Consider the following 60,948-nt stretch of genomic DNA (forward strand, 5'->3'; position numbering starts at 1 on the left):
AATTCAATTCAGAATCTCACAGATGGGCCACAGAATCAATATTTTTTGACATATCCTCAGGTGAGAATATTCTGTGAACAAGATTGGAAACCACTGATTTAGATACAGAAACAAAGGCTAATCAACTGTGAGAATTATGGTCACAGAATAAAAAGTAACTATTATAAACACTGAAAATATAAAAAAAATGTAACAAAGAAAAATCACTTGTTCAGAGGAAGGAGCGGAAGCAAAGGAACAATCATTTTCTCATGATTATTATTATTTCAGAGTAAATTGTGAATTATTTCACAATTGAAAAAGAATGGACAGTTTTTAAAAATTAATGACAGATTTCAAAATGTCCATTTTGTAAATCATTTCTGAATACTTTGTCAACAGTAACTCATCATTAATGGTTTATACTTCACTAAAATTCCATGGAAAACCAACTAGCAGCCTGTAATGTCACATAGGATAGAACAAGTGAATTCTTCGGGTCGAGCAACCATAGATATTAGGACTGACAAAAAATAAATAATAAAAATAAACCTGTGCATTGATATGGCCATAAATGATCAGGGAAAGAAGAAACAGAAACTCTTGTACACCATTATTACAAGTGTAAATTGGTTCAACATTTTCTTCTTAATTGACACATTGTAATTGTATATATTTATAGAAGTGATGTTTTGATACATATACATGGTGTATAATGATCAAATTAGGAGATTTACTCTACCCATCATCTCATGCATTTATCATTTCTTTGAGATAAAAACACTCAAAAGCCTCTTTCCTAGCTCTTTTGTAATATACTGTACCTGACTGTTAACCATCATCACCCTCCTAACCAATAGAACAGAATTTATTCCTCCTAATTATAACTTTGTACCCATTGACCATCTTCTCCCTATCCTCCTCTTCCCTCTCCCCTCCCCAATCTTTGATAACCACTGTTCTACTCTCTGCTTCTATAATATCAACTTTGGTTTTTTTAGATTCAAAATATGAGTGAAATTAGGCAGTATCAGTCTTTCTGTGCCTAGCTAATTTCATTAAATATGACGTCCTCCAGGTCTTTTCATATTGCTACAAATCACAGGATTTCATTATTTTTTATGGCTGAATACTATTCCATTGTGTATATATACCACATTTTATTTATCTATTCATCTGTTGGTGGACACTTAGATTGTTTCTACATCTTGGCTATTGTGAATAGTGCTGCAATAAACTTGAGAGTGCAGATATCTCTTTAACATAGCAACTTTATTTCCTCTGAATATCAACCCAGCAGTGAAATTGCTGGATAATATGATAGCTCTATTTTTATTTTATTGAGAAACTTCCATGCTGTTTCTTTTAGTGGCTGTACTAATTTACAATGCCACCAGCAATGTAAGGGTTCCTTCCTCTCCACAACCTAACCAACACTTGTTTTCTTTTGACATTTTGATAACAGTCATTCTAACTGGAATGAGGCGGTACCTCATTGGAGTTTTGATTTGTGTTTCTCCAATAATTAGTGATATTGAGCATGTTTTCTCATGCACCTGTTGTTTATTTTTATGTCTTCTTTAGAGAAATGTCTGTTAAAGTATTTTGCCCGTTTTTAAATCAGTTTCTTCTTTTTTTCTTTTTTTTGCTGTTGAGTTCCTTAAGTTCTTTATATATTCTGGATATTAACACCTTGTCAGGCGTATACTTTGCAAATATTTTCTCCCATTCTATAAGTTGTCTCTTTACTCTGTTAATTGTTTCCTTTGCTGTGCAAATTCTTTTCAGCTTGATGTAATCCCACTTGTCCAATGTTTGCTTTTGTTGCCTGTACTTTTGTATTTTAAAAGGTCCAGTTTTTTATAAGAACAATTTGACAATATATGATATTACTTAAAATGTTTGTATACTTCATCCCAGAAATTCCATGTTTAAGAATTTATCCTAAGAAATGCATGTGTAAATATACAATAATATATCTACAGAATTACTTAAAGCAACATTACTTGACATTTAAGAAGCAGCAATATCCCAAACATCCATTAATGGAAAAATGCTTAAATGTATTATAGCATATCTACACAATGGAACTTTGTCATCGCTAAGAATACTCAGGTAATATTTATCCAAAATTATCAAGTTGCAAATTTAAGAGTTGTACTTTATTGTGTGTAAATTATGCCTTAATACAGATGAGTTTTAAAAGTTAGTGATTTAGATCTTTAAGTAATACCACAGAAAGATGCCCATAATATATTGCCAAGGGGAAAAAGCAGGTTGTAGACCAGTATGTTATTGTGATCCCATGCACATGTGTGCTTTTAATGTATTTATTTATGGGTCTATAGAAGTGTACTTACACATAGAAAAGATCAAGAAAGTGTCACCAAATACTCAACAAAGATAATTTCTGAAAAATAAAGAAAATGGTAAAACTTTTTATTTTTACTTAGGTAATTCTGCAAAGTTTGATTTTATTAAATGAAGAGCTGGGTTTTTCTTTTTTTTTTAATTTCAAAAGTTTTGGGGAACAAGTGCTGTTTGGTTACATGAGTAAGTTTGCTTCAGACCTTTTGTGAGTGGATAACTTTATTTCACACTGTGGTAAGACAGGGAGAGAGTAAAAACCTCAGAATACAACCAGACAGGGAATGGGATTAGCTGCTTAAGTTTAAATATTAAAATGATGAAAATTTAAATTATCTGTATAAAACTCATTCAGCCCATGGGACACTGACTTCAAGTAGTGTATCTAGACGGATATAATTATCATAAATATCAACTAAAGTTTACATGGATGAACCATGCAAACACTGCAATTTCTACTGAGTACATTAATGTCTCTAAACTCGTGGTTCTTAAAGATCAATTTGAGTCGCATATCCTGTGCAGCTTATTAATCACGCAGATACTGAGGACCTACCCTATATTTACTGAGTAAAATGCTATGAGAGTAGGGCCCAGGAATGTGTATTTTTGCAAGCTGCTTTAGTAAAAGAATATTTGAGGAGTAATTTATTTGAAGGGTTCCTGAATCTATGTATAGTTTTAAGCTATATTATTTGTTTGCAATAATAAGTAGCAGGAGTATTATTTTCTATTTAGAGAAAGAAAAAGTGAGAGACAGAGATAGATGATGGAGAAGTAGAGAGAGAATGAGAGATAAAGGAAGAGACATTTCCTTTTTTTGCCCTAAAACCACCTGTTTTGAAATTGAAACCATGTCATCCTAAAGTCCTTTAATTTAGTGAGAAAAGAAGCAGTGTGGTAGCAAGGAACAAATAAAATGCTTATGCTCTTTGACTTAACAATCTCTCTCTTAAGAATTTGCCTTCTGAAACAATCATAGATGTCCATCCCTGAAAACCGCAGACTCTAAATGGTCAAGAATAAGACTCATTCAATAAATTACGTTACGGCCATTTAGGGAACATTTTTGTGGCCACTGAAAGTCAGATTCAGGAATGATATTAATAGCATAGAAAAATTTTCATAATATACTAATTGAAAAACAAGTTATCAAATCTATAATTATAATTCCTATTCCATAAAAAATACACATAGACTGTCAAGTATATGAAGATGGAAGAGAAAACTGGAAAAACATATGCCAAAATGTGGCTGGTGAGACATTAGATGATTTTTACCTTTCAACTTTTTGCTTTTGAACTTTTCTCAAAGCTCAAGTGTTTAAACAGAAAAAAATAAATTATAATTATTGTAACAATCCTTTTTCCCAACCCATTTTTTGAAATACAGTCTATTCCAAAAAACAATGAGAGGAAAAGGGAAACGATGAGATGAACCAAATAACTGCTGTTGTGTTTCTCATAGCTTCGCTGATCCTGCAAGCTCCACTTTCTGTGTTTGAAGGAGACTTCGTGGTTCTGAGGTGCCGGGCAAAGGCGGAAGTAACACTGAATACTATGTACAAGAATGGTAATGTCCTGGCATTCCTTAATAAAAGCTCTGACTTCCATATTCATCACGCAAGTCTCAAAGACAATGGTGCATATCACTTTACTGGATTTAACGGAAGTAATTTCTCTGTTTCTTCCAACATAGTCAAAATCCAAGTCCACTTTGGGAGGCCGAGGCGGGCGGATCACGAGGTCAGGAGATCGAGACCATCCCGGCTAAAACGGTGAAACCCCGTCTCTACTAAAAATACAAAAAAAAAATTAGCCTGGCGTAGTGGCGGGCGCCTGTAGTCCCAGCTACTTGGGAGGCTGAGGCAGGAGAATGGCGTCAACCCGGGAGGCGGAGCTTGCAGTGAGCCGAGATCCCGCCACTGCACTCCAGCCTGGGAGACGAGCGAGACTCCGTCTCAAAAAAAAAAAAAAAAAAAAATCCAAGTCCAAGGTAAAGCCTTCATTATTTTGTAAAGTGAGTTGGTCAAAAGGAGACTCCCTGGGGACACAGAGGTAGAACAGGAGGAACAGGGTGGGCTGGAATACCATTAAACCTCAGGGTATACTCCTGCAAGGACCGAAAGAAGTACAGTAGTGCTTTGGGCTGAAGGAAGCCAGGGATCGATGGCATCCGTTTCTTTGCCTGCTTTTGGATGTGCTGCTGCTTGAAGTGTGTTTTTCTCCAGAGCACATCTCAGCCTCATTGCTCTGGGACTGTTGTGATTCTTCTCTCTAGAGCTGTTTTCACGTCCAGTGCTGAGAGCCAGCTCCTCCCAGCCCACCAATGGGAGCCCAGTGACCCTGACCTGTGAGACCCGGCTCTCTCTAGAGAGATCAGAAGTCCAGCTCCAGTTCTGCTTCTTCAGAGATGGCCAGACCCTGGGATCAGGCTGGAGCAGCTGCCTGAAGTTCCAGATCAGTGCCATGCGGAGTGAAGATTCATGGTCCTTCTGGTGCGAGATAGATACTGTGGCTCACGCGGTCAGAAAACGGAGCCTGAGATCCCAAATTTGTGTGCAGAGTAAATTTTTGTAAAAGGGGATATTGGAGACAGAAAGAGGAGGGTAGAGTAGGGACATTGCTTACACCTTAGTTCCTTTTTTCCTTTAAGTGGGGAGCAGGGGTCTATTCTAGACAGATTCTGGTGCTATCTTGAGCTCTTCTTCCTGCTAGTGCATTAGGAGTGGAATGATTATCAACAGACTCCAAGAAATCTCAAGACTTCTGGATCTTTGCTAAATCTCTCTAAATTTGCCCTTTCATATTGCAAAGTAATCAGATATTTATTGGGTGTCCATAATTGTGCTATAGAGGCTGTGGAGGACACAGATGATATATGAAGCATTATCCCTACAGACAGGAAACAACTGACATTATAGTTGGAAAAGAAAGAGAGTACTATTTAATATTCATTGAAATTTGCTTTGTGGACTACTAGTAGTGATAGTCAATGTTTATAAATGTTCCATTTGTACCTGAAAATAAAATCCTTCCTTTAGTTATTGAGTGTTAGGTTTGGTATTTACCTATTAAATCAAATTAGAATTTTTCTCCTTATATATTTTTATGTGTATTTTTCAATTACTGAGATTCCTGTTAAGATCTCCTACTGTGAAAATAGATTTGTTTTTCAGTTCTTGCAATTCTGTCAATTTTGTGTTATATATTGTAAGGCTATGTTATTGCAAGTGTTGTTACGCATTGCTAGTAGATGAAGAATTATTATATGATCCACGCTGTGGTCTAAATATATGTGTCCTCTCCAAATTCATACATTGAAACTTAACCCCTAAGATGATGGTAATAGGTGGTAGGGTCTTTGGGAGGTGATTAGGTCATGCAGAGATCTCATGAATGGGGTTAGTGTCCTCATAAAAGAGACACTAAAGAGCTAGCTACCCGCTTCACCATGTAAGGACATAGTGAGAAGGTACCATCTCTGAAACAGAAAGCAAGTTCTCACCAGACACTGAATCTGTGGGTGCTTTGATCTTAGGCTTTCCAGCCTCCAACTGTGAAAAATAAATTTCTGTTGTTTATAAGCTACCCAGTCTGCGGTATTTTATTATTGCAGCCCAAATGAACTCAGACAATCTCCTTTCACTCTGTCATGTCTCTTACAAAAGCTTTCTCTCAAATCTCTTCATTTCTGGTGTCTAATTGGTGAGCTTTTTCCCATTTAAGGTATTGTGACTGCTGATGTGTATGGAATTATTTCTACCACCTTATTATTTCCTTCTATTTGTTGTGTTTTACCTATTTTTCTTTTCTAACTTCCCTCATTAAGTTTAAATCTTTATTCTATTTTTTCTCTACTTTTTTTGGAATTTATACACTGTATTTCTATTCATGTAGAGATTTGACCTGAAATTTTTATATGTATCTCTAACACAAAGCCTATATAAATATCTCTTTATATCCGCTTCCTAGAAATTAAAGGACTTTGGAGCACTTTCAAACTTTTCATCTTCCTCTTGTCTTATCCAATATTATTTTTCTGTATTTCCACTACCACAGTTATAATTTTTTTTTATGAAATCAATGTTCAGACTTATTCCCTGTTTGCCAATTTCTCTGCTCACTATTTCTTATCCCTTTTCAAACTTTCCTTCTAGGACCATTTTTCTTCGTCATGAAGAAGTTCTTTAGTGCTTGTCTAACGGTGGTGTGCATTCTCAGTTTTAATTTGCCTGGAAATCTTTTTATTTTATCCTTGTTGAGTAATAGTTCAATTGAATAGATAATTCAAAGATTAATTGAATTGAATGTATAATGTCTGATGACGTTATACATTTATAATCCTGCTGTGTTGTAATTTTCCTTTCATTCTTTTGTAGATAACCTATCTTTTCTACCTCTGTCTATTGTACAATTTTATCTTTGTCTATAGTGTATAATATATTTATTCAGGTTGATAGCTGACCCAATCATAGGCAAAACCAGTGCCAAATGAAGATCTGAGTTAGAACAATCAATAAATTTAAAAAACAGAAAATTAATAATATAATATTTATGATACAATCAATGCTTCCAAGAAAACAATGTGTATAAGAAATGACTAAAGACCCTTGGGAAAAGTGAGGAGCCCATGTCTAGAGAAGGTGTCTGGGGCTAAGCAAGCCTTCTGCTTCCATCGCTGGGGATAGAGCATCTCCTGCCCCAGTGGTTCCTGAAGGCACCTGATCCCACTGTGGCCCTTAGTGAGATATTCTCAGTCAACAGAGGTCCACTTCTGACAGGCACAGGCTCCCGAGTTATGACTCCCTGGATTTACTTCCCTACTGAGTAAGTAAGTTTGAAATATTATCTGACTATATAGATATATATTTACCATCAATACTTTTTAATATTTGCCATGTCTTTTACCTGTTTCTTCGCTTAAGATTTTTCCTTCTCATTCACTCCTGCCTGTTTTTTTCTTCAAAATGTTTTGTTTTGTATTACAGGCTTGACTTCTCCCTTTAGCTCTTTCTAGAGTTTAAGCATGGTTTTCTGAAGCTCCGTTGCAAATTTCTCTGTTAACTGTGGTTGCCAGACTAAGACTTCTGGTTAGTGGCCTTTGCTAACTCTCTATCAGAAGCTTGTGCATTTCCTAACATGTTGGTAATTTTTTACTGTTATCATATCTTCAGCAGTGATTGTTCTTTACAAGAGCCCACACTGTGCCCTGAGATGAGGAAGTCTCCTCATGGGTTTATTGTTTCCACTGCTGGGGTCCTATAGGTTTCATCTATTTTTAAGGTTGTTTCTGGGCTCAAAGTTCTAGCACAAAGTGAAAATTAATGTCCACATTCATGCACTGTGCAGGATTGGATTCCAATTTCTCACAGATTCCATCTTTAAGACAGGACAGGTGGCATTCCCCAACCTGGTTTCCTAAATGAGAAGACAAACTCGTTCTCCTATATCCACCCCAACCCCTCATCTGGCTTTGCGCAGCTTCACTACAAGCACAAGCACAGCCTAGACTTCATCCTCATGTAGGGATATAAACATTGGCGTCTAAGCTCTGCTTCTGGTTCTGATAACTTCTTGGGTCTCCAGAACTTCAAATCCCACTCACCTCCTTAGCATTGAGTTCCCTCTTGTTTCTGTACCTGGAGTTTTCCTGAACCTAAGTTACATAATTAAAATTTTTTTTATGTTTTTATCAAGCACTATTGTGTGGTCAGAGTGTTAGGAGGGGCTTACTGTGTCAGTTCAAGTGCCTTCTTCTCTGGAAGTTTCCAAAGTATCTTTTCCATTTCTGTAATTCTTATTGCCCACAAGCATACAACATTTGGGATGCAGTCAGCCATTACTTCAGGCAGAGGTTAGAACCCTACTGAGAATGCAGAACTCAGTGTTCACCTTTTGACTGCCAAAATGGGCAAGAACTAAATTTTATTGATAGAAAAAAAATAGATTTGTGTGTTCCAAACCAAAGATTGCAGATTCAGAGGATAGAGTTCTTCCAAGTCACAAAATAAAAAAATGCCAGGTAAGATATGTATGTGAGTAATTTTCCACCATCTATATATAACGTTCTGGATCTAAGTAAGCATTGAAGAAATGCCTAAAGTTGAGACTCTGATTATGACTCAGAAGGGACTTGATATCACTATTTCCTAGGACTCAACAGAGGGCGCTGTGGGGCAGAAGGTAACAGAGCAGGCCAGGTGATAGGACCTCCAGATAGGTTGACAGGAAAAACAAAGACGGGGATTAGGTCCCACTTACCTTTGACAAGGGAGGGCAGGGCCTCCTCCCAGGGGGCCCTGTTGAGCAGAAATTGGGGCATGGTATGTTTCAGAAGAACAAGGGCCTCTAGAAGTGCTACAAGTTCTCCTCAGCTTGTGCATGATGCTGGGAGATTCTGCAGTTCTCTTGGGCCTCCACAGAGAAATGAATTACTGAGAGGGGTCGTGGGCCAGAAGATGCCTGAGCTCAAATAAGGAATATCAGAGAGCATGAACCTCATTACAAAGGCTGTGGCAGGAACCACAGGTGTCAGCAGCACCTGCCCACCCCAGCCCCAGCCAAGCAGGACCAGTCCCATCAGCAGCAGATGTGGAGAGTGATACCCAAAGACCAGGACAAAATTCCCTGCAAACACCTACAAAGGTGACAGAAGAGCCAAAAGATGGACCTCCTTCCCCCAACTCCATGAGGACAGGCAGGGAGAAGCAGTAAAGAGGATGGAGATGAAAGAGATGGGAAAGGCTTTCCTGAGTAGTTCTACGTGGTCATCAGTTGGTTCTCTGGGCTTGATAGTGTGCAGGCTAATTCTTTCTCCCCCAGGGCATTTTCATAACTTCCCGGGATAGATAGCCTTTTTCACCCATGCTGCGAATCTGTCACCTACTTTGTCATTCACAATGCACTCTCAGCGTGACCACTGATGACTCTCTCTTTGGCCCCTGTTTCCTGGCTGGTCCGTTTTCATACAGACTTTCCCTACTAGGGTTCTATTGCTCCTTCAAGTGACCCTCTTGACAAATTCTTTGAAGGTCCCGTGTCCAGCAGATGAAAAGCAGTTTCATTTGACTCCTCAATGGGGATGCAGTTTCCCCACTGGTAGTCCTGACTCTGCGGCCATAGGCTCAGATGTGAGTCAAGCACCTGTCCAGTGCATCCCCAAGCTGCAGGGGACACACATCAAGTTCTCTGAATGGTCTTATTGATGCCACTCTCACCAGGCTTGAGGTGAAGGGTAGGTACCCATGGGGTGTGGAGGGGACCCATAGCATAGCTCTTTCCAAAGAACTTTTTTTCCCATGATCACCAAATCCTAAGTTTTTATGCCTTCAATATAAATGAGAGCTTAAGAGTCTCAAACCCAGTTTTCAGAACTAGCTTTGCAAATTCTTCAGTGGAAGGCATTTTCCCAAGAGGTTGTATTGTACCCTCCAAGTTCTCTGAGGATTGTAAAGGATCTGATGAGGCATTTGAAGGGCAATGAATGTGGATTCAGCTGCGTGTAGTACAGGCAGGGGACACAGAAGTGATGGAGGAAGCTACAAGACTTTGGCTGTTACACCTTCTCTAAATCTGGGGTTCTGTATCACTTTCTCAGGATATGACTTTGGGCAAACTATTTTACTTCTTCAAATCTTGGTTTCTTTGGCTGTGAAATATCTTGCCTGCTCATCAAGGTGCTCTGAAACTAAGTTAGATAATCAATGAAGAACATGCCTTAGAATTATAATAATTATTATTTTATTTCCTCCTTCCCAGAGTCTGTGCCCCTCCCCCAGATCCTGGCTGAGTCATCATCCATTACACCAGGCTGGTGCAACATCACCATGGAGTGAAGGGTTCCAGGGACCACAGATGACCTGAACGTGACCTGAGAGAGCCAGGGCCTCCCCAGGAGCTGGAGCAGAGAGGGACACTAGGACCAGCCTCCAACCCATGGACTCTGGCTGTGAGCCTGCCCCCGAGCCAGTTCAATGCCAGCCTCACTTGTGTGGTCAGCAACTATGTGGACCAGAAAACTGCCACCAAAAACCTTGGGGAAGTATGTTGGGCTCAAAAATGTGCCAAGCAAGGTGAATATACTCAGCTTAGAAGACACTTCTTTTCCTGGAGATTGGGGGAAGGGGTGTTGTGCTGACCATCTCATGCCAACCTTGCCACCTCTTGACAATAAATGCCATCTGGGAAGACCCACCAATAGTAAAAATTTGCATATGCCCCAGGAAACTACCCGGGGAAGGGATGGAATCAGGGGTTTTAGGAAGAGAAAAGAACAGCTATACTAGGCACTTACCTCTGCTTTGCTCTGAATCCTACTTGAACAGCCACTGAGTGTATGAGGAGTCATATTTGTAGCAAGTGATTTCAACCGGGAAACATGAAGAAATTAGAGAAAGGCAAGTTTTAACTCATAATATTAGAGAAGATCTTTATGTGGTCAGAGTCATACAAAAATAGAATGGAAGCCTTAGGACACACTGAGGTCCCTGTCATTGGTGGGGCATAAGCACAGCCATGGCCACTTGATAGGGGTGTTATAAGTGCAGAAGGGGGTAGGACTTTATGGTAAGTTTCCTTCCAACAGCACATTCTTAGATTCTAGGTAACTCTCTTTGACAAAAATCACATAGACTTATTCCCAGCCACAAACTATCAGGTGGAGCAGAGTGCCTGGTACTGAGCCAGTCCCCTGCAGGAAGCATGGCAGCCCCAGGACCCAGTTACCCAGTGGCCTCTCTCTCCCTGCTCTGTGTCTGACCCAACAGGGACTGGAACTTCACTCTTATTCCCATTACCGTGGACGATGCTTGCAAAAGGCCTTGTGCTCCTCGGGCTCCTTGGGAAGTTGGAAGTCTAACCCCAGGAAAAAGTTTCCAGCAGAAGGGGAGTAAGAACTACCCAAGCAGCCTTGACAACTGGATGGGACTTTATTCCTTGTTCATCAAGTTTTCTGAACCATAAATGAAAGCTTTCTATCTTCTGCCAAGATATACATTGTATTTGTTATTACAAAAATGATCTATTCATTACAAGTTTGAGTGAATCCACTGTCAGTAGGATTTGGTCCTTAAGCGCTTGAAAGAGGAAAGACTAATATAAGTTTTACAATATTTCCTGTGTTGGTTTTTTGAGGTTTATACACACATGTAAATCAATTTAAGTAATGTATGTTTTACTAGAAATTGTGCATTTAGTGAGTATTTTACACTAAATAGATGTTAATTGTATATTATATCCCTTAGAGTTTGTTCTTGGTGTTGTTTGGCTATTTCATATGTGAGAGCAGCTTGCTCAAAGGCTAAGTGATAAATCTGGTGAAGATTCTAACCTTGAGAGCTACAGAATCCCATTCACCAGTTCACAGTTTTTCTCACTGGGTCTGTTTACCAATGCAGTTTGGTGATTCAGCAGGTACTATATGGTATGTGATACACTGAGGGATGTCGTCCTCCTCCACTCTCTTTACTAAGAATTTGGAAGTAAGGGAAATATGGTTGGGTGGTTTTGTTTGTTTGTGTTATAGCAGTTAAATGTAATTCTGTATAGCTAGATCACAGGAGAGGTATAGAAATTCTAGTTTACAATCCAGGGTAAGACTTAATCTCACATGACCTAAGAAACAATAAGTCAATCAGAAAGACAGATAATAAGAAATGAAGCACAAAGAAAGGTAAGTGACAGAGACAAATAAAGTGCCCTGTTAAGCTGGAGGAGATGATTTTGCACTGATCCAGTAAGTCGTATTGCCCTGATCCGGTAAATCCTACAATGTACAAGAAAAGCTCAGACTCCAGATTGTCGGTGGAATCCACACTAGCAGCATCTGCTCACTGGCCCTGACTCGCAGCTCCCCAAGCAACTTATGGATGTCTTAGTTTCCCATGTTGTCTGTCTTTGGAAAGAGGGTGCACTGGTTAGGGTAACAGAAATATCCAGTCACGTTGACAAGTATACTTCTTACTGTCAATTAATAAATATGCATTCTGGACTCATCTATTCATAGTCTATCACATCTGTTAGCAAGATTTTGCATACCCAAGACAGGTCAGCTTTGGACATTATTTGATGGAGCATGGAGCCACTAGGCTCAGTCTCAGGGTCTGAGGGTCAGACTCAGAACCTTGGTGAACACACCAGTATAAGGCCAACCTGTGGGGTATCATCATTCATTCATTCCTTCCTCAGCCATTAATTATTGTGTTGTACACTGAGGACATGCTGAGGATTGTCTTGGAAGACAAGCTGTGTCTTACGTATGTGGCAGCCCCTCCTTGCTACATACATTCCCATTTGAATTTTATGAAGATTCCACGAAAACCACGTTTGAGTTCTCAAGTGCAATTATGCATGAGAATTGCATATTGACTTTTTAAGAAACACAGATGATCCGCAGTTTGGGGATAGGGTCCAGGCATCTGTGTTTTTAAAAGCTCTGCATGGCATGGTGGCGGGCACCTGTAGTCCCAGCTACTCAGGAGGCTGAGGCAGGAGAATGGCATGAACCTGGGAGGCAGAGCTTGCAGTGAGCCGAGATCACGCCACTGCACTCCAGCCTGGGCGACAGAGCAAGACTCCATCTCAAAAAAAAAAAAAAAACTCTGCATGTGTTCTAATGAACAGCCAGGGTTGTTAGCAATTCAAAGGATTGTTCATTTGGATCAGTTAGACCAAAAGTTCACTTTGCCTGTACTGTCTACACAAATCCAGAGATGATTAAGAGTGATTTCAATAAAGATCCTGAAGGGGTTGTTTCAACACAATAGAATGCTAAAAGGGGAGAATGGACATAAAAACTGTAACTGGTTACCAAGATGACAAGCCTCTTGTTGGCATAATGTGGCTTTATCCATTTGAAGCACAGCACTGACCATGTCACTTGTGTGCTAAAAAACTGTAATAGACAGACTCTTTTTCTGTCAAATATTACAGAGAATCTGATGATACAAAAAAAAATCTCAGAAAATAACCACTGTTAACTGTTTCAACTTTTAGACTTCCTTTATGCCCACATAAATATATGAATAAAGACAGAAGATACGCTTCACAATTTCAAAACTCAGCAGAAAGCTAAAATAATCAAGATGATGTAGCACTGACATGAGGATTGATTACAGGAATAAAATTGACAGCCCAGAAATAAATCCACCCATCAATAGTCAATTGATTTTCAACAAGGGTGACAGAACAATTCAATAGGATGAAATTAGAAATCAATAATGTTAAGAAGTTTGGGAAAATCACAAATCTGTGAAAATTTAAAAAGGTACTCTTCAACAACCAATGTGTCAAAGAAGAAATCACAGTGGAATTAGAAAACACTTTTAAGATTTTTTTAAAAACCTTGAAAATACAATATACCTTATACCATAAACAAAAATTAATTCAAAATGTATCAAAGACTAGATTGTAAGAGCTAAAACTAAAAAACTCTAAGAAGAACATAGCTGAAAACATTCATGAATGAAATTATTTGTTTATTAGGCAGTAGTTTCTTAGATATGATATCTAAAACGCAAACAACCAAAGAAAAAACAGATAAATTGGACTTCAACAAAACCAAAAACTTATATGCAGCAAAGAACATTATCAAGAAAGTGAACGATGACCCAGGAAATGGAACAAAATATTTGCAAATCATATACCTTATGAGAGTCTACTATCCAGAAAATATAAAGAGCTCTTATACCTAAATGATAAGAACATAAATAACTCAATATTTTTTAATGAGCAAATAATTTGAATAGACATATCTCAAATGAGGTGGAAAAATATTTCACATCATTAGCTATTAAAGAAATGAAAATCAAAGTCACAATGAGATACTTCTTTATATCTACCATGATATTATAATTTAAGAGTCACACAATACCAAATGCTGACAAGCATGTGGAAAAATCAGAACCCTCATTTATTGCTGGAGGGAATGTGAAATGATGCAGCCACATTGGAAAGCAGTTTGGCAGTTTCTCAAAATGTTAATCATATAGCTCACACATGACTGAGCAATTCCACTCCCCAGTAAACTTCCAACAAAATTGAAAACATATTTATATAAAAACATGACATTATTCATAATAAAGGTGAAAATAACAGAAATGTTCATCATCTAATGAATGAATTAATAAATTGTAGTATATGCATACAATGAAATATTTAATCTTTATATTTTCTTCCTTCTGCTTGCTTTGGGTTTGGTTTGCTATTCTTTTTCTAGATTCTTAAGTTGGAAGGTTAAGATATTGATCTAAGATCTTTCCTTTTGTTTAACATAGGCATTAATAGCTATAAGCTGCCCTCTGCATACTGCTTTCAATATATCCTGTAAGTTTTGGTATGTTGTGTTTCCAGACTTTTTCATCTCAAAGTATTTTCTAATTCCATTGTTATTTCCTCTTTGACGCTTTAGTTGTTGAAGAGCTCATTTTTAAATTTTCATAGATGTGTGATTTTTCCCAATGTCTCGTTGTTACTGATTTCTAATTTCATTCCATTGGCTTTGGAGAACATACTTTGTATGATTTCACACTTTTTAAGTTTATTGAAGCTTATGAAATAAAGTTTTATGGCCTAATATGTTGTCTTTTTGAAAGAACATTCCACGTACAGTTGAAAAGAATGTGTGATTAGCTCAATAGCGAACAAGCAGTTCAAAAGAAGAAAGATGAAGTGTTCAACAAACTTCCGTTAGGTCTAACTGGTTTAGGGTATTCTATTGTCTTCTATTTTCTGAATAGATTTTCTAGCCATTATTGAAATTGTTTTATTAAAGTCTTAAATTGCTATTGTTGAATTATCTATTCATACTTTTGATTCTGTCAGTTTTTGCCTCATCTTTTAAGGCTCTTTTGTTAGTTGCGTATATGTATGTTTATAATTACTATAATTCTTTATTCCTACATTGTCACCTTTTTCATATTAAACAATTATTTTGTATGGTGTCATTTTAGTTCCTTTCTTATACTGTATATTTTGTAGTTATTTTCTAAGTGGTTTTCCTGGGGATTACAATTGACATATTAATTTATATGTACCTGGATTGTATTAATATCAGCTTAATATAAACATTAATAATATAATATATAATATTTACATAACAGAATTCATTTAACTGTCCTGAATTTAAGGTCAACATATTAAAATACATGATATATTACAACCAAATATAAAACATAACTGAAGAAGAAAAGATACAATGCACAAAACTAAATTTTTTTTGAATAAATGTAAAAAGGGTTATTCTTAACTGGAGACTGTCTCTCCCTCTCTCCGTTGAACTTCTCAAAAGATTGTTAATCATTTTATCACACTCACATATTTTAGGATAGAGAGGTAGTCAAGCCTTCTTTACTCTTCTCTGTTGTATCCAGTCACAGTTTCTCCACAAAATGTTTGATACCCAGTCCTTTGAGGATATGTCTGACTATATCACACTCTACACCTCCTTATTGCAGTCATCTATCTACCAACCCCCTGGTCACTTCTCACCAAAAACAAACTCAGACATTTTCTCTAGCCAAATTCCTGTACTCACCCTGCATGACATCAGCACCCATGACTGCATCAACTAGGATACTTGGCTGCAAATAACCAGCTCTGATTCAGGGTCAGGAAGTCACCACCAGCACTGCTGGCTGCAGAGCCATGCAGTACCTTCTAAATGCACATTGATTCAAGAAAAATCAAAGACCAACACCTTTTCTCCCGACACCCACAGATAAAGAGAGACACATGTGGGCCTCTGCTATGGCAGAAAATCCAGTGACACCATCGCTGTCCTTAACACAGAAGGGCAGAAAAAGCAAAAGGGTGACTTCTGCCTCACTTCCAACCTCCAATCCCACCTCTGACAATGAAGTTTAAATCACATTCGGAGCCCCAGCTGCCGCAGAGCCTGGTAAATGTGGGGTTCGCTTTACTGCCTCCAGGGTAGAGGAACTCCATTGAGTACCTGCTCACTATATCTAGCACACCTCTTTTACTACCCTGCTAAAACCCCACAGATAAGCACATCAAACATTCCAGCCAGGCTCCTAAATACCTCTGTTTCACTACCACCAGGTCTTACCTACTTAGCAAATCATGAACCTTGTATTGATCCAACCTCTGCACAACACTCACACTGCCTAACAGAACACCAGTCTTCTGGATGACCTATCACAAATTCACGATACCTAACCACAACAAAATGTTAACACCATTCAACAATCAGTTAAGTGCATGACAGCTAAAGATAATATAAACTAATAATAGCTATCACATATTGAGTGCTTCCTATGCGCCATGACTCTTCTAATCATTCTGCATGTTTTAACTCATCTAATCCTCATAAGCATTCTGTGAGATAGATGTCACTATCCCCATTTACAGATTATGAAGGAAGAGACATAGAAAGACTAAGTCATTTCTTAAGTCCTCACAACTAGGAAGTATCAGAACCAGGATTTAAATCCAGGTAGTTTGAATCCAGAGCCCACATTTTCATCTTTCTGCTGACTGCCTCTCACATTCTCTCAAACTTCCATCTGCTATGGACTGACTGAAATGCATTATCCTCCCCTCTCAAAATTCATATATTGGATCCTAAAGCCCAGTGTGATGGTGTTTGGAGATCAGACCTTTGGGAAGTAATTAGATTAGATGAGATCATGAGGGTGGAGTCTTTGTGATGGGATTAGTGGTCTCTAATAAGACGAATCTCTCTCTCTCTCTCTCTCTCTCTCTCCCCCCCACCCACCCCCAGCCCACCCCCATCACTCTCTAGCCACCATGTGAGCACACAGTAAGAAGGCAGCCATCTGCAAGCCAGAGAGACCTCACCAGAACCCAACCATGCTGGCTCCCTGATCTTGGATGTCCAACCCCCAGTATTGTGAAAAAATAAATTTCTGTTGTTTAACCTATTCAGTCTATGGTGTTCTGTCATGGCAGCCTGAGCAGACTAAGACACCAACCTACCTTATCACTCATGGCAAATAACAGAACCTCCCATTTTTCAGAGAAAAATGAACAGTAGAAAGTAATGTCTTCAAGTTCCTACCAGCACACTTCCCACTGACCTGCCTTTATATTCATCTGTCCTAACTCTCTCCTGTCCCCACACAAAGCAATGTGCTCCTGTCATCTAAAGTGAGTGCCTTCTCCTGTGGCTCAAGTCCCTTTTCCTCCCACTGTTTCAGGAACACTGATCTCTGATGCAGCTCCCCTTTCTCTGGTGTGTTCCATGGACCCTGCTCACTCCTTTGCTACAGCCCTTAAACATTCTCGACTCTCCCCTCTCAGCATCCCCTTAACCTCACCCTGCAACTATCTCCTGTTTCTTCATCTTCCATTTCACAGCTAGACTTCTACACTTGCTCCAAGACACTGAATCCTCGGACTTCCTCCACCAGCAAGTACCCCTGAGAACTCCACCAGGTGACCAGGAACCTCCCAGCATTTGGCACTGTTGACCTCTTTCTCTTTCTCTTTCTGAGAACTCTCTTCCTTGGTTTCCCTGATATCACTCTCTCCTGGATCCTGGCTCCTTTGCTTCTTCCTCTTTCTGCACCTCCATTCTCCCCTCAAGCACTGGGTCTTGTCATGAGCCGATTTTCATCTCATATTTTGTGTTCTCACTAGGACATCTACTTCCCTACTTTCAATGTTCATTCCCATGCTGCTAATGCCCACGTCTGTATCTCCACCCCCTACCCTCTGCTTAGCATCAGACCCTGCATTCAGCTCTCTACTAGACGTCTCCACTGGCACCTCACGCTCAGTGTGTTCACTGCTTTATCTTTACCTTCTAGCCTATTTCTGTGTTCTCATTCTCAGCAAATGACCCCATCCAGGAACCTGGGTATTATCCTTGGCTCCTTCCTCTCCTGACCCCCTGGGGCAATTGATCAAGGACCTAGAATGTGTCAGATCCATTGCTAAGCACCTCACATGCAAAGGTTTCATTTTACTGTCACAATCTTAACAGAGAGGAAAGAAATAATTAAACTATGGCTGTTTCTAGCACCTATTGGTGAGGACATTGTAGCAGAGCTCCCTAAGCCATCACACACCATCTCAACTTCTCCACATTCTGTGGCATCTTCTTCCTCACCTCTGTCCCTAGACCCAGACCTGCTCATGGGCCCTTTTGATGTTCTTCACTTGTCCCTCATCACACTATTTTGCAACATGGCAGGTTCTTTGTTTTATTATATGGAACTTGGAGGAAAAAAAGATGCATTATTTGTTACAGGAAATGAAAGCAGAAGCTATCATTGTGTGTGTTATCTGGCAATAAACTGGTATTCATCTCATGGGAAAGCTTAGAATAGTTTCAGGTGATTTAAACTGGTCCTACAAAAAGGTATTAAAAATTATCCTCTTCTCTCACCTGTCCCCACCACCACCTCTATTCCTCATGCAAACAAGACAACCTGCTATATGCTCAATTTTTAATGCAAACAAACAAACAAAAAAAACTTGTCTCTTTTGTCTCTTCTCTTCAACCTCCCCAGCTTAGCCTGCAGTTCCAACTGCAATAGTCAGATTCCCAGAGATCAGAGGGGAACCAGGCAAATTTATTATTCCTCATCCCCAGCCTCTTTAAAGGACACACATACATGCACCACAGACACATGAATGTGTAAATACACACAAATACACAACCCACACACACCAGCTTCCAGTCATGCCACTATGTGTGAATTATGACTGAGATCATCCCAAACTATGAAGATTACATGTTAAATAAGGATTCTAAGTACCTGAGGACATAGTCACCTACTAGATGAGTTAGGGAGCAGCATTTTCTCCCTAAATTTTTCAAGTACATGTTCTGAAAGTGGCTCCTTTCCCTTCAGGGTTCCAGAAGTTCAGCCTTGCTGGTGGGCAAGAAGCAGGTATTTTTCTTTCCAGGGGACACTGAGATGCAATATAATAGACAGTAATATTATTTTCCAAATAATCCATGGAGGAAGTGCCCCCAACTTGAATAAAAAAATGGTTCATATTTTCAATTTATACTGAATGGTAAGGGAGACATATGAGATTGGAGGTGGGTACACAAGTCCATGATCAGTGCTACAAAGCTTAACAGGGCTACATGCCATCACAGCCCTGTCCTCCCCTCTAGTCCATTTTACAGCCCTGGAAAGATTATCCTCCTCTCTGCACACTCCTTCAAGGACCTCAAATGGACTCCTAAATCTTAGAATCCAAACATTTCCCTATGTTAGAAGTGAGGCCTGGTGGAAAGTGATCAGATCATGGGGGCGGATCCCTCATGAATGGTTTACTACCATCCCCTTGGTGATAAGTGACTTCTCACTCAACTAGTTTGGGACCTTCCCCTTCTCTCTCTCTTGCTCCTGCTCTAGCCATGTGACATGCTGGCTCTCTGTCACCTTCTGCCATGATTGTAAGCTTCCTAAGGCCACAGCAGAAGCAGATGCCAGCACCACGCTTCCTATAAAGTTTGCAAAACAATGAGCCAATTAAACAAACTCTTTTCTTTATAAATTATCCAGTCTCAGGTATTCCTTTATATCAACACAGGAATGGCCTAGTACATCTTACTAAGCTCATTTGTTGGTTCTAGAAGGTTTATCTATGTAGATAAAACATGTTATCTACAGATAACAATAGGATTTTCTCCACTTTCCAATCTGTATAACTTTGTCTCTTTTTCTTGCCTTACTGCACTTAATAGAACTTGAAGTACAATTTTAAATAGAAGTGGTGAGATGGGGTATTTTTATTGTCTCATTCATTTCTACTCCTATCTTTACTATTTCCTTTCTTCTACTTTATTTGGGTTTTTACTTTTACTTTTCTCTCTATTCAGAATGTGCAAATTTAAATTTCTAATGAGACATTTCTTCTTATCTAATGTAAGCCTTTAATCCTACCAATTTCCCTTTAAGCACTTTTTCAGCTTCATCCCACTAATTTTATACATTATATTTTCATTTAGTTCAGATATGTTGTAACTTCCTTTCAGACTCCCTCTCTGACCCATTGAATGGTTAGAGATATCTTATATAATTTCTAAGTGTTTGGAGATGTTTCTGTTATCTTTCTGTTAGAAAGTTGTAGTCTAATTCCATTACAATCAGAGAATATGGCTTACATTATATTTGTCACATTTGTTTTATGACCCAGGATAGGACATATCTTAGTGAACCTCTCATGTGCCATTGAAAAGAATGTGTTTTTTGCTGTTATTTGGTGGAGTGTTTTATTAATATTAATTGTGTCTAGGTGGTTGATGGTGGTATTCAGTTCTATATTCCTGCTGATTTTCCTTCTACCAGTTCAAAGAAGTGTTAAAATCTCTTATTATAATGGTGGGTTTCTCTATTTCTATTTTAAGTTTTGTCAGGTTTTGCTTCATTTTTTGAACCTCTGTTTTGAGTGCATGCACATTTAAGATTGTTTTCTCTCGTTGGTGAGTTAACTTGTTCATCATTAGGTGATATCCCTGTTTTTCCCTCATTGTGCTATAAAGTTTGCTTTCTCTGATACTAATTAGCCATTTCAGCTTTTTAAGGGAAATTTTATATTTTTATTAATACAGCCTAGTGTATATATTTTGGGGTACATGTGATATTTTGACACATGTATACCATAAGCAATGATCAAATCATGTTAACTGGGATATCCATCACCTCAAACATTTGTCTTTCTTTTCTGTTGGAAACATTGAAAGTTTTCTCTTCTAGCTATTTTGAAATATACATCAAACCATTTTTAGCTATAATTTCTATATTGCACTATCAAATATTAGAACTTATTCCTTCTATCTGACTGCATTTTAATGCCCATTAACCAACTTCTCTTTATTCCCTCATTCCCCTTCCTTTCCCAGCTTCTGGTAACTATCATTCTACTCTCTACCTCAGTGAAATCCACTTTATAACATCCCACATATGAGTTAGAATATGCAATAATTATCTTTCTGTGCCTGATTTATTTTACTTGATATGATGATCCCAGCTCTATCTGTGTTACTGAAAATGACAGGGTTTCATTCTTTCTTATGGATGCATAATATCTTATTGTGCATATATACCACATTATCTGTTCATCTGTTGACAATCTGTTGAAAATTCCATATATTATCTATTGTGAATAGTGCTGCAATAAACTTGAGAGTGCAGATGCCTCTTTGATATATTGATTTCCCTTCTTTTGAATATATACCAGGCAGTGGGATTGTTAGATCTCATGGTAGATCTCATTTAAACTTTTTGAAAAACTTCCATACTGTTCTCCATAGTGGCTATGCTAATTTACATTCCTATCAACAGTGCACAGGTGTTTCCCTTTCTCCACATCCTTGCCGACATTTACTGCTTTTTGTCCTTTTGTTAATAGCCATTCTAACTGGGGTAAAATAATATCTCACTGTGGTTTTGATTTGTATTTCCCTGATGACTAGTGATGTTGAGTGTTTTTTCATATACTGGTTGGTGATTTGCATGTCTTCTTTTGAGAAATGTCTATTCAGGTTATTATTTATTTTTAATCAGATTATGTGTTTGTTTTACTATTGAGTCATTTGCATTCCTTATACGTTCTGGTTATTAATCTCCTGTCAGGTGGATAGTTTGCAAATGTTTTCTCTCCTTCTGTAGGTTGTCTCTTCACTTTAATTGTTTTCTTTGCTGTGAAGAAGCTTTTTATCTTCATAAAATCCCATTTGTCTATTTTAGTTTTAGTGGTTGGCGCTTTTGAGGCCTTACCCAAAAAATCTACGCCCAGACCAATGTCCTGGAGTGTTTCCCTAATGTTTCAGTAATTTAATAGTTTCAGTTCTTACACTTAAATCTTTAATACATTCGGAGTTGATTTTTGTATATGGCGAATGATGGGAATCTAGTTTCATTCTTCTGTGTATGAATATCCAATTCTTCCAGCACCATTTTTTAAGGGGGCCATCATTTCCCAAATATATGTTCTTGGTGCTTTTTTGAAAGTGAGTTGGCTGTAAATGTGTAGATTTACTTCTGGATTATCTGTTCTATTCCATTTGTCTATGTGTATCTCTCTATGTGAGTACTACCCAGTTTTGTTTACCATAGCTTTGTAGTAAATTTTGAATTCAGATAGTGTGAAGCCTTCAGCTTTGTTCTTTTTGCTCAAGATTGCTATAGCTATTCAAGGTCTCTTGTGGTTCTATGCAAATTTGAGGATTTTTTTTTCTTTTTATTTCTCAGTAGTTTTTGGATACAGGTAGTTTTTGGCTACACAGATAAGTTCTTTAGAAGTGAATTCTGAAATTTTAGTGCATCCATCACCTGAGCAGTGTACACTGTATCCAATAAATAATTGTTTATCTCCCACCCACTTCCAAACCATCTCCCCCAAGTCCCCAAAGTCTATTATATCACTCTTGTGACTTTTCGTCCTCATAGCTTAGTTCCCACTTACAAGTGAAAACATACAATATTTGGTTTTCCATTCCTCAGTTAATTCACTTAGAATAATGGCCTCCAGCTCCATCCAAGTTGTTGCAAAGACATTATTTTATTCCTTTTTATGGCTGAGTAGTATTCCATGTTATATATATATACACATATAAAACATGGATATATATATAAAAATATATAACATATATATAACCTATATATAAAACATGGATATATATACATATATACACATTTATATATACATATATATACATGCTTTATGTGTGTATATATATAAAACATTTTCTTTATCTACTCATTGGTTGGTTGATGGGCACTCATGTTGGTTCCATATCTTTGCAATTGCAAATTGTGCTGCTATAAACATGTGTGTGCAAGTATCTTTTTCATACAGTGACTGCTTTTCCTCTGGATAGATACCCAGTAGTGGGATTGCTGGATCCAATGGTGGATCTACTTTTAGTGCTTTCAGGAATCTTTATGTTGTTTTCCATAGTGGTTGCACTAATTTACATTGCCACCAGCAGTTCAAAAGTGTTGCCTTTTCACTACATTCATTCTAATATCTATCATTTTTTCACCTTTTAATTATGGCCATTCTTGCAAGGGTAAGGTGGTATCTCACTGTGGTTTTAATTTGCATTTATCTGATGATTAGTGACGTTGAATATTTTTTCATATGTGTGTTGGCTATTCATATATCTTTTTTTGAGAAATGTATATTCATGTTCTTTCCCAACTTTTTGATGTGATTATTTGTTTTTTTTCTTGCTGATTTGTTTGAGCTCCTCATTGATTCTGGATACTAGCCCTTTGTTGGATGCATAGTTTGCGAATGTTTTCTCCCACCCTGTGGGTAGTCCGTTTGCTGATTATTTCTGTTGTTGTGCAGAAGTTTTTAGTTTAATTAAGTCCTATTTATTTATTCTTTGGTTTTGTTGCATTTGCTTTTGGATTCTTAGTCACGAATTCTTTGCCTAAGCTAATGTCTAGAAGAGGTTTTCTGATGTTATCTTCTAGAATTTTTTATGGTTTTAGGTTTTAGATTTAAGTCTTTGATCCATCTTGGGTTGGTTTTTGTATAAGGTGAGAGATAGAGATCCAGTTTCATTCTTCTGCATGTGGCATGCCCATTTTCTCAGCACCATTTATTGAATGGTCATCCTTGGGTTGGTTCCAAGTCTTTGCTATTGTGAATAATGCCACAATAAACATACATGTGCGTGTGTCTTTATAGTAGCATGATTTATAGTCCTCTGGGTATATACCCAGTAATGGGATGGCTGGGCCAAATGGTATTTCTAGTTGTAGATCCCTGAGGAATCGCCACACTGACTTCCACAATGGTTGAACTAGTTTACAGTCCCACGAACAGTGTAAAAGTGTTCCTATTTCTCCACACCCTCTCCAGCACCTGTTGTTTCCTGACTTTTTAATGATCGCCATTCTAACTGGTGTGAGATGGTATCTCATTGTGGTTTTGATTTGCATTTCTCTGATGGCCAGTGATGGTGAGCATTTTTTCATGTGTTTTTTGGCTGCATAAATGTCTTCTTTTGAGAAGCGTCTGTTCATGTCCTTTGCCCACTTTTTGATGGGGTTGTTTGTTTTTTTCTTGTAAATTTGTTGGAGTTCATTGTAGATTCTGGATATTAGCCCTTTGTCAGCTGAGTAGGTTGCGAAAATTTTCTCCCATTTTGTAGGTTGCCTGAATGACTACTGGGTACATAACGAAATGAAGGCAGAAATAAAGATGTTCTTTGAAACCAACGACAACAAAGACACAACATACCAGAATCTCTGGGACGCATTCAAAGCAGTGTGTAGAGGGAAATTTATAGCACTAAATGCCCACAAGAGAAAGCAGGAAAGATCCAAAATTGACACCCTAACATCACAATTAAAAGAACTAGAAAAGCAAGAGCAAACACATTCAAAAGCTAGCAGAAGGCAAGAGATAACTAAAATCCGAGCAGAACTGAAGGAAATAGAGACACAAAAACCCCTTCAAAAAATTAATGAATCCAGGAGCTGGTTTTTTGAAAGGATCAACAAAATTGATAGACCGCTAGCAAGACTAATAAAGAAAAAAAGAGAGAAGAATCAAATAGACGCAATAAAAAATGATAAAGGGGATATCACTACTGATCCTACAGAAATACAAACTACCATCAGAGAATACTACAAACACCTCTATGCAAATAAACTAGAAAATCTAGAAGAAATGGATAAATTCCTCGACACATACACTCTCCCAAGACTAAACCAGGAAGAAGTTGAATCTCTGAATAGACCAATAACAGGAGCTGAAATTGTGGCAATAATCAATAGCTTACCAACCAAAAAGAGTCCAGGACCAGATGGATTCACAGCCGAATTCTACCAGAGGTACAAGGAGGAACTGGTACCATTCCTTCTGAAACTATTCCAATCAATAGAAAAAGAGGGAATCCTCCCTAACTCATTTTATGAGGCCAGCATCATCCTGATACCAAAGCCTGGCAGAGACACAACCAAAAAAGAGAATTTTAGACCAATATCCTTGATGAACATAGATGCAAAAATCCTCGATAAAATACTGGCAAACCGAATCCAGCAGCACATGAAAAAGCTTATCCACCATGATCAAGTGGGCTTCATCCCTGGGATGCAAGGCTGGTTCAATATACGCAAATCAGTAAATGTAATCCAGCATATAAACAGAACCAAAGACAAAAACCACATGATTATCTCAATAGATGCAGAAAAGGCCTTTGACAAAATTCAACAACCCTTCATGCTAAGAACTCTCAATAAATTAGGTATTGATGGGACGTATTTCAAAATAATAAGAGCTATCTATGACAAACCCACAGCCAATATCATACTGAATGGGTAAAAACTGGAAGCATTCCCTTTGGATGCCCATTCTTTTATTCACTTGCTTAACTGTTCTGGTTAGAACTTTCAGTCCTATATTGACTAAAAGTGGTCCATATAGGCTTCATTGTCTGCCTCCAGATATTAGTAGAAAGGCTTTCAATTTTTTTTGCTCAGTTTAATATTAGCTATAGGCTTGTTATATGGCTTTTATTGCATTGTAATATGTTCCTTCTATACCCAATTTGTTGAGGGTTTTTATCATGAAGAGGTGTTGAATTTTATCAAATGATTTTCAGCATCTATTGTAATGATCCTACTTTTTTTCTCCTTCATTCTGTTGATGTAACGTTATCATGTTTATTGATTTGCATATAGTGAAATATCTTTGCATCCCTGGGATGTATCCTACTTGACTATGGTGAATGATCTTTCTAATGTGTTGCTGAATTCTGTTTGCTAGTATTTTGTTGTGGATTTTGCATTTATGTTCATCAGAGATGTTGGCCTATAATTTTCTTTTTTTGTTGTTTCTTTATCTGATTTTTATATCAGAGTATTTCTGGCCTTCTAAAATGAGTTTGGTTGTATTCCCTCCTCTTTGATTATTGAAATAGTTTGAGTAGAATTGGTATTAGTTCTTCTTCAAATGTTCTGTGGAATTCAGCAATAAATCCATCAGGTCCTTTGATTTTCTTTGATGGGAGAATTTTTATTACTGCTTCCATCTCATTACCTCTTACTGATCTATTCTGGTTTTCTGTTTCTTTATGGTTCAATCTTGGTACCCCTTTTGCTATATAACACAGATTCTAATATGTTGTACTTCTATTTTCGTTTTTTTCAATAAGCGTTTAAATTTCTTAATTTATTCAATGAACCATTGATCTATCAGAAACACGTTGTCTAATTTCCAGGTATTTGTGCAGGTTTCGTTTCTCTTGTTATTTCTAGTTTTATTCCATTGAGGTCAGAAAAGATACTTGATATGATTTCTACTTTTTCAAATTTGTTAAGACTTGTTTTGTGATCTAAAATATGGTCTATCCTGTAGAATGTTTCATGTGCTGGTGAGAAAAATCTGTATTTTGCAGCAGTTGGATGAAATGTTCTGTAAATGCATGTTAGGTCCAATTGGCCTAGATATAGTTTAACTCTGATGTTTCTTTGTTGATTTTCTGTCTGGAAGATCTGCATATGGCCATAAATGGGATGTTGACGTGCTCCACTATTACGGTGTTGCAGTCTACTTTTATTTTTCTATTATCTATCTATTAACAAATTGTTACTATAACAATCACAATTTAGCATTTCTTATAGAAAAGGTCTGATAAATTTCTTTACTTATGGGGGCCGGAAGGGGTTCTGGGAAAGTGTTTGTCTCCTTTATTCCTAAAGGATAACTGTGCTTGGCACAGTATTCTTGGGTTTTTTTTCCCCCCTCCCTTAGCACTCTGAATATATCATCCCATTCTCTTTTGGCTTGTAGACTTTCTGCTAAGAAGTCTGCTGCCAGGTGTATTGGATTTCCCTCATATGTTATTTGCTTTCTTCTCTCACTGCTTTCAAGATCTTCTTTTTCAGTTACAATTTGTCTTGTGGCATTACAATTTGGGTTGAATCTGATTGGAATCTTTGACTTTCCTATACCTGAATATATAGATACATCAATATCTGGATCTATCTATCTAATTATCATCATCATCTATTACTTATCCATATCTAGATTTTCAAAGTTTGAAAACCCTTCCATTATTACTTCTTTAAATAATAACACTATAATAACACAATAATAATACCACTTTGCCTTTCTCCAGTTCCCTTTTTCACTTGAATAACCTGAGTATTTCCTTTTGATGTTGTCTCATAGATACCATATGCTTTGTTTATTCCTTTTAATTCTTTCTTTTTTTCTCCTCTGACTGTGTACTTCCAAATAAACTGTCTTCAAGCTCACTGATCATTCTGTCTGATCAATTCTGTGATAATCTCCGCTGCATTTTTTGTTTCATTTATTGCATTTTCAGCTCCAGGGATTATGATTTTTGTTATTATTTCAATCTCTCTATTAAATTTATCTGACAAATTTATGAATTGGTTCTCTGTGTTTTCCTGAAGTTTTTTGAGTTTCCTTAAAACAGCTATTTTGGATTTTTTGTCTTAGAAATCACACATCTCCATTACTTTAGGGTCAGTTTCTGGTGTCTTATTTTGTCTCATTGGTGAGGTCATATTTTTCTGAAGTTTCTTGATCTTGTGGAAGTGCAACAATGTGTGCACATTAAGACGTTAAGTATTTGTTTTATTACTCACAGTCTGGCTTTTTGTGTGCCTGTCCTTTTTCAGAGTTCCTTCTAGGCATTCTAAGCTTTCTGACGGTTGTGTTCCCTGACCGTGTGACCACTGCAGCTGTCTCAGCACTAAGAAGATTTTCTAATCTCAGGCTTTCTGTGAGTCTCATGAGGACTCTGATACAGCTTTCCAGCCCAGGTGGATCTGGAGAAGACCCAAGGAAAGCACTGGGCTGCATGAAAACACTGGCCAGGGACCTTGGGCCAAAAGTCTGCCCTGTTGGCCTTGATTGGCATCCCTCTCCCAGCAAGTTCCTGCACAGCTGAGATAGTTCCCCAATTGCAATAGGAGGTGCCAGAGCTGAGACTGAGACCCCTCAGGATCCTCTGTAGTACAGAGCCTGGAGAGCCCATCTCATTCATCCAGTCAGATATGCCTATTTTAGCAGGTCTGAGAACAGATGAGATAGTTCCCCATCTGTAGCAAGAGGAACCAGAGCTGAGACTGGGCCCCCCTGAGATCCGGTACAGGACAGAGGCTAAGGAGCCCATTGGTAAGGGTTAAACTCCCAGGCTATGACGTATGGGTGAATCTTCCTCTGGGTCCTTATATAAGCAGTTCTGATGTGGGACCTCAGCTGAAGAAGGCTGCAGCAGGGCAACCAGGCAACTTTCAGGTTCACTGCCAAGACTGGTGTCAGCAAACAGATGAACCTTTCTGCCAAGGCACTGGTGTGCACAATTTCTTCTCAGACCCTTGACAGGTAGTTTTGCTTGCAAACTCAAAGCCAAACAGAGAAGTAATTAACCCCCTTAGGGCACTGGATTATTTCTGGACTTGAACCCAGAAGCAATACTGGCAAGGCAGATCAGCCACCTGGATATCTGTCTGCACTCTCAAAATTACCTTCTTAGATCTTTAGCTCCACTGGGCTTTTACAAACTCCTATCTATGAGCAGAATATCTTCTATTCTGCCATCTTGGTGACATCACTTTGATCAGTTTCAGCTTTCTTTGAATGAGTGTTTGCATGGCATATCTTTTTTTTTCTCCTCTTACTTTTAACCTACTGATATCATTAATTTTAAAGCCAAGCAAGGTGGAGAATTGTGGTTGTGAGTGTCCAGTTGCCAGTCTGCTCCTCCAGCTAAGGTATTCCCTCCACCACCCTCTGCCCTCTTCCTGTTTCTCCTCCACCTAAATGTCCATGCTGAAAAGCCCTACACAAATTACATTATCCCATTATTCATAGAGGACCTTTATTTTTCTTGACTACTGATTTTCTGAGATCCTCTCTCTCAACCCTCTTTCTTCTCAGTTTATCTCCCATTCTCATTTATGTCTCAGTCAAAATATCATGTTTTATTTTTCTTGCTGTCATAGGGGTCCACTCAGCCCTAGATAGCACCTAGTTGCCCAGCCGTAGCCAGTGTACTGCAATGATAATTATTTCCTTTGGGTTGATGTTTCAGGACTAGACTCAAGGGGGAGAAGACATGTGGGTAAGGGACCAGGGATTGAGGATTGGAGGAGTCTCCTCACCACTTCAGCCCTGCTAATGTTTTCAAGACAAGAATGATGACAACAAGTGATATTGATTTTACTCGTCAAAGTTGATTACCATTGACAGAGACCAAGACATATTGCTTATCATGTCACAAAGATACAAGCCAAAACATATTCAAGAGCTAGAGAAACAAATTCCACCTCTCCATGTAAATAGCTGCAAAGTCACATTGCAAATGTATGGATTCGGGGAAGGGAAGAATTTGCGGCCATTTTTATAATCTACCATGGGTCCTGAAGAGTTGAATGTAGTCTGGACAAATTAGTAAACAGAATAGAGAGGTGACCCTATTGTGATTGGTGCTAATATTGAACTTGTTATGAAATTTAAATTCAAGATGGTAATGTTTTGTAATGACAGATAACTTAAATCTTATTATATTATCCACCAGAATCACTCTGCACTAATGAGTTAAAAACAGAGCATATCTCAAAATCAGTAATTAAAACCATGAGTTAGATATATTCCTGAGGTTAGAAGCACAGACGGGTTAGCACTTTGCTTGATGAATTAGATGCAAAGTATGGTGATCAGCTATACGTGAATTCTAGGTGGCTTGCTTGTGGCATGGTGAATTGAAAAAAAAACTCCTTCATTTCACCCAATGAACAATATTGGTCTTGGCTCCTTACCAAAGATTAGATCAAATACTTGGCCTTTTTATTGAACAATACAACCCATTTAAACACTTTGAAGCTTTCTCAGATAAACATTTATGAATAGTTACCGAAAATGATAATCCTATTCACTGAAATCAGTTTCCAGAAATAAAAGGATTGAATTACATATCCTAAATTGCTGAATTGAAAAGTGAATTCAGAAAGTAAAAATCTAAAAATAAACCAGCATGGTTGAATTGGCTTTTTTCAATTAATATTGATAGCGGGGCTGAAGAGTTACAAATAGCAATAATTATAGAAGTAGGGAAGACAATACTGAAAAACAATATGGCAATGTAGGAATGCCAGAAATCTACAAATATCTCAGAAGAAGCTATCCTAAATATAAAACTATTGTGCAAAGTTTCTATCCATGGGCAGAGTGCCTACATTTGCAAACAGCAATTTGCCTTTATAAAACAATAAAACTAAATATTGCAACCATTTAAAGGATACAAAACTGAATCCTGTATTGCACATACACTGTGAAATGTAAGTTTTGCCACTGATTTCTTGGTGCAAAAGAAGAGATGTAAACTTTTTAGTCCCCAGTTCAGAAATAATAAATAATAAAGGAAAAATTAAAAATTAATTGTGTCTGCATTCCAATTTGTATTTTTCAAATGTGGATTTAAAATATAACCTCCAATAAATGTTTGTATTAAGTTACATACATATCCAATAGCTCAGCAAAAATAATCAAATTTTATTAAATTTTGGCAGTTAGTTTTTCTCACACATTACTTTCTTCATTCTACATTGCCTACCTGGCTCTCATAGGTTTTGAATTAGCACCCCCTGAAATAGGCTGAATCAGATTAAAACTGGTGCCAGGGGTACCAATCTACAAAAAGTAATCAAACCAGGGTTAATCAGTAAAATGTAAACTTCCTCCACTCCCATGAAATGGAGCTCATCGTCCAGTTTAATTTTTTAAATACACCTCTCTAAAGCAAACTTCTCTGTTGAATGTTTTTGTGATGTGCAGTTCCAGCTAAAAATGAGTAGTTATAGATAAAATCTGGAAGCCATAAAATGCTTAGCTTAATGTTGTTTACCAGTGGATGCATGATTTTACTTTAACACCTTATTTTTACATTCTTCAATATACAGTCTAATAAACTGCCTGGTTTGAGAAATCTTGAAATCTAAAAGTTATGACTTTAAAACTTTTATTTTGGTGATTCTTTTTCAAGAAATTAACTCAGTTTTGGCTAATAGAAATGAATGTAGTAGAAAATCAGTTTATACATAAAGTGAATTAATGGAAAAGCAGTATCTCCCTTCCCCTTCTAGGTAAGTGTTCTGTGCCTCCCTAACTTTTGCAGAGGCCCCGGCAGCAGTGCAAGTTGAGGTCTTCCTAGTATAAATCTGAGGATTTAAAAGTTATAAATCAGCCGGGCGCAGTGGCTCAGGCCTGTAATTCCAGCACTTTGGGAGGCCGAGGCGGGCAGATCACGAGGTCAGGAGATCGAGATCATCCTGGCTAACACAGGTGAAACCCCGTCTCTACTAAAAATATAAAAAATTAGCCGGGCGTACTGGCGGGCGCCTGTAGTCCCCACTACTCGGGAGGCTGAGGCAGGAGAACGGCGGGAACCCGGGAGGCGGAGCTTACAGTGAGCGGAGGTCGCGCCACTGCGCTCCAGCCTGGGCGACAGAGCTAGACTCTGTCTCAAAAAAAAAAAAAAGTTATAAATTAATCTAATAAGCTAATAAGATGTGTTTTATTCTCCTGCTTTGACAAATATACCTTCATAATGACCTAGAAGTCTGGGTTCAAATATAACATTTTAAGATAATGGGAATTTTATACTAGAACAAGGCATGACAAGGAAAGCAGGCTCTGGTCTCCTGTTTCAAGCTTACAGCTTCCTACTTCTCTTCCTGCTCGCAGCTCCATCCCATAGTACAATACATTGGAACGAGCCAGCCTGCACACCCAAGCTTCTGACACATCCCTCAAACAGCACTGCCTTGGCCAACCCTCAGGAAAAACTGACCAAATATGGCTAAATGTTAATAACTGATAACTCTCAGTGAAGAGCAGGTAAGTATTTATTGTACTATTCTTGCCATTTTTTGAAAGGTTTAAAATTTTTTGAAATAAAATTATTGGGGAAATGAAAGTTTTCTTGTTAACGTCTCCAAGTAACGAAATGGATTTGCCTTGAGCTACATAGCTTGTAAGTGATGAAGCAAAACCATAGCCAGGCCTTAGAGTTCAAATCTGGTGTCCATTTCACACCCTCTACTACATAACTGTGGATCTGTGAATCTGGAATAGAGGGCACTAACAACCTGCGATTCTGTTCTCACTTTGGACAAGTTTTTGAGCAAAAAGACCTGTATGTTCATGAAGATAGAAGAGTCTCGACTTAGAACAAGAAATCATCTCGGAAACGTCTCTAAAACAAAAGGGGATTATATTTTACCACTGAAGGCTAGAAATATTATTATCTGTGGTCATGGAAAATAAAATGCGGCTTCTAGATGGCACCAGCCTACAAAATAAATGTAATTGAGCTTCTTCACTGCCTTTTCTTTGAAGTTCAAAGTTGATTACTCCAAGCGGCTGTTCCTCCATCACTAACAAATGGCTATAGAAATCATTATGTATATAGCCACTGATTTGGGAGAAGAGTCTTTTAATAGCAAGAACAACAAATTTATCTCTCCAGTATTTTTCCCACCCATAAAGCACTGACAAGACCACAGACTCCCTGTCACATAGTTAAAAATGTATGATTCTCCCGTAGTAGTAAAGACCATACTCAGCACTCAGATCTTGGTTTCTAAATATCAGTCTCTACTGAAAGGAATTGGGGCTCCTTGAAGAAGTGGCTGATTCTAGAGTTGGGACAGGAAAATGTAAGATGAGCCAGGAGCATCTCGTAGTGCCAGACAGTACGGAAATGTTCCAACACGGAAAAGGATGAGGGTTTGTCAAAGGCACAAAGAAGAAGCTGACCTGAAAGAGCTCCCAATCACCAAAGCTGGATCAATTTGAGCAACAAAATAAATAAAGCATTATATTGTTACCAAAGTTTAAAGTAAATATACAAATCTATAGTGATATAAATAAATGATTGAATGGATGAATACATGAATAAGTAAATAAGAACAAGGAGACAAATCCCCCTACCTCACTTCTCACCCTGACCGTGGGCTGGACTTGCTCCCAAATGAAAGAATATAGAAAAAGACAAACAGTAATTTTACATCGAAGAAACCTGGCAAACACTACCTTAACCAAGTGATCACAATTTACATTACCAGTGATAAGTCATGTTGAGATTCCATACCCCCAATGTGATGAGAAGGATACTCTACCGCTGTGGTATTCTTTGTGAAAACTCGTAACCCCAGTTTAATTATGACCAAAACATCAGACAAACCCAGATTGAAAGACGCCGCAAACTACCTAGCCGGTACTCCTCAAAACTGTCAAGGTCATGAAAAACAAGGAAACACTGAGAAACTCACAGACGGAGAAGAGACGTCTGTGAGCAAAGATAGCTAAATGTGATGTAGTATCTTAGAGGGGATACTAGAAGAGGAAAAAGGTGTCAATGGAAAACTGAAACAAGCTGGATAAAGCCTGTAATTAATAGTAATGTAGCAATCTTGGTTTCTTAGTTTTGGCAAATGCACCCCCATGATGTGAAATGATAACTGTAGGGGAAATTGAAACAGGTGAGGGCTTCCTATATGGGAACTCTTTGTATTATCCTTACTATTTTATATAAATCTAGAATTACCCCAAAATGAAAATTTATTTTTTAAACTGTAAAGGTTTAAATGTTTTTCAAAAAAAAATTAGAGAAGTTTCAAATTTTCAGTTTCTTACATTCTCATTGAAAACAATTATTTTTGTCCTTTGTTAATATAAAATCTAAAAGTTCCTGGTTAGTCAAGCAACTGCTTAATAAATCATGGTATATGTACTTCCTGGCTGATGTTTCAAAGTACCAACCACACTTCTGGCACCAATAACTAAAATATTTCTGTCAGTGACTTAAATACAACAACAAAAATAGTACTTGACTGACGTAAACTTAAACATTTACACAGTAGTTGTAAATAAATATGATTTTTGTGTTTGGACATCTTGTATAACGTCATAAATGTGAAATTTTATTTTGCTATTTGAAATCTATTCATTCAACAAAACTTATGGTAGAAACAAGAAAACAGGCAATATGATTTCAACTTCCCTCAATCCTTAGTCAGTCAATAAATATTGGAGTTCTAAACTCATGCTAAATACTATTTTCCAGTGTTATAAGCAATACAAAAATGTTGGTAGGATATTATGTCAATTATAAAGTGCTTTTTAGTTCATTATACTTGTTACTTCTAGTATTACAGAATAGTTCTCAGCACAGGGACTAAGCTGAGAGTTCTATGTCATTAATGTATTCATACAAACATCAATATCAACATCCACTTCAGCTGGACATTATTTTTATCTCCTTTGACCAGTGTGAAAGAGGCTAAGTACTTGACCAGAGTCACCCAACTAGCAAGAGGTGAAGTCAAGATTTCATCCAGATGTGTGGGATTCTGCAGATCAGGTTCTTGACTGCCATTTTATACCCTTGCTCCTCCTGGGACAAATGAAGGCAGCTGAAAGATGACAGCACGGTCACAAGGCAAGGAGACAAAGGACCCATGTGCCGCCTTGACAGCTCTATGTCTCTATGGTTCCTTGTGTCTATGTCTACTCTGGCCCTTACCACATTGATTTTTTTAAAGTCTTTAAGAGAGATGCACTTTATTCACCTTTTTATTCTTCTAAGGCCATGGACATTGTCTAAAATATAGTTGATGTTCAATACAAACCCTAGTTAGAAAATAAATTATTACAGATATATAGAAAAACATTATATTAGAAAAATACAGACCACTCTTAATCCATCCTATGTCTATTACCTATTCACAGATATCTTGATGTGATGGTGATGGTCACGATAACTGCCTTCCATCTTAGTCCATGCTCATCTCTCAGTCCTAGAATGATATTCTTTCAGCTTGGATGTTACTTCCTCAGGGAAGCCTCTTGTGCATCCCCAGAACTGGGTCAGATTTCCCTCTTAGTGGACTCTCACAAATTACATACAATTCACTTGTATGTAATTTCCTGTTGACTTGCTGTCTTCTCCACCAGAATGAAAGCTTTCCAAGTCTTGATTAACACTGTGCTTCCAGCACCTGGCACCATACCTGAAGCACCATGGTGTTTCTTTTTTTTGCCATTAACATTATATATATATATATATATATACACACACAAGATAATAGCATAAAAAAGTTTTAAAGAGTTATACATACCAAAATGTTATACATACCAAAAAACGTCACTATGGATTTTTCCATTTTTTTCTTAATTTTTTTTTTAAGTTCTGGGATACATGAGCAGAGTGTGCAGGTTTGTTATGGGTAGGGAGAGCATTAGGTGTTTCTTAAAACACCAAAACAGCATGTTGCCCAGTGTGAAAGAATCCAAATGGCAAAAATCAAAATTTAATAGAATTATTTAAATACCCACTCTGACATCCTGACGTGAATCGCTTCTTAAAGCTAAAGCCATCATATTTTCAGAACTCTCTAGCCTCTTGTCTTTCAAGGAAATCACAACTTCTTCTCTCTGCCACCAGATACCAGCCATATGTATTTCAATCAATATATATTTGCCAAGACATTCCTGTAGCAAATTTTGGATTCTAGGACATTAAGTAAAAATGTTATGGCCTATTATCTAGGAAGAGCATGATGGGGCTATAATTTACTCCTCAGCTTGCCTTCTACTCAGATCAAAAGTTGTGGCTTCCCCCAGGACTGATGAGTCAGGATATTTTCATATATATCAGACAAGGTGAGAGTTGTCTTGTGATTGAGATGTTTCATCAGGTCTACAGACGGCCTGCTGGAGGTGTTCCAGTAGAGGTATCAGCGGTCAGAGGAGGCCTTTTCTGTGTTGAATGAGAAATTCTTCATCTCTGGGGAGATTCAGGGACATCCTTAGATTATGTGGATTTCAATAAGCCTGCAATCTCACCTCATCTCTGGTAGCAGAGAGAATAGGTTGTGATTTCCTTGAAAGACAGAGCCTAGAGAGTTCTGAAACTAGAGTAGTTTTAACCTTGAGAAGTGATTCACCCCAGGATGTCACAGCAGTACTTAATTCTATTAAATTTTGATTTTTGTGGTCTGGATTCTCTCACACTGGTCCACATTGCTGTCTGGTGTTTTCAGAAAGATTCCTCTACTTCCCCCTTTCACTTCATTATCTCAATCAGCTTTATGCAGAGAAGAAGCTTACTGAGCTCACTGCTGGTGCTGGTGTAGGCAAGTGCTGCTTTGGCAATCTGGGCTGACCTGGCTTGTCTCCTCAGAACTCCTTCTCCAATCCTGGAGCAGGCTTCCATGCTGCTGTGGGCGTCCTTGCTGGCCTTTGGTAAGTGATGGAGAGGAGACCTTTGCTTGCTGCAAAGCTGAGCCTCACCATGAGCAAAAGCCCTCTTTTCTGCTGCTGCAATCATGGATTTTTACTCCCATTTTAGAACAGCAGAAAATGAACAAAAAGGAAAGATAATGATTTACTGGTAGAAGGGGAAAATGATAATAATTGATTTCCAAAGATGTATTTCTCATCTACTTTTGCTATGAATTGCCTATGGAAAATCATTTTACCCCCAAATGGACTTATTTTGTTTATGCAAAAAGAAACCTATGGCTAGGTTCAGTCCCTAAGTCACAGAGCATGAGGACCCAGAGGAAAAGATGGACTGAGTTCTTTGTGAAGGATCAAGTCCTGATTGTGAACTCAGGTAGAAAGGATCACCTGCTGAGAATAGTTATTTCCTTCTCTGTATTCTAAGATCAAACCTGTTCTGATGTTTGCAAAGAGCATGAGAAGAGAAGAGATAAGATGGTTTCCCTTTGATTTTTTTCTTCCTGCTTTTGTACCACTTGTCAGTGTTTGTCCAAATGAGGCACGGATTTCCTAGTTGCTCCAACTGGGGAATTAAAGAACAGTCAGTCTGTTGTACATTAAATATTTATTAAGCGTATTTGTCTAGTTCCCACCTGATCCCCAGACCCCAACTAAGGGAAGACCTATTAGTGTGATTGGCACATGATAGGAACTAAGGAGTGAATGGATGGGTATACTTGACATACCACACTGCTGGGCACCATAGAGGATGCAGAGACCTGAAGGACACAGATTCTGCCCTCAAGAGGTGACATTCTCAATAGAACCTCAACGTACACATGCAAGAACATCTGACTCGACAATATGAGAAAAATATTACACAAATAGTTGCAGGATAATGTGTGAGGATGTCAGTTAATTTGTGCTAAGCCCTGGCTACATCCCACTTTTCTAAGGGCACCCCATGTATAAATGTATCCAATTATCTAACATTTGATCAGGTGGAACTTTTATAACTCCCATTTACAAATGAGGAAATGAAGGCACAAAGATGTTGGTCTTGTCCCTAAGGTTTATGCAGCTAGTACAGTGGCAGAGTCAGGATTCGAACCCATAATCTAACTTTGGAAACTAGGCTTTTAACTACTACCCTCTACTGTCTGTCTCATTTTGAGTTCCAAATTAGCTATGATAATAAGTGTTCTGAGTCAAGAGAAGAGGAATCAGCAGCAGCCCCATACTAAAAAATTAATGACAGCAGCCATTAATTGAAACCTTACTGATCTAACTCATGACAGTATTACTATGAGGTCGCTTTCATGAGCCTCATTTTTCAAATGAGAAAACTGAGACTTGAAAGTTCATGTGGTTTGCCCTGGGTCATACAGCTAAAATTCAAACCAGACTGTCTGAGTCCACAGCCTGAGCGTCTGGCCACTGTGTTTCCCCACTTCCCTGGGATGGATGGAATGGAACGTGTTTCTCTTCCTCTTGGTTGGAAGTAGCATATGAGTGTATGGGCTCTCAGGGTGAATAGTTCGGGACTCTTCGCCTACGCTGATGGCTGGCTCTTTACTCTCTTTCAGCTCCAGTCTGTGGACAATCTGGTAAGTCCTTATTTTCTTTGCTCCTTTATGTCTCTAGATACCCTAATAACTATATTTTATCTCAAATACTTACAAGAGTCCCTGTTGTCCATTTCATCCTTTTCCTGAGCGCTGCAGGGATGTAGAGACATCAGCTCATGTGGTGACCCTGACCCTAAGAATCAGGCTATTTGAGGGTCACTCTCTTAAACCAAAACTGCCATTGTGCTGGCTAAACATGGCAGGGCCTGGGATATGTGTCACAGCGTCCACAGGAGGAGGAGCTGTCACCCCGCCTGATGTGGGATTCTAGCCAAGCCTGATGGAATGCATAGCATCCCAAGAGGAAAAGGGTAGAAATAAGCCAATACTTCAGAGGGGGAGGCTGGGGCTCCAGCAGCTTTTCCACTAACCATGTGTAACAAATTTATCCCCAACTCCTGCATCCCATGGAGACACACTTCTCTGTTAATAGCTCAAATTATGATGACTCTGAGTCTCCATCTATCCTACTGGTCAGCAAAAAGTCCCATCCTCTATAGGCAGCTGCCTCACAGGTGTTTTGGCCATTCCTATAGCGCACCCTAGGAGCTGCTGGAGCCAGCAAGGGCCTTGGCCCCCTTGAGGTGCACTGTCTCTTGCAGCTCCTCACTCTGCTGTTCTTCCCCTCCTCGGTGCCGTGGACACAGACTATTTCCCATACACCCTTCCTGAGACAAGATTATAACTTGGCAGACTTTGCTAGTGGTTCTAGAATGGGGAAATGAAATACAAAAAGTGCCTTGAATTAACTGCAGCTAGGGATGTGGTTAACCTCAGAGCCCATCAACTCAGTCTCAAACACACGAAGGCCATGAAAAGTTATGTCCCTTCCTGGCCATAGGGCCACCTGCACATAGCAGGGGCAGCTTCCTCAGAGCAAAGAAGAGTCTAGTTGCATACATCAAAGGAAATCAACTCTCCTTCCCTCCAGTAGAAGACCTATTGCCTAAGTCCCAATGGCCCTGCATCCAGGTGCTTCCCAGGAATATAGCTGGTAGGGTTTTCTATTCTCTTCAGCAGAAACACAGCCCCATTCCCACTGATGACATAGAGTATTCTGTCCCAACCTTTAAAGACAGAATCTTCTTTTTAAAAAGTGTCTGCAGAGGCTGGGCACAGTGGCTCATGCCTGTAATCCCAGCACTTCGGGAGGCTGAGGTGGGTGGATCACTTGACGTCAGGAGCTCAAGACCAGCCTGGACAGCATGGTGAAACCTCATCTCTACTGAAAATACAAAAAATTAGCCAGTTGTGGTGGCACATGCCTGTAATCCCAGTTACTCAGGAGGCTGGGGCAGGAGAATCACTTGAACCCAGGAGGTGGAGGTTGCAATGAGCTGAGATCAGGCCACTGCAGTCCAGCCTGGGCAAGAGTAAGACTCTATCTGAAAAATAAAATAAAATAAATTCTGCAGAGATACAGAGATGTTTCACCTTACCAAACAGAACATTTAGCTTCTTCATGTAAAACATGCAGTTGGGTTATTTTACAGTTTTCTTTTTTCCCCGCAAACAGAGAAAGGGCATTTTCTTCACATTTAGATGTAACTGAAAGATCTATTTGGGAAGTTCTTCTGGACAAAGGCAAGAATGTTTAAAGTTTTAAGCTTTCAAAAAGCAATTGCCTGAAAATCTTTAAATGTAGACAGTCCTCATCTGAGTAAAAAAGGTTCCAAGGAGAAAATAATTTATTCTATTAAAAATTTCATAGTAAATAGCAATCCCCAAAATTGAAATTTTATTTTTGAAAATTAATACAAATGAAAACAATTTGTTTTATTTTCTACTTCACAGAAGTTACATTACCACAGGCAGTTTGTAGGGCAAAGCATGAATCTAATATTGACTTTTCAAAATGTGGTAGCTGCCACAGCTCCAGGCATCATGACTTTGTTCGAGGCAGAAAGTGGGGAGAAGTAGGGAGACAGGTGGAGAAGGGAAGTGAAGCTGTCAAAGAGCACCCAGTGTGCATCTCTTCTTTCAAATAAAGGAAGAAGATTTTCCCAGAATCCCTATTCCCTAGTCCATCCCTAGCATTATTTCTCTGACATCCCTTTATTCAGACCTGGATCATGTAGGTGGGAAAGTTAATACTTCATTTTTTCAAACACATTAGTGCGCAGAAGGTTAGAGAGAAGAGCATTGGGACTGACTTTTGAGAGCCAAACAAGTGTTTTCCCTATTATAGATTTCTCCTTCATAATCGTTAATAGGTCTTGCTCTGCCATACTCTTTAGTGATTTTATGAGTCATCAGAGCAGTGGTTCCACATAACTTTTACCAAGTTTATAAATTACTGCATCTTCAACAGAATCTAAAATAGTAATCAATTTTCATTTGTACACCCATTGAAAGATTAGCCTACCAAAGCACTTATCTTGGAGAAGGCTAGATAGTAGTATTATATTGGTAAGGACGTTTGAGTGAATGTTTCTAATAGTGAATAATTTGTGTTGTAGTTACTTTTGTTGTTAGCCGGCACAAAGTCAGAACTACAAAATTCAGAAAATAAACATTCAGATTAAAAAGAGCCTCGGAAACAGTTTCTTCTTAGAAGATATATAATTAAAAACAAAATCTCCTCCCAGCTCAGAAATCCTCTCCACAACGGTAGTAGAGAAAGTAGAGAAAGTAGGTATTATTGAACAAGCAATAAGCCAGAATATGATGAGCATCACAGACAATCCACTAAGAAGCTGCAAAGTCAGAAAGGAATTCCACCCCCTCATACAGCCAATTAGATACAGCCCATGCATACATGTTTTCAAGATAAACAATAACTAGGCCTCAAGTAAGAGGGCCTGACAGCAACTTTTCTTCTACTAGTTCATCTTAACTTTATCCTGGTAACTGGCGAGACAACCTGTCTTAAGGAACTGAAGGGAAACAAACCTCTGTCTTTACAGCAGCAGGTAGTTTAGCACATTGGAGAAAGCTGAGCCCACCAAAGTTAGGTCCTTACTCTCCCACAGGAACTGAGAGAGACGGAGGAACTATCTCTCTAGATGTTTGTATTCAAAAAGGTGGTTCCCAGGACTTCCCTGGGTTGTGAGCCAGGCAATAGTCTTAATTTTTTATTATTATTATACTATAAGTTCTAGGATACATGTGTACAACGTGCAGGTTTGTTACCTATGCATACATGTGCCATGCTGGTTTGCTGCACCCATCAACTTGTCATTTACATTAGGTATTTCTCCTAATGCTGTCTGTCCCCCAGCCCTCCAACCCCTGACAGGTCCCAGTGTGTGATGCTCCCTGCCCTGTGTCCATGTGTTCTCATTGTTCAATTCCCACCTACAAGTGAGAACATGCGGTGTTTGGTTTTCTGTCCTTGTGATAGGTTGCCGAGAATGATGGTTTCCAGCTTCATCCATGTCCCTACAAAGGACATGAACTCATCATTTTTTATGGCTGCATAGTATTCCATGGTGTATATGTGCCACATTTTCTTAATCCAGTCTATCATTGATGGACATTTTGGTTGGTTCTAAATCTTTGCTATCGTGAACAGTGCCACAATAAACATACGTGTACATGTGTCTTTATAGTAGCATGATTTATAATCCTTTGGGTATATACCCAGTAATGGGATGGCTTGGTCAAATGGTATTTCTAGTTCTAGATCCTTGAGGAATTGTCATACTGTCTTCCACAATGGTTGAACTAATTTACACTCCCACCAACAGTGTAAAAGCCTTTCCATTTCTTCACATCCTCACCAGCATCTGTTGTTTCCTGACTTTTTAATGATCGCCATTCTAACTGGCATGAGATGGTATCTCATTGTGGTTTTGATTTGCATTTCTCTGATGACCAGTGATGATGAGCATTTTTTCATGTGTCTGTTGGCTACATAAATGTCTTCTTTTGAGACGTGTCTGTTCATATCCTTTGCCCACTTATTGATGGGGTTTTTTTTCTTGTAAATTTAAGTTCTTTGTAGATTCTAGATATTAGCCTTTGTCAGATGGGTAGATTGCAAAAATTTTCTCCCATTCTGTAGGTTGCCTGTTCACTCTGATGATAATTTCTTTTGCTGTGCAGAAGCTCTTTAGTTTAATTAGATCCCATTTGTCTATTTTGGCTTTTGTTGACATTGCTTTTGGTGTTTTAGTCATGAAGTCTTTGCCCATGCCTATGTCCTGAATGGTATTGCCTAGGTTTTCTTCTAGAGTTTTTATGGTTTTTAGGTCTTCCATTTAAGTCTTTAATCCATCTTGAGTTAATTTTTGTATAAGGTGTAAGGAAGGGATCCAGTTTCAGCTTTCTACATATGGCTAGCCAGTTTTCCCAGCACCATTTATTAAATAGGGAATCCTTTCCCCATTTCATGTTTTTGTCGGGTTTGCTGAAGATCAGATGGTTGTAGATGTGTGGTGTTAGGTCTGAGACCTCTGTTCCATTCCATTGGTCTATATATCTATTTTGGTACCAGTACCATGCTGTTTTGGTTATTTAACCAGTGTAAACATTTACATGCATTTGAAAAGGACAGAGAAAGAAATTCTGAAAGAGGAAGAGAAGTCACTTACTTTTGGCAGGGAGAATTAGGCCTCTTATTTTTAATTTGCATTATCCTTGAATTCTTCAGTTTCTATCCACAAATGCTTCAAAGATTTTAGGGCCTACTTTCATGTAGGGTTAGTATTTTACTGTCACAAGAGAGTGCCTTTGAGGTCTGGGAAGTTAGGAGCACCTACCTCCCCACACTCTTATTGTCTGCAACTATCTGGATATATTTCTTATGACAAACAGAGCCTGCTTACCTCTCCCATTTATATTTCTTGTCAGTAAAAATATAACTTAAATCCCTTTCCATAACTGTCTAATTGACCTCCCAATTTCTATATTCACTCCATCTACAACCCCTATCCCACCACATGCTCATGCTACATGTACAGGAGGGAAAAAATTTCCCTCTATCTATGTTAGGTTTGAAGAAAACCAAAATATTTCACCCCAAAATATGGCCACCTGGTATAACTAGTATTTTGAATTAAAGGCCTTTAAAGATCAACAGAAGAAACTTTTCCCTATCCACCTAAAGACCAAACCAACCCACCAGTAAGAACAGTTGTTCTTCCCTTCTCTCTACTTTAGAAAAGAAGACTGACGGGTGTAACCACACCTGAACAGACCCTATCACAACAAAATATCTATCCTTCAGGCTCATTCATCTTCCAAATAGAACCATTTATCCATTAATTCACCATAGTCATTATTGATTGCCCTTCAAAAGAGTTACCTACATTCCCCCTCTCCCCACTCCCCTCTAAAAATGGCTGTGTAAGTATCTGGGCCTTATTGGTATATTTGGGGAATCACTCTGTAATTCTTCCTTGTACATGTTAATAAATTTGTAGGCCATTTCTCCTATGAATCTGCTTTTCATCAGTTGATTTTTTCAGCAAACCTTAAGAGGGCAAGGAAAAAGTTTCTCTTGATCTCTACAGGTTAATTTTCTGGGGCCCATAAATTAACTTGATAAAAGATAGATTAGACGGGGCATGGTGGCTCACGCCTGCAATTCCAGCACTTTGGGAGGCTGAAGCAGGTGGATCACGAGGTCAGGAGATGGAGACCATCCTGGCTAAGAAGATGAAACCTTGTCTCTACTAAAAATACAAAAAATTAGCTGGGTGTGGTGGCACTCGCCTGTAGTCCCAGCTGTTCAGGAGGCTGAGGCAGGAGAATCGCTTGAATCTGGGAGGCTGAGGTTGCAGTGAGCCGAGATCGTGCCACTGTACTCCAGCCTGGGTGACAGAGTGAGACTCTGTCTAAAAAAAAAAAAAAAGACAGACTAACAAGTGAAAAAAACTTTTAATTATGTACATACACAGGGGAATTTACAAAGAAAAAAATGGCTCAAGGAGGCAGCCAGATGATTGAGATTTACACAGGTTGAATATCCCTCATCCAAATATCTGAAGTCCAAAATCTGAAAGTTTTTAAGCACTGACATGACGATCAAAAGAAATGCTCATTGGAGCATTTCATATTTCAGATTTTTGGTTTATGCATATGTTCCAAACTCTGAAAAAAAACTCAAACTCTAAAACCCTTCTGTTCCAAAGTGTTTTGAATAAAGTGTACTCAACCTGTATACCATCTTGGATTAAACAAAGGGAAAGGAGTTTTGGGCTTCTGGGTTGAGGAGGCAAGCTCTGGTGGATGGACTAGGAAAAACATGGTAAACAAGGGTTTTTATGCATATTTAAGTCAATGCCTTCTTTATTGATGAAAGTTGTCAAGAGTCTTCCTCTTCCTGGTATGGGAGAAGGAGACATATTTACAAAAGGAAATTTCCTTTATAAGGGAAAACTTCCTTTTTTACTTATAAAGGAAAACTTGTGCCTTGCTTTTAGACTTTTCCTATTTCTGGTGATTCTCAATAGCCTTTAGCTCAAAATAATCCATATGCCAAAGAGACAAATCTGGAGATGGCATTTTCTGGTACCCTTCACATACAAGAACTCATCTTAGAGAGGTCTCTGTAACAACAAGATCCCAGGTGAGAGTCTAGGAGAAATGCAATTTCCAACTATCTACCTGAGGACCTGGTTCACTGAAACAAGTAAGAGGGTTTGTGAGCCTCCCATCATCTATCACTGCTGAGTGGATCCTGCCAGGGCTGCCCCCCACTCTGAAAGGCCAATCTGCTGCTATAGACCGCTGAGCAGCCACTGCACCCTGCAGGAGGTGAGCACAGCTCACCTGCAACCTGGGTAAACAGAAGTCATCCGGGGGCATCTTAGGGATCTCCCAAGCCATGCCCTCCACTGTAACCCACACAAGCCACTGCAGCTGGGACTGCAGGCACCTCCACCTCAGACCTATTACTCTTTCCTCCTCAGCAGCTGCACACAAACCTGTGATTTCCGTCCATCCTCCATGGACCACATTCTTCAAAGGAGAGAGAGTGACTCTGACTTGCAATGGATTTCAATTCTATGCAACAGAGAAAACAACATGGTATCATGGGCACTACTGGGGAGAAAAGTTGACCCTGACCGCAGGAAACACCCTCGAGGTTCGGGAATCTGGACTGTACAGATGCCAGGCCCGGGGCTCCCCACGAAGTAACCCTGTGCGCTTGCTCTTTTCTTCAGGTGAGAAAGAAGGTGAATTAGTTGAAACTTTATAAATGGTATCAGTTTATCTTAGCTCCCTGGAGATTCCACGAACTGGGGTCTTTCATTCCTCTCTAACCCTCGATCCCAGCTCCTTTAGTTTCATATTTTCCCTCCAATGTCTACAAATGTTTTCCAAACTACTACTGAAACTTGAGTTTAAATGGTTAATATTAATCGACATCCCCACACACTTACACAGTCAAGAAAATGAGTTAGTTTTAGGGAGTACAAAAATGAAGCTGTCTCAGATCCTGCCCTGCAGGGCTTTATAGCCTCATAAGGGAGAAATTACACACACGTAAATGTGCTGAGGACAAAAGTGCCATCGAAGGAGCTCAGAGGTGGGAAATCTCCAACCTGATGCTTTTTATCCCCACCCGTTGTTATGTGTCCCTTCCTCATTCCTAGTTTTCCCTCTGATTGGCATCAAGCTCCCACAGCTCCTCCTGTCCAGTTTTACCTGATGGATAATGATTTTGGTCACTTCCAAGGGCACGGTCTACAGGAGTAGGCATTCAACACAGTCATCTAAGAAAGAAGAGATATAGCTAACCTCAAATTAGAATTATTAGAATATGAACAGCAAGGAATTCCCATAAAGGACCACATCCACTGTCCCTTGAACCTAGACTGTGTCTCTGACAAGAATCCTGCTACAAATCACACTCCAATGTCCAGGAAGAGATCCTCATGTAGTTCTCTAAGTGCCACTTCTTTCATAGCTCCTGCTCTGAGACTCGGTGAGCAGGTTGGTGTTAAGTTCTGCTGTACTCTATCATGTCAGAGATTTTGATCACACCTTCTCTCAGCTTTTATTCTCCGTATTAGACTCCTTATCTTTGGAATCTGACTTTGAATGATAAAATAGGTGAGTCTGGGATTTATTTAGGAATTGTACCTGAAGCATGTTACACTGATTTAGGAGGAGTTTCGTGAGCTTGGATCAGGAAACTACATCCTGTGGAAGAAAGAAGAAAACAATAAAGCCTTTGTAATTCAAGAGAAGAAGGAGGTAGCAGGAATGCTTTGAATGACGATCTCCTCTCTGTGTCTTTTCCAGACTCTTTAATCCTGCAGGCACCATATTCTGTGTTTGAAGGTGACACATTGGTTCTGAGATGCCACAGAAGGAGGAAAGAGAAATTGACTGCTGTGAAATATACTTGGAATGGAAACATTCTTTCCATTTCTAATAAAAGCTGGGATCTTCTTATCCCACAAGCAAGTTCAAATAACAATGGCAATTATCGATGCATTGGATATGGAGACGAGAATGATGTATTTAGATCAAATTTCAAAATAATTAAAATTCAAGGTGAATCTTTCAGTTCATATAGATTTGCTTAGTAATGACAGGGATAGGAAACTGAGCATGTAAGGAAAGAATTTACGGGTTACTATTGAAACTCTGGATAGATGAGAGGCACCAATCCTCTAAGAGGCAGAGAAAGTGGGGTGATTGGACCTGAATAATCCTGTAGAAGAAAACTGTGATAGAGGGCTTGATAAGTTTATCTTGCTGTGTGTCTGAAGTTTCCTGGGACTGAGCATCCAAACCTGTCTCTCACAGAGTCCTAAATACTCTCGTGCTCAGAACTTGACTTACCTCTTCTCTCTAGAACTATTTCCACATCCAGAGCTGAAAGCTACAGACTCTCAGCCTACAGAGGGGAATTCTGTAAACCTGAGCTGTGAAACACAGCTTCCTCCAGAGCGGTCAGACATCCCACTTCACTTCAACTTCTTCAGAGATGGCGAGGTCATCCTGTCAGACTGGAGCACGTCCCCGGAACTCCAGCTCCCAACCGTCTGGAGAGAAAACTCAGGATCCTATTGGTGTGGTGCTGAAACAGTGATGGGTAACATCCACAAGCACAGTCTCTCGCTACAGATCCATGTGCAGCGTGAGTGTTGGAGAGCCAGGCATCTTCCCTGCCTCTCTCTGCCCCTTGGGTTCTGTAGGCATGGGGACTATGTAGCAGAGATGGGTTTTATCATCCTGACAGAGGCACCAGGCTTAGGCCAAGAAGTGAAGTACTATAATAAAAGAAATACATGACTTCTTTTCTACCTCCATTTTCCTAAAAACTCAGTCTTCCTTTGAAATTCTATCACTTCAGAATCACAGCTGACTCATGGAGTTAGGTTTGAGAGCTATGGAAAACAAAACAAAACAAGAAAATAAGGTGCCCTGCTAGGGATTTGGCAGATTCTAGAATGGCTAGATCTTAAGGATAACTATTTAGAAGACAAGCATCCACCTTTTCCTGGTCAGTAGCAATGAACAGTGTGAGTGCCTATGATGTGTACAGCAGAAAAGAAGGAGAGATAGATAGATAGATAGGCCCAATAAATATCACTTAGGTACAAAATTATGACTTTTGAAAACAGATGTGGTCCAGCCTAGTGCCATGGTGGCCGCTATTGCTATTACCTGTCCCTCAAAACAACTCAGACCTCCAGCCAGGATGTCAGACAAAACCCAAATGCTTCTTCAAGGTTAGTCCTTTTTTCTTTCCTGGGGCCTCGTATATCAGGATGGAAAGCTTATCACATTTAGTGATATTCTCAGCGCTAAATCTGTGGTCTGTTGGCCACAATGCTAGTGCCTGCTGAAGAGTATATCTTGAAGTCACATAAAATGTAACCCTTCCCAACACCCCAGCTACCTAGCCCTGCCCTCCTTCACACCCGATCCCCACCTGTGGTCTCATTTTCACATAGGGATCCCTGTGTCTGGGGTGCTCCTGGAGACCCAGCCCTCAGGGGGCCAGGTGGTTGAAGGGGAGATGCTGGTCCTTGTCTGCTCCGTGGCTGAAGGCACAGGGGACACCACATTCTCCTGGCACCGAGAGGACATGCAGGAGAGTCTGGGGAGGAAAACTCAGCGTTCCCTGAGAGCAGAGCTGGAGCTCCCTGCCGTCAGACAGAGCCATGCAGGGGGATACTACTGTACAGCAGACAACAGCTACGGCCCTGTCCAGAGCGTGGTGCTGAATGTCACTGTGAGAGGTGAGTTTTAATCTCTATTGACCTTATTTATTCTCAGCAAACTTCCTCAAATTAAGGGTGGAGATAGCTAACATTACCCTGTGACTCTGCTGTTTCTGTTTCCATTTTGCCATGGTCCACTGTGATAAATAATTTCTTCCATTAGAATAGTAATAACTCACTCAGGTCAGAGTAAGGTCCTGTAGTGAGGTAATACTGGCTGGGAGCCATTTTGCTTTTTGGAGGTGATTTTGTTTGTCTGCGTTTGGGTCCATTGTGTGTTCATCTCCAAGAGGAGCCTTACCTCATTAGCAGTGTTTCTGGGTGGGGCACAGCTCTGTCACCCTACCGTGTCATCCTATAGTATCAACTACACCTCTCCTTTCAGTAAATCATTCACACACACCACACACATCAGACCTGCAGCCTCAAGTCCACAGAACCAAAAGCACAAGGTATTTCTTTACTTCATTACTATAATAGAATCCTGAGGGATTCTCGGCAGCCAAATTGTACGTGGGTCAGGAAACTCACAAGAAGCAGGGAGAGCAGATACAGAGCCCACTTTTGTCCATTGAGGAGAGAAGCCTTACTTTGGGATATCACAGGTTTAGCTCATATACATCTCTTCCTCCATCGCTGAGAAGCCACACTGGGCCAAGCTATGTTCTCACTGAGCTACCTTAGCACTAAGGAAGTGGTCTTTACTGGGCTTCAATTCCTCCTCAATCTCAGGTTTAGTTGTATTCCTGGCTCTCTGAAAAAGAAAAGAAAAGAAAAAGAAAGAAAGAAAGAAAGAAAGAAAGAAAGAAAGAAAGAGAAAGAAAGAAAGAAAGAGAGAAGGAAGGAAGGAAAGGAGGAAAGAGAAATAAAGAAAGAAAGAAAGAGGGAAAGGAAGGAAAGGAAGGAAAGAAAGGAAAGAGGAAAGAAAGGAAAGAGAAAAGAAAGGAAGAATCTAGCTTTTATTACATTACTAGAAAGCTAGATTTCCCTGCTTTTCTATACAATAAAACTCCTCAATTCACTCTCCTTACCTCCCTGATTTTTTCTTAAACCCATCACCACCAGGCTTGCCTCACTCCACCAAAATTACTAATGATCTCCATATTTCTAAGGCCAGTGGAAAACTGTTCCCATTTGATTTGACCTACCTCCAGCTTTTGATACAATTGAGCCCTCCCTCCTTCTTGAAACATTTTCCTGCTCAATTTCTGGGACATAACCTGTTAGTATTCTATCTATTCAGCAGATACTTTTTAAAGTTTTCTTTCCAGATCCTTACAATATTTCCAACTTCTAAATTTTGGGGACTGCTCCCCAAAAACAGCTGCACTGTTTATACAAAGTCAGCTCTGACGGTCAAAGCCATAAACCTGAACAGTTTAGTCAGAGGCTCCAGCAAGGGGTTGCTATGCGAATGGCCCAGATGCGGCTCAACTTTCCCTTCAGCTCCCTCGAGGCAAGTCTTATGATCAAGCAGGGCCCACCAGGTTAAGAGACTGAGGTGTTTCCCCAGAACTAAGTACCACAGCAGTCTGCATCTCAGTCTGGGAAGATCACTGGGTGTAATTCCCAGCAGAGAAGGACTGAGACTGAGCTAATGTCATTTCAATGACTTTTTTTTTTTTTAAGATGGGGTCTCTCTCTATTGTCCAGAGTGGAGTTCAGTGGTGTGATCTTGGCTCACTGCAGCCTTGACCTTCTGGGTTCAAGCGATCCTCCCACCTCAGCCTCTCAAATAGCTGGGACTACAGGCATGTGCCACCATGGCCAGCTATTTTTTTTTTTTAATTTATTTTTCATAGAGAAAGGTTCTCACTACGTTGCCCAGTCTGGTCTTGAATTCCAGGGCTCAGTGGCATTTCAAGAATCAGATTAGGGGAGAGGAAGAAGGGATTAGCAAAATTGCAAGCTGCCAAGGGCTCCCTCGAAAGACTCCTGAATGCCCTGAAATCCAGAGTAACACTGATGGTAGAGGGTGTTTCTTCTGCAGGAAGGCTCTTATTCTGAAAAGTTTACCTCAGGAAGTTCAAAGATTATAATCTCTGAGGAGATAACAGTGAATCTGTTGGTAAGTATAAATTATTCCTCTTCCTTTTGGGGGTTAAGGTCATCAGAATGGATCAGCTTCTCCTGATCCAGGCAGTGAACTGGCCACTTCACATGTATCATTTCATTTTATTCTCATGACAGCCCTGGAAAGCAGGTGTCAACATCTATTAAGGAAACAGATGATCTCAAAGATTAAACAGACATCAAGGATCCAGTGATGTTTGATGGAATAGCGATTCCCTCCTAAATATTTTTTAATCATGGACTTTATGCAAAATCCCTGTGCTTAGAAATAAGAGAATATATAGCAAAGAGAGAAACTCTGCAGTAGCCTCATGCACTGGGCTAAGGTGGGCTGTCTCAGGAAGCTTCAACTGCCATAACCAAATACCAGGGACTGGGGAGCTTAAAAAACAGAAATCTATTTCCTCATAGTTCTGGAGGCTGGAAGTCTGGGATTAGTGCACTAATATAATTTGGATTCTTGTGAGGGCTCTCTTTCTGGCTTACAGAAGGCTACCTGCTTGCTGTGTCCTCACATGGCAGAGAGAGAGAGCAGGACAACCTTTCTGGTGTTTCTTCTTAGAAGGGCACTAATCCTATCTTTGGGGCCCCACCCTCATGATTTCATCTAAATCTGATTACCTCTCAAAGGCCCTGTCTCCAAATACCATCACATTGGGGTTAGAGCTTCAGCGTATGAATCTGGGGGAGAAGGGCACAAATCAATCCATAGCATGGACTGAGGATGTCTGGGGTAGGGCTGTGTGGGAGCAGGCTTAACCTATGGAGGTGTCCTCTAAGCTAATCAGAGAGCAGCCTGAATTTCCTGAGAGTCTAGGGCATGGTGTCAGGACCACAAAATATGAACTAGTATTTCCCTAGACGTAACACTTAAGTGGCAGGCACTGTTCAAAGCACTTTACATGTATTAACTCATTTACAACAGTAAATAGGAAACTGAGGCAAAGGGAGATTAAATAATTTTCCCTGCCCACACAGTGAGTAAGTTGAGGAGCTGGGATTCTAATCCAACAACCTGGATTTAGAATCTGTGCCTTTCTAACTGAGACAAATTTCAATTACTTTCCCCAAAGTAGCCATTTCTTTTAGGAAATAGGGTTACCAGGAAGGTAGAGTAACTTGCTTTCTGCCCTTTGAGTCTAGAATCCTAGGCCTGGGTGTGGCTGATTCTGATTTTGCACCAGCGGATGCCCCAGCAGGCAATGGGGAAAGATTCAATACAGGATGTAGTGGCCAAGCCTCTCCGTCCTTAGATTTCTGTCCTGCTCTCCACCCTCCTCTTTCAGCTGTTGTGGCTGGGAAGCTGGGCTGGCTGTCCACTGAATACTGTTTATTGGTGGAACCACTCATAGGTCAAAGGGCAGGTTTGTTGGTATTGTTGAGGAGGGAAGGATAATATCAGAAATGTCACCAGCCACTCCTGGCCAATGGCTCCTCTCTGCCCAAAATCATAGATGAAAATAAACGGAAATCATGGTCAGTGTTGCTGTTGTTCTACTACCTGCATGTTCTCTGTCAGTTCTGTGGTACCTGTGTCTGAGGTCTGAATTTGGTTTACCTGGGGACCAAGAATACATATGGGAAAGTACCACACCCCACTCTCCACTCTCTGTCCCTCTCTCATGCTTTTTGCTCTTTAGCGCATCACTACAGGGCATGGTATAAATTTATGTATTTGTTTATTGCTTGTCTCCCCTCCCTGGGTTATAAACTCAAGAGCAGGGACTTTAACGTCTTGTTCACTCTTGTATCTTCAAGGGTTAGGTCAATGCCCAGCACAGGGCAGCCTCAGTAAATATTTGTTGTATAAATAAGTAAATTGAATGAAACCTCCTTTTCCGTGGATGAAAGGATAGGAGAACGGACCCCATGGAAATATCAAAAGCCCCTAACAATTTATTGATTATGTGTACTTTTCCATCCGTTTTTTTCTCTCCTGCCCTTCAGAGCACACAGGCACAGGCTTCTATGAGGAAGGAGGCTGATGCCATTTCATCGTGGTGTCCCAATGCGGAGCAATCTCAGAGTTACTGTTGGTTCAATTGGTGCCGTAATCAGTGGTGCAATTTTCATTCTCTCTCAGGCAGTTTGCTGTTCCTAAGTTAGGTGCTGCCAAGCCACGATCCCACAGTATCTCTCCAGGTGTCTGGGGGGCAATTTGCAGGAAGCCAGCTTACCAGAATACAACATTAGGATTTCCCCTAAATTGTTAGTTTCTAAAATGATTCACTGAAGGTAGAGGGAGCTGCTGTTTCCTCTTCCACTCAGGCCCTGGCCCACCCAATGTGAGTTTTCTGGCCAAAACCTGTCCCAAGATGTCTTTATGAGTCCTAGTCCTTTAGATTTTTCTCTCTTCCAGGGCTCATTACCCAACCAAGCTGAGGAAAAGGCAATCCCAAACCCTGAACCTCTCCACTGAGATTCACACAGGTCCTTTTCCCTTAGAGACCCCAGGCAACAGAGATGGTCTTGTCGCCGCGGGAGCCACTGGGGGGCTGCTCAGTGCTCTTCTCCTGGCTGTGGCCCTGCTGTTTCACTGCTGGCGTCAGAGGAAGTCAGGTTTGTGCTCTTTTCTTTGCCACAGTTCCTGCCCTGTTCCTTACCCTGAACTCAGCATGCAGACAGCCTTAGTGGCCACCAGGCCACCACTCCCAAGTCTCCACTCCCAGCGTTCACACACACTCACGTCCGTCCCTTCCTTAAGGGGCAGTTTTGCAAACAGAAGCCATGAATGAGAGCTGCTCATATCTAGTCTGATTGGCTAAGTCTCAGTGAAGGGGAGGAAGAGTGAAATTTTTAATGTAAAGTTCCAAAAACTTTATCTGAACAGTTTACTTAGGCAGTTTCTTTGGTTCATACAGACTGGGCAGTTAGATACTTCAGCCTATCCTAAATCCACCATAAATGGAGATTCAAAATGAACTAAAGGCTCTGCAGAAATGATTGAGAATAAGAGCTGGCTAATTTTATCCTTCTGTCCCCTCAGGGGCTTTTCTGGGTCTGGCTTTTCAGGGTCTTTTCTGAGCAGGCTTGAGCCTGCCATCTGGTGCTCCAGTGGCCCCTCTCTCCTCAGGTCAGCCTCCCCTGCCTCTTGGAGATGGTCTGTCCCAGGCACTGTTTGCTGCGTGCTTCCAAAGACTTCTTGCCTCAGCCCACCTCAGGCTGGCTTTAGATGCCAAGAAACCTGGTGTAGAAGACAGGAGCAGAACCTTTTTCAGCTCTAGAATAATTACCCACATCCTTCAACTCTGTCTTTTAATTCAATTCAACTTTCCAGATTCCTGACAGCACCTTCTGTGTGTCCTGCATTGAACTGGAGGTAGGGAGCTTTGGACCTCTGACCAATTCTCCTTAGTGGGGCTGAGTCAGAGCCCAGTGCTCCTCTGGGCATGGCCACAGATGTTCCTCGAAGTTCACCCACAGCTCACTACTCTCCAAGTGACACTTTGGTTATATGTAATGTTTCCTGAGGGATTTCAACACAGACTTGAGTCTTAATAAATTCTCAAACAATTACATACTTAACTCAGGAGTGTGCAGTGTGCAGTCCTGGCCTCAACAAGTTATATGCTTTGTACAATCCTTTTTTCACCTCATTTTCATGAAAACCCAGGACTGGGCGGGTGTTTGAATTGACTGTCTTGATTACCTCTCTTAGATAGCTCCTGTTACGTGAAGTCATTGAGAAAGAGCTCCCTCTGCTGACAAAAATGCGTCTTTGCTTTATTTTGCAGGAGTTGGTTTCTTGGGAGACGAAACCAGGTGAGACCTCAGTTTCTGCCAGTTCCTTTTTAGTTTCCCAAGTACACAATATGGAAAACTGTGGGGTTATGAAATTAGGTCAAGTTATACCTCTTTGGCCCTGTGGCTAGATACTTCCATTTTCACACTCCATGAATTGGTCAAAAATGAAGCTTCCTAGAACTTTGCTTGTCAGCTAATAGTTTGCAATACATGCAAAATAATAGATTTCTTATTTGATCTTAACCTACTCATCTAAATGGATAATACCAAAGGTTATAAAGTACAGAATATTTCTTGTACTATAATTAAGTTAAACAATGTGTTACTATAACTATGCATACAATGACTAGAGTCTAGATTTTCTACAAATGGTCTAGGTTTTCCAGAGAACTCTATGTTTCTAATAATCTTCTTTTTGCACCATACACGCATATATACTCATTAAACGTTATGTCCTTAACTTCCATTTGGAAAATACTGTCATCTTCCTCCTTCTATGTCAGTGTCTCAGTCTTAGGTAAGGAATAAGAGTGTGGATTATGTCTAATTCCTTCTTGGATTGTACAGACATTACAATGTAAAGACATTTTATGTATGTATGTATGTATGTATGTATGTATGTATGTATGTATGTATGTATTGTCACCCAGGCTGGAGTGCAGTGGCACGATCTTAGCTCACGGCAACCTCCGCCTCCCAGGTTCAAGTGAGTCTTGTGCCTCAGCTTCCAAAGTAGCTGGGATTACAGGCGTGAGCCACCACATCTAGCTAATTTTTGTATTTTTAGTAGAGACCAGGTTTCACCATGTTGGCTGGGCTGGTCTCAAACTCCTGGCTTCAAGTGATCTGCCCACCTCGGCCTCCCAAAGTGCTGGGATTACAGTGTGAGCCACTGCACCAGGCCAACAGTAAAGTAAAGACATTTACTCACTACTTCCTGATGATGAAGAAGCCATTATGTATATATTTGAGACAGGATCTGGCTCTGTCACCCAGGCTGGAGTGCAATGGCATCATCTCAGTTTCCTGCAGTCTCGACCTGCCAGGCTTAAGCAATCCTCCCACCTCAGCCTCCCAAGTATCTAGGACTACAGGTGCATGTCACCATGCCTGGCCAACTTTATTTTATTCTGTGTAGAGACAAGGTCTCACTATGTTGCCCAGGCTGGAAAGCCAGTATTTTTTAACCAAACAAGAGTAATCATTCTAACTATGAGACGATGATTGTTACTATGATGTCAGAGACTCCCTAACCTTGTTTCCAGGCAGCCTGTCCATACCACAGCCCCAGGGTTTTTTTTAAAAAGAACAGTCTCACTCTATATAGACCTATTGAAACTCTGATTAAACCATTCAGGCTTTCCAGTTCCCTACTGGCTGCTGACTTTCTCCAAATCCTCTTTCTCCTCTGCCGCTCTCCCTGGGTATCTCACTCTCCCGCATGTTACAATGTTCCAGGGATTATTATGTGTTTCTGTGTCTCACAGGCTCCCTCCCGCTCCAGGCCCAGGAGAGTCCTCCCATTCAATCTGCCCTGCCCAGGTGGAGCTTCAGTCGTTGTATGTTGATGGTGAGGATTCCCTTCTAGGAAGCTGTTCCTGGCCTCAGCCATGGAAAGATAATGAGCTTTCAGCCCTGGGAAATGCCCCTGGACTCCCTAAAGTGCCCCAAATCCAGATATTCCCAGATAATTGTTCCATTATGTGTCCAAGAAGAGTGGAGATGATGCTTAGGAAGAGGCATCTGTAGCACTTTAATACTAACAGGAAGAGCCTTGAAAATGTCTTTTCTTTCCAGTACACCCCAAAAAGGGAGATTTGGTATACTCTGAGATCCAGACTACTCAGCTGGGAGAAGAAGGGGAAGGTACGTCTTTGGGAAGAGATTCTGGCTGCAAACTACATTCATTCATTCAACAAATATTTACTGAGCACCTCCTATGTGCTAGGTATTCTTGTAAGTATGGGAAGTCAATCAGTAAACAAGGCAGACAAAAATCCCTGCAGTGGAGAGCTTAGATTCTAAGGAGGGAAGATAGGCACTGAAATACACACAGTATACTTTTGCTGATGATCAGGATGAAAATTAAGCATCCTTCTGATAGATATTGTGATCATTATAGTGTATGTACTAAGGTCTCCCTTAGGTCTGAATGAATAAATGTTTGTAAAATGTCTACTATGTGGTAAGCATTGTGCTGAGAATATATATACATATATATGTATATATACACACATATGTATATATACATATATGTATATATACACACATATGTGTGTATACATATACATATATACATATATACATATATACACATATACATATATGTGTATATATGTGTATATATATACACATATATATGCATGGCATTTTTAATTAAGTGTTAGAAAATGTGATTTTTACAGTATTATATTCCTCTAATTACTGTCAGATTTTAAATTTTATATTGGAGCAAGGTAAGTTATTTGGAATGAGTTGGATCCTTTTGAGGCTTGCTTTTATTTAAGCTTTGTTAGGGTAAGTCTCGAGCAACCTTTAGAGTAGGGTTAATCTAGCCTGATAGTAAAGCAATGCATTTCTGGGGATTCTACATCAGGTGGTCCATTAATTACAAAATCTGCATCAGCTTCTGGTATTATTCTGCCTGTTCTTTTCTGGTAGTTCTTACCCCGGCCTAAGATACTTTCATCTTACAAATATGCCTATCAGTATTCAGCCAAAGACTTGAGGAGAACTCTCTGCAGACTTCTGGAGCTTTCGATCTGTTTTCCTCCTGTCTCTCTGGTACTGTCCTGCAAATTCTAGCTGCTTCAGTAAAACAGAACTGTTGGTCTCTGTCACTTCAAGTCAGCAAGGCTTCAAGCCAGAAGCCAGGCTCTTTCTGAACTCCCAAGTCCATGCACAGCTTAGTGGTAAACTGGTTCAATATCTGAAAACCACTGTTTTGTCCTTTTTTCTCATTGTTTAAAATGGGAAGATAAATCCAGTCCCTGTTAGTCCGTTTTGGCCACAATAAGCTGAATTGTTTCTTGAAGTTCTACTTCACTTCTTTAATCCTATTCAGACCCCATTTCAAGACCCACTAACAAATTGAGATCTGTTGTTAGAAAAATACCTCTCTAGGTAACTGCAACCTATGGTCCACTTTGGCTTTCTGAGGTGGGAGCTCTATATCCCAGTATCAGGGAAATCACTTCAACATCACTTCAGAAGTTCAAGAGGAATTTCTGAGATCTCCTTCACCAGGCTGGGGGCTATAACCTGCTACTCTCACCTCAGAAAGCTAAAGCAGAGACACGTTGGACATAAACTGATCCATCTTTCTAAAGACATCACTTCAACAAATCTTATTTTTTTCCTCCCCACACTTCCTTGCTTTGGTTGATTAACCTGGGTTCTTAGAGTCAAGGAAACAAGCAATTCTCTCTATTTCTTGTATAAATCCACCCATGGCACCTCACTTGGGAAGTTAAAATCTAGGAATTTTAGTTGTAACCTGATGCTGAAGGTGTTCTATGAAAATGAAGTATTATACATAAGACTCAGAGGAGGACTTTCTCAAGGTCACAAAGCCAGTAAAGGACAAAGCTAACACCAAGTCTTCTGTCTTGCTATATTTTCTGCATGCACAGCCTATTACTATATTTGACCAACATATATCACCTGATCACTTGTTTTGTCTTTCACTTTGTTCCCTGAGCCACCTCCATTAATCAGGATCCCCTTTGAATGGCAGCATTAGAATGGCCACTACCTTTCTTGGGTTGATTGAGTACATCTTATCTTATAAAGCCATCTTGATCATTTTGCTTTTCTTCATACTCTTTCCTTGACATATTTATCAAAACACCATTTAAGCCAAGCATTCTGTTGATGGACTAGTTACATTTCAGACACTTGAATTATCAATGATTTGTAGAATGGTTTCTTCACCTGTTCCTTAAGGTTTACATGAAGCCCCTGAAATCATATGCAAAGTTTTGTGCATATGACCATTATTCTGGGGAGAGTACATAGCTTCCATCATATTATTAAAAATATCTGTAACCCCTAAAGGTTTGGGGTAAGAATATGGTAACAATACAGTAAGAAACAGAGAGAAACCTCAAGTGCCCCAGAGTGTATCTGTTTTTCAGGCTCTCTGTCTCCATAAAATTGCTCTGCTGCTCTGATAATTCTACCTTTTACTCTGAGACTCTTAATTTCTAATATGCATGGTTCACCAAATCACATCTGCTAAACTTACCTCTCACTCTGGCTCCAACTCTAGGAAATCATGGCAATAAAAATCAAGAACTAGAACTTGTTAATGTAGGAGAGAGTTTTTCTCACAGAGCATGCATATGGAGTACTCTAATGGGAACTTGCCAAACAATCGGGGGTGGTGAGATGACAGTATTGTAAGTTAAGAGAAGCAAGAACTAAAACTAAGAAAAAAATAATCTCTCAATATCTGGTAGAGGAAGGGTGTGAGGTTTCTTAGTGTGGTATTGATGGAGGACTTCACAGATCAATGGAGCTTGAAAAGAACTTGCAGAGGGCTGGGTTAAGAAATGGTAGAACAGAAAGTCAAATGTATTGCAGGACATGTTAGGGGATGAGGTGGAGGGGATGAGGTGGACAGGGCCCAGTGGCTCTCAGACTCTAGGGCATCAGCTAACAGACTGAGTTCTAAGTGCATCATTATGCCCATAGTCCAGTGATTCTCTTTCTGTCCACAGCTAATACCTCCAGGACACTTCTAGAGGATAAGGTGAGTTTCATTTCCCCACAGTTTTATCTCCACCATTACCTGCAGCCTCACACTCCCTCTTGGTTTCCACTTCTTTCTTCCATTTCAGGATGTCTCAGTTGTCTACTCTGAGGTAAAGACACAACACCCAGATAACTCAGCTGGAAAGATCAGCTCTAAGGATGAAGAAAGTTAAGAGAATGAAAAGTTACGAGAACGTCCTACTCATGTGATTTCTCCCTTGTCCAAAGTCCCAGGCCCAGTGCAGTCCTTGCGGCCCCTGGAATGATCAACTCATTCCAGCTTTCTAATTCTTCTCATGCATATGCATTCACTCCCAGGAATACTCATTCGTCTACTCTGATGTTGGGATGGAATGGCCTCTGAAAGACTTCACTAAAATGACCAGGATCCACAGTTAAGAGAAGACCCTGTAGTATTTGCTGTGGGCCTGACCTAATGTATTCCCTAGGGTCTGCTTTAGAGAAGGGGGATAAAGAGAGAGAAGGACTGTTATGAAAAACAGAAGCACAAATTTTGGTGAATTGGGATTTGCAGAGATGAAAAAGACTGGGTGACCTGGATCTCTGCTTAATACATCTACAACCATTGTCTCACTGGAGACTCACTTGCATCAGTTTGTTTAACTGTGAGTGGCTGCACAGGCACTGTGCAAACAATGAAAAGCCCCTTCACTTCTGCCTGCACAGCTTACACTGTCAGGATTCAGTTGCAGATTAAAGAACCCATCTGGAATGGTTTACAGAGAGAGGAATTTAAAAGAGGACATCAGAAGAGCTGGAGATGCAAGCTCTAGGCTGCGCTTCCAAAAGCAAATGATAATTATGTTAATGTCATTAGTGACAAAGATTTGCAACATTAGAGAAAAGAGACACAAATATAAAATTAAAAACTTAAGTACCAACTCTCCAAAACTAAATCTGAACTTAAAATATTAGTATAAACTCATAATAAACTCTGCCTTTAAAAAAAGATAAATATTTCCTACCTCTGTTCACTGAAATAATTACCAACCCCTTAGCAATAAGCACTCCTTGCAGAGAGGTTTTATTCTCTAAATACCATTCCCTTCTCAAAGGAAATAAGGTTGCTTTTCTTGTAGGAACTGTGTCTTTGAGTTACTAATTAGTTTATATGAGAATAATTCTTGCAATAAATGAAGAAGGAATAAAAGAAATAGGAAGCCACAAATTTGTATGGATATTTCATGATACACCTACTGGTTAAATAATTGACAAAAACCAGCAGCCAAATATTAGAGGTCTCCTGATGGAAGCGTACAATACCACCTACAAATTATCCATGCCCCAAGTGTTAAAACTGAATCCATTCAAGTCTTTCTAACTGAATACTTGTTTTATAGAAAATGCATGGAGAAAAGGAATTTGTTTAAATAACATTATGGGATTGCAACCAGCAAAACATAAACTGAGAAAAAGTTCTATAGGGCAAATCACCTGGCTTCTATAACAAATAAATGGGAAAAAAATGAAATAAAAAGAAGAGAGGGAGGAAGAAAGGGAGAGAGAAGAAAAATGAAGAAAAGTAATTAGAATATTTTCAACATAAAGAAAAGACAAATATTTAAGGTGAGAGATATCCCAATTACACTGATTTGATCTTTACAAATTATATGAATGTATGAATTTGTCACATGTATCACCCCCCAAAAAAGAGAAAAAGAAAAATAGAAGACATATAAATTAAATGAGACGAGACATATTGACCAAAAGGAATGTGTGGGTCTTGTTTGGATCCTGACTCAAATTAAGAAAAAAAAAAACTACCTATGAAATACTAAGAAAAATTTGTACACTAATATTAAGAAATTGTTGTGTGTTTTGGATATAAGTGATAGTTTATTGTAGTGATGTTTTTATAAAAGCAAAAGGATATTCACTTTTAGAGCTTATACTGAAGTATTAGATTAAAGCTTATTAACGTAGATTCGGTGTACATGAAATTAGTAGATGAAATGATGTGATTTGGTTTGAAATAACCCGATGAGGTGAGGGTGGGTAGGAAGTGGGTAGGTATAGATGTAGCAA

The 60,948-nt window shown here is 39.5% G+C and overlaps 1 protein-coding gene across 7 annotated transcripts; it reads left to right on the forward strand.

The window, feature by feature from the left end:
• Window positions 1-36,064: 36,064 nt before the first annotated feature.
• On the forward strand, window positions 36,065-60,419 carry FCRL4 (Fc receptor like 4). Of its 7 annotated transcripts, none has more exons than XM_063796507.1 (13): window positions 36,390-36,593; window positions 38,159-38,179; window positions 45,058-45,312; window positions 46,397-46,651; window positions 46,956-47,240; window positions 47,728-47,835; window positions 48,061-48,348; window positions 52,849-52,962; window positions 54,138-54,165; window positions 55,635-55,717; window positions 55,945-56,013; window positions 58,869-58,900; window positions 58,989-60,419. In XM_063796507.1, exons 1-13 carry the CDS (start codon window positions 36,563-36,565, stop codon window positions 59,073-59,075), a joined length of 1,656 nt encoding a protein of 551 aa, XP_063652577.1. In that variant the 5' UTR covers window positions 36,390-36,562; the 3' UTR covers window positions 59,076-60,419. The 7 variants fall into 7 exon arrangements, with proteins under 7 accessions (XP_001168141.5, XP_063652597.1, XP_063652577.1 ...); XM_063796509.1 differs by having other exon boundaries at window positions 36,422-36,593; window positions 45,061-45,312; XM_001168141.5 differs by lacking the exon at window positions 47,728-47,835 and having other exon boundaries at window positions 36,065-36,593.
• The last annotated feature ends 529 nt before the right edge of the window (window positions 60,420-60,948 follow it).

Source organism: Pan troglodytes, chromosome 1 (genome assembly GCF_028858775.2).
Source record: "Pan troglodytes isolate AG18354 chromosome 1, NHGRI_mPanTro3-v2.0_pri, whole genome shotgun sequence".
Lineage (NCBI taxonomy): Eukaryota > Metazoa > Chordata > Mammalia > Primates > Hominidae > Pan > Pan troglodytes.

Excerpts from the sequence above, each read along its gene's own strand:
- FCRL4 (XM_063796507.1), top strand. The coding sequence starts at position 36,563 with ATGCTGCTGTGGGCGTCCTTGCTGGCCTTTG. Across the intron at positions 47,241-47,727 it reads GCTACAGATCCATGTGCAGC|ATGTGGTCCAGCCTAGTGCC; the intron begins GTGAGTGTTGGA and ends TTTTGAAAACAG. Across the intron at positions 56,014-58,868 it reads GCTGGGAGAAGAAGGGGAAG|CTAATACCTCCAGGACACTT; the intron begins GTACGTCTTTGG and ends TTCTGTCCACAG.